Below are 72,089 nucleotides of genomic sequence, written 5' to 3'. Positions count from 1 at the left end.
CTATTGAAGTCAACTTCTGCTCTTTGCGTGCATCAGGTTAGCACACAAGCAACATTTTTTTACCTTTAACTTGTGCTATGCGTGCTACCCAATGAGCTCAAAGAGTCAAGTGGAGTTAGCATGCGAGCGAGAACGGTAATTACCACTTCACTCGTAATCTAGCCTAATCAAAGTAAATTGGAAAGTCTCTTAGAACTGCATGTTCTATATAAATCAAAGTTTAATTTTGACTTTAGAGTCCTCAATGCATGCAATTAGAGGCTGTTTCACTATGTGTAACATTGTGCTCACTCCTATTTGGACATTACCATATAAGGAATTGCAGGCAAAGTATCTTAATAATCTCCTCTCTATTAATGAACAGCTGGCTTTCTATATTTCTTGTGCAGAGGATAATATGTATAAAACCTCTGTACACAGGAGCTAAAAATGAGAATGCCAACGTGTCATCCTGCTTTGAAGCAGTTAAAGAAAATGGTAGTAAATGTCTAAAACTGGCTATAGTATTGGGTGAGAAAACTTTAATCAGTGAAGGGATTAAAATTGATTTTATACTTCCTATGTCATGCATAAGGTTATCCAGAAGATTAATCAAACCAACACTTTAAATAAGGACAAGAGTAAACTAGCATTAGGATCTTAGCAGTAACTACAGGTAAAAATCTATGTTTCAGCCTCTTGAACTGTATTTTCTTTTCATATTTGATGGAATTCTGGGAGTATATACTGTATGCATACTTTACACAATTAAATAGAAATACAGAAAAGAGAAATCACTGATTAATTATGGTTTTGTCTTGTAACTTAATAAAGTAAAGGTATTTTACTATAGAGTGGTGGTGTGGCAAAGCATTAATGGTAAAATGAATGCAGCATACCTGCTTATGACAGCAAGCTGACAGCATTGTTAGGGTCAATTAATATCTTTAAGTCTGCATTCACATTCAAAACCTTAAGACTTAATTGTCTATGTTTTTGTTTTTCATTTTGTGTGATAAATGTACAAAGAAACTATTCTAGGTATTTTCAGGATAAGTTATGTGACTCAGTATGCAAGTAGCAGTCTCCACAAAAGTGAGGAAATACAAAAACAGCTGGGTGTTTTGGATCCCTATAATTAAGTCATCCTTGGTTATAGTTTAAATAGAAAAGAAAGCATGTTGAAAGAGATTGTGGGTGACAGAAAATAAGTGTGTTGTCATCCTCCAAGCTGTGTTTGGTCTTAATTCAAATGAATTATCTTACGGCTATTTAAAATGTAAATTGTTGTATAGTGAATTATAAAAAAAAAATCAAACCAAAAAAAATCAAAAAACCTCTAGTTATTTATTTGTTTTAAATCTTTAAATATATATACTATACTGTGTAAATATATATATGTATATATATATATATATATATATATATATATATGTATATATATATATATATTCCACAAAAGGCTGGCACTCTCCAGATTTAAATTAAAACTATTTCTTTAATAAGGTAAGGTCTAAGGGCAGGGGTGAAACCCCGAAACGTCACATTTACCTATGGATTTAAGAAATAGTTTTCATTTAAATCCAGAGTGTGCCTGCCTTTTCTGGAAGCTGTGTAGAGTTTTGCTGAGCATCCCGGTCCAATATGGGGTATTGTGAGTGCTGAACCCCTGTGGATATTATATATATATATATATATATATATAACACACAGAGAAAACCCAGCACTCACTTACAAGCTCTCAGCTAAGATTTAAAAGCAAAAATGGAAAGGTTAGTCACCGCATCTGGCCAAATGGGACAAGCTCAGGTACCACGTCAAGGTCCTCTCCAATACCTGAGACCCTAAAACAGCCACACAATGCAAGCTTTCAAATCCAAACAAACTGAAAACAAGGGAAGGGTTCACAGGAATATGTAACCACCCTAGACATATACAAAACACGGAAGGGAACTGCACTCTCGTACCGGACCGGGTACACATCCCATGACCCTGCAACATGCTCAGCCCTGGGTGCCACTGGCACTCACAGGAAGCTGTGCTGTCCCCAGAGCCACAAGCAGTTAACCCCAGACAGGTCTGGGTGCAAGAACCATAGGGAAAATTACAAAACAAATTAATACAATACACAGAGATAACCCAGCACTCACTTACAAGCTCTCAGCTAAGATTTAAAAGCAAAAATGGAAAGGTTAGTCACCGCATCTGGCCAAATGGGACAAGCTCAGGTTCCACGTCAAGGTCCTCTCCAATACCTGAGACCCTAAAACAGCCACACAATGCAAGCTTTCAAATCCAAACAAACTGAAAACAAGGGAAGGGTGCACAGGAATATGTAACCACCCTAGACATATACAAAACACGGAAGGGAACTGCACTCTCATACCGGACCGGGTACACATCCCATGACCCTGCAACATGCTCAGCCCTGGGTGCCACTGGCACTCACAGGAAGCTGTGCTGTCCCCAGAGCCACAAGCAGTTAACCCCAGACAGGTCTGGGTGCAAGAACCATAGGGAAAATTACAAAACAAATTAATACAACACACAGAGAAAACCCAGCACTCACTTACAAGCTCTCAGCTAAGATTTAAAAGCAAAAATGGAAAGGTTAGTCACCGCATCTGGCCAAATGGGACAAGCTCAGGTACCATGTCAAGGTCCTCTCCAATACCTGAGACCCTAAAACAGCCACACAATGCAAGCTTTCAAATCCAAACAAACTGAAAACAAGGGAAGGGTGCACAGGAATATGTAACCACCCTAGACATATACAAAACACGGAAGGGAACTGCACTCTCATACCGGACCGGGTACACATCCCATGACCCTGCAACATGAGAGCTTGTAAGTGAGTGCTGGGTTTTCTCTGTGTGTTGTATTAATTTGTTTTGTAATTTTCCCTATGGTTCTTGCACCCAGACCTGTCTGGGGTTAACTGCTTGTGGCTCTGGGGACAGCACAGCTTCCTGTGAGTGCCAGTGGCACCCAGGGCTGAGCATGTTGCAGGGTCATAGGATGTGTACCCGGTCCGGTATGAGAGTGCAGTTCCCTTCCGTGTTTTGTATATATATATATATATATATATATATATATATATATATATATATATAGAGAGAGAGAGAGAGAGAGAGTGTAAGATGAAAAAATGAAGATATGCAAACGGATTTCAACACATCTTGATTAATTATTCCAGATAAAAAATCCATGAGTACATGATCATAGAGGGTCACAACAATAACATTTGCTTGCAGAAAACTGCTGCTGACATTTTTCCCCCATCAGGGCGTAATCATAGCTACAGATAAAACACCTACTTGCTGTAAGGGTTTTTTCCCCGTTTTGTTTGCCATGTGCTCCTGGCAGCCATTTTACTCACCTCTCTTGCTGACTCTGGTTCATACTGTGTGATGCTGCTCATTTCCTGAACTTCCTTTTATGGCCAGACTGGTGTACATCATCTTTGTGAGACAGGATGCAGTCTCAGAATTGTGATGTCATCAATTATTATTTAAAGGGCCTCTGTTCAGTATGCTTTGCTCTTGCGTTGTCTCAGACCTGTTTGTGAGAGCTCCTGTGTATTACCTGACTTTCTGACATCCCTCCTGGTTCCTGATCTTTGGCTTGTTCCTGACTCTGCTTTTCTCCTTGTTCCTGATTCCGGCTCATCTGACTACTCGATTTGGCTCCTGACTCGGCTCGTCTGACTACCAGCTCTGGTTTTTATTCCTGGCTTGTTATTTGACTTGTGGACTTTTTATTATTTTTTGCTATTAATAAAGGTGTGATTATTTTTGCACTTCTCGTCTCAGTCTGATTCCTGGCACCCTGACACTTGCCTATTTAAGGCAGCAGGGAAAACCTGATAGATTAAAACTTAACTAGCAAGGATATGCAATAGGTTAATTATAAACCTTCTATCTTACATCATACTATGCCTATTATCATAGTAAGGGACACAATCCATTCAAATTCATAATATGCCCCATACGTTTGTATAGGGACACAATTGAGTTACAGAACATGATTATTTGATCAATAAAGATGGTAATGATAATAATAATAATAACAAAAAATATCATGAACTCACTAAATAGCACATATGTGTTAAAGTTCACTTGCAAGTTACATATTACATATTATAAGTGAACCAACCTCGGTATATGCCTATACATGCGGTATGAACATACATTCACATCTTATGCATAAGAATACACATACAAATAAATGATTCAATAAATAAATTAAATCAAGCAATTTTTTAAAAATGAAATAAGAAAAAGGAATTCCTACATATGTACATATGCTCCTATTTTGACCATTTTTAAGTTGTTTCAAATTAAATTACAGATTTATCAAAAAGGAAAGCCTATTAGAATTAACTAACAAGGCAAGCAAAGTTTGCTTTAAGATAGACAAAATTTATTTTAGAAAAAAAACGCAGTTAGGTTGTGCTAAATCTGAGAGTGCAACATATGAAAAGACGTGTATCTATTCCAAAGTGCATAAGTGCATATACATATACCATGGTTCCATTTAAAACCACAATTTCGGATAAAGAACCATAAATAAATAAATAAATAAACGGTTGGTAGGAGACACATAGACATCGGAAAGAGAGCACAGAAGAGGCATGTATACTGTGAGATAGGGAGATGTATGGAGCAAATAGAGTGCACTATTTCCAAAAGTTGATTGAATCGTATTCTGAGTTCAGACCCAGGGGAACCCTTGTCTGAAGCTTAAAAATCCAATACATCTCCCTCTTTCACAGCAGCTTGTCACAATCACCTCCTCTCAGGAGGCAGTTTACCTTCTCTATGGCCTGCCATCTCAAACTATCAATGTCCTTATTGTGGTGGCATAAAAAGTGTCTGACCAGGGGTGTACTGGCTTCTCCTGCTTATATGGTGGATAAATGGTTGCAAATTCAGACCTTAATCTCATTTGTAGTGAGGCCTACATGTTGTAGGTTACAAAGTGTACGGGTGAGTAAGTAAACAACATAGGTGGAAGTGCATTTCAAGCAACTGTTAATTGGAAAAGTATCTCCAGTGACTTCTGATTTAAACATAATCGACACCATACGTACTCACAAACCTGACAGTTTTGTCTACATTTGAAAAGGCCCTTATGTATAAGCCAAGAGCAGGTTGGTTTATTTAGCTCCGGCAAAGACGAAGGTGACAGCACATTCGCAAGGGTTTTGACTCTCCTATATGAACAGCGCAGTAAAATCACTGACACATTTTTACAATTTGTCATCAGCTGAAAGGAAGTTAAAATGTTTTCTAACAATTTTACATATCTCTGTATACTGTAAACTAAATTCAGTAACAAAGGTTACACCTTGAAAATTTGTGTCAGAGTTGGGGCGCGCTTTTGAATGTTCCTGAACCAATGTAGTTCTATTAATTCTTTGTACTTGTTTCTCTGCTTTTAGAATGACTTGATAGAATAGCCTCTTTTCTTCAATCTATTACTGAGTTCTATAGATTGTTCACGAAAAGTTTTGTTTAACCCTGACAAATTGTCCCTTTGCTACCGCAAAGGGAACATGCCGAGGGTGACAACTGTTGGCATGCAGAAGTGCATTGCCAGCTGTGGGTTTTCTGTAAATTTTACTGATGATCTTCCCTTGTTCAGTTTTCTCCAAGGAAATATCTAGAAAATCAATAGCATTCCTTTGCAGTACAGAGGTAAATTGAATGCCATTGGTGTTACTGCTGTGAAGCCCTATAGCCTGCTTTGTGTGGATTCTACTTACTATAGTTGCACCCTGGACGGAGGCGCATTGGCTGGGCTCCCTACTTCCGGATATCACTAACAGCTGTTTGAGCTCACGGAGCTCAAGCTGGAGACACGCTGAAGCGACACTGCTCAGAACACATGAACCTACGGACCCCCTAGGACTGGTAAGCGCCACTTTCTTTTTGTGGTATACTGTGTTACTGTTTAGGTGGTCAATAAATTCTGAGAAATCTGAGTCACTGCCCAACCAGATTAGAAGAAGGTCATCTATATAATGTCCATAATACTGGACTAGATGCCTTTGGGGTTATTATCTCCATAGATGTGAGACAGCTCCCACCAACCCATGAAAAGGTTGGCATAGGAAGGGGTAAATATAGCCCCCATCGCTGTCCCACATCTTTGGAGATAAAATTCCCCCTCAAACTTAAAATAGTTATGTGTGAGCAGAAACCCAAGCACTCTCAGAATATATTTTTGAAAATCCTCAGTAAGATCAGAATAATATTTCAAAAAGAAAGTGAATGCTTCCAAACCCTCTTTGTGGGGAATGGAGGAATATAGCGTGACCACATCAATTGTGGCCCATCGGTACAAACCATAATCCCACTTTACACCTTCAAGTATATCAATTACGTGTTTTGTATCACTGAGATAACTATGTAATGACATAACAAAGGGTTGTGGAATACTGTCTGTCTATTGTGACACATGTTCAGTCAGAGCCTATCCCACTAACTATAGGACGTCCCTTAACCTCGTTAAGGGACTTGTGTATCTTTGGTAAATGATGGAAGATGGGCACTATAGGATGGTCAACACATAGGAACTCAAAAGTTTTAAGGTCAAAGTGCCCACCCTCCAAACCATAATCCAAGATACTCATTAGTTCACATTTAAATATGTTAGTAGGGTCCACAGATAAGAGGGTATAGTTGTCAGTATTGTTTAGTTGGCAAATGGCTTCTGGAACATAGTCTGCTCTATTTAAGACCACAATAGAGCCGCCTTTATATGCTGAATGGACAACTATATCCTCTTTACTCCTTAGTTAATCTAGGGCCAATTTTTCTTGCCTGGTCAAAATAGGTTTAGCATGAATATCAGTTGTCTTCAGTACTGACAAATCACGTTCAACCCTCTTAAAGAGGGTTTCCAAAACCTGTCCTCTATTGTGAATGGGATAGAACTCAAAGGGGTTCCTGAAACCTCCAAACAAATTAGTTGAGTTGGACTTAGTGTCCTGTGTACCCTCTCTCAATATATGTTCAAGTGTGAGTGTGTCAATTACCTCACTGAATGTAGATTTTTGTTTTGTGACACCTGTTTTAGGAAATTGTTCCATTTTGGGGTATTTAGTGTTCCTTATCAATTTATTAACATCTAAAAGTGTTTTAAATATATCAAAGTTATTTGTAGGGGAAAAATTTAGACCATAGCTGAGTAAAGATAATTGGGGGGGGGGTGTTAATGTATATCGAAATAGATTAACAACATTGTCAGTTACTTGTATTTTTGTTTCCCCCCTGTTTCCTCTCAGCTGATATCGGCCCTGACCACCTTGTGCCCCTTTTCCTATCCCTGTTTTCTGTGGAGGAAGGCAAAAAACCTGTTCCAGGTTTAATTTATCTTCATTGGAAGCATTGGGGCCCTGTACATGTGTGTATATATATATATATATATATATATATATATATATATATATATATATATATATATATATATATATATATATATATATATATTTCACACATTTGTTGGGTTGTGTATATACATTTTGCAATCCAATTTGTTGCTGAAAAAGCTATCTGAAGGTTCTGGGCAACCTAAGCAATATCCTCTCACACCTTCCTTGATGTTATCATTCTGTAGAATATATAGGTTGTCCATCATGTTTAATGTAATATTAGATGGATGATCAGCTGCTGGGGAAAAAACCCTCATAAAAAGTCAAGATGGAGATTATGGAAATGTGTTTATAGGATGGAGCTGGAATGCTTCTTACATATTTGGCAATTTGTTTGATTTTTTAATCTTAACTAATGCTTTCACAAACTAGGAATAGTTCAGTCCATGCACATAATAGTAATGGAAAGCGTTTAGGAAGCCCCATTAAACTCATACATATTTCAGAAGTCTGATCCAATCTTTTTCTGCATCTTCCAAAAACATGTTTATCTGTTTTGCTTGCAGGTTAATGTGTTCAACTTCTACTGAGGCTTTTTCCAATCTTAAGATATAGTTTTGGGAAATTAATACATAAAGTTAAGTAATTGGGACTGAAAATACCATCAGCTAAATATCAGATTAAATTATGAAAAAAAAATATAAAGAACTAATAAATATCTATCAAAAGAAAGTTATAATTGTTTGACCTGCTGAGACCCATACTCTACACAGGATTCTATAATACAAAAAGAACCAAGAAGGGAACCAAAAGAGGCGTGCTAAAATAAGTTCATATAATATCCAAATGTTACCAGATAGTTGTTTGTAACAAATGTTTCTAAAAGTCCCATATACAGGATCCTTGGTGATGGACAGTATCTCTGATGTGTGACAAGGCAGCTCCTCTTGGACCCAGTGTGCAGGGCAATCTAAATAAATGTGAGAGCAGAAAGAGGGTATCTCATAGTGTAATCCGTCTCATATAATATGGTATATAACGGTTATGAATGTGCTTACCAGAGGTATAGGCACCGTACTGTGAATGGTGCAGTAGGGCAGGCTAGAACTCAACAGTGGCTAGTACACTGAACAGGGTTTCCCTGGTAGGTTCTCCACTGTAATCCAGCACTGCACAGCTTCTAGTAGTGATTCGAACAATTTCTATCTGTAGGATAGAAAAAGATAAAAGATGGAGGGCAACTTCCAATATTATAAAAGATAAAAACGCTTTATTGTTACAAAGCAACGTGTTTCTTGACCAATCACTAGTCGTTTCTTCAGGCAATAAAAAGTGAATTTGCATACAAAGAGAGAAGCGCTCTACCAGGAACGAACAACAGCTCAGTGGCTTGTTCTATGGCGATTTACCACCCGGAAGCAGCCTCTTTTAGACCAGTGTGCTTTTCACAGAAGAAAACTTTCCTGAAGTATATCAGTCTGATCCTGCCAAGTACGGTCAGTCCAGTCCCGAAATACCAGGCAATTCTCCTCTGAACAAGGAACATGACAACCCCAGATGATCGTTTCGGCCTCCTATGGGCCTCGTCAGTGAGGTGCAGCCACATTCCTCTAAGCACACTGGGCAAGGAGTCCACATCTGGTTTTCCCCATCACCCATAGGGAGACTTCCCCAGGGTCATAATAATTTGCATACAAAGAGAGAAGCGCTCTACCAGGAACGAACAACAGCTCAGTGGCTTGTTCTATGGCGATTTACCACCCGGAAGCAGCCTCTTTTAGACCAGTGTGCTTTTCACAGAAGAAAACTTTCCGGAAGTATATCAGTCTGATCCTGCCAAGTACGGTCAGTCCAGTCCCGAAATACCAGGCAATTCTCCTCTGAACAAGGAACATGACAACCCCAGACGATCGTTTCGGCCTCCTATGGGCCTCGTCAGTGAGGTGCAGCCACATTCCTCTAAGCACACTGGGCAAGGAGTCCACTTCTGGTTTCCCCCATCACCCATAGGGAGACTTCCCCAGGGTCATAATAATTTGCATACAAAGAGAGAAGCACTCTACCAGGAATGAACAACAGCTCAGTGGCTTGTTCTATGGCGATGTACCACCCGGAAGCAGACTCTTTTAGACCAGTGTGCTTTTCACAGAAGAAAACTTTCCTGAAGTATATCAGTCTGATCCTGCCAAGTACGGTCAGTCCAGTCCCGAAATACCAGGCAATTCTCCTCTGAACAAGGAACATGACAACCCCAGACGATCGTTTCGGCCTCCTATTGGCCTCGTCAGTGAGGTGCAGTCATATTCCTCTAAGCACACTGGGCAAGGAGTCCAAGTCTGGTTTCCCCCATCACCCATAGGGAGACTTCCCCAGGGTCATAATAATTTGCATACAAAGAGAGAAGCGCTCTACCAGGAACGAACAACAGCTCAGTGGCTTGTTCTATGGCAATTTACCACCCGGAAGCAGCCTCTTTTAGACCAGTGTGCTTTTCACAGACGAAAACTTTCCTGAAGTATATCAGTCTGATCCTGCCAAGTACGGTCAGTCCAGTCCCAAAATACCAGGCAATTCTCCTCTGAACAAGGAACATGACAACCCCAGACGATCGTTTCGGCCTCCTATGGGACTCGTCAGTGAGGTGCAGCCACATTCCTCTAAGCACACTGGGCAAGGAGTCCACGTCTGGTTTCCCCCATCACCCATAGGGAGACTTCCCCAGGGTCATAATAATTTGCATACAAAGAGAGAAGCGCTCTACCAGGAATGAACAGCAGCTCAGTGGCTTGTTCTATGGTGATTTACCACCCGGAAGCAGCCTCTTTTAGACCAGTGTGCTTTTCACAGACGAAAACTTTCCTGAAGTATATCAGTCTGATCCTGCCAAGTACGGTCAGTCCAGTCCCGAAATACCAGGCAATTCTCCTCTGAACAAGGAACATGACAACCCCAGACGATCGTTTCGGCCTCCTATGGGCCTCGTCAGTGAGGTGCAGCCACATTCCTCTAAGCACACTGGGCAAGGAGTCCACGTCTGGTTTCCCCCATCACCCATAGGGAGACTTCCCCAGGGTCATAATAATTTGCATACAAAGAGAGAAGCGCTCTACAAGGAATGAACAACAGCTCAGTGGCTTGTTCTATGGCGATTTACCACCCAGAAGCAGCCTCTTTTAGACCAGTGTGCTTTTCACAGAAGAAAACTTTCCTGAAGTATATCAGTCTGATCCTGCCAAGTACGGTCAGTCCAGTCCCGAAATACCAGGCAATTCTCCTCTGAACAAGGAACATGACAACCCCAGATGATCGTTTCGGCCTCCTATGGGCCTCGTCAGTGAGGTGCAGCCACATTCCTCTAAGCACACTGGGCAAGGAGTCCACGTCTGGTTTCCCCCCTTCACCCATAGGGAGACTTCCCCAGGGTCATAATAATTTGCATACAAAGAGAGAAGCGCTCTACCAGGAACGAACAACAGCTCAGTGGCTTGTTCTATGGCGATTTACCACCCGGAAGCAGCCTCTTTTAGACCAGTGTGCTTTTCACAGAAGAAAACTTTCCTGAAGTATATCAGTCTGATCCTGCCAAGTACGGTCAGTCCAGTCCCGAAATACCAAGCAATTCTCCTCTGAACAAGGAACATGACAACCCCAGACGATCGTTTCGGCCTCCTATGGGCCTCGTCAGTGAGGTGCAGTCATATTCCTCTAAGCACACTGGGCAAGGAGTCCAAGTCTGGTTTCCCCCATCACCCATAGGGAGACTTCCTCAGGTTCATAATAATTTGCATACAAAGAGAGAAGCGCTCTACCAGGAACGAACAACAGCTCAGTGGCTTGTTCTATGGCGATTTACCACCCGGAAGCAGCCTCTTTTAGACCAGTGTGCTTTTCACAGAAGAAAACTTTCCTGAGTATATCAGTCTGATCCTGCCAAGTACGGTCAGTCCAGTCCCGAAATACCAGGCAATTCTCCTCTGAACAAGGAACATGACAACCCCAGACGATCGTTTCGGCCTCCTATGGGACTCGTCAGTGAGGTGCAGCCACATTCCTCTAAGCACACTGGGCAAGGAGTCCACGTCTGGTTTCCCCCATCACCCATAGGGAGACTTCCCCAGGGTCATAATAATTTGCATACAAAGAGAGAAGCGCTCTACCAGGAATGAACAGCAGCTCAGTGGCTTGTTCTATGGTGATTTACCACCCGGAAGCAGCCTCTTTTAGACCAGTGTGCTTTTCACAGACGAAAACTTTCCTGAAGTATATCAGTCTGATCCTGCCAAGTACGGTCAGTCCAGTCCCGAAATACCAGGCAATTCTCCTCTGAACAAGGAACATGACAACCCCAGACGATCGTTTCGGCCTCCTATGGGCCTCGTCAGTGAGGTGCAGCCACATTCCTCTAAGCACACTGGGCAAGGAGTCCACGTCTGGTTTCCCCCATCACCCATAGGGAGACTTCCCCAGGGTCATAATAATTTGCATACAAAGAGAGAAGCGCTCTACCAGGAACGAACAACAGCTCAGTGGCTTGTTCTATGGCGATTTACCACCCGGAAGCAGCCTCTTTTAGACCAGTGTGCTTTTCACAGAAGAAAACTTTCCTGAAGTATATCAGTCTGATCCTGCCAAGTACGGTCAGTCCAGTCCCGAAATACCAAGCAATTCTCCTCTGAACAAGGAACATGACAACCCCAGACGATCGTTTCGGCCTCCTATGGGCCTCGTCAGTGAGGTGCAGTCATATTCCTCTAAGCACACTGGGCAAGGAGTCCAAGTCTGGTTTCCCCCATCACCCATAGGGAGACTTCCTCAGGTTCATAATAATTTGCATACAAAGAGAGAAGCGCTCTACCAGGAACGAACAACAGCTCAGTGGCTTGTTCTATGGCGATTTACCACCCGGAAGCAGCCTCTTTTAGACCAGTGTGCTTTTCACAGAAGAAAACTTTCCTGAAGTATATCAGTCTGATCCTGCCAAGTACGGTCAGTCCAGTCCCGAAATACCAGGCAATTCTCCTCTGAACAAGGAACATGACAACCCCAGACGATCGTTTCGGCCTCCTATGGGACTCGTCAGTGAGGTGCAGCCACATTCCTCTAAGCACACTGGGCAAGGAGTCCACGTCTGGTTTCCCCCATCACCCATAGGGAGACTTCCCCAGGGTCATAATAATTTGCATACAAAGAGAGAAGCGCTCTACCAGGAATGAACAGCAGCTCAGTGGCTTGTTCTATGGTGATTTACCACCCGGAAGCAGCCTCTTTTAGACCAGTGTGCTTTTCACAGACGAAAACTTTCCTGAAGTATATCAGTCTGATCCTGCCAAGTACGGTCAGTCCAGTCCCGAAATACCAGGCAATTCTCCTCTGAACAAGGAACATGACAACCCCAGACGATCGTTTCGGCCTCCTATGGGCCTCGTCAGTGAGGTGCAGCCACATTCCTCTAAGCCCACTGGGCAAGGAGTCCACGTCTGGTTTCCCCCATCACCCATAGGGAGACTTCCCCAGGGTCATAATAATTTGCATACAAAGAGAGAAGCGCTCTACCAGGAACGAACAACAGCTCAGTGGCTTGTTCTATGGCGATTTACCACCCGGAAGCAGCCTCTTTTAGACCAGTGTGCTTTTCACAGAAGAAAACTTTCCTGAAGTATATCAGTCTGATCCTGCCAAGTACGGTCAGTCCAGTCCCGAAATACCAGGCAATTCTCCTCTGAACAAGGAACATGACAACCCCAGACGATCGTTTCGGCCTCCTATGGGCCTCGTCAGTGAGGTGCAGCCACATTCCTCTAAGCACACTGGGCAAGGAGTCCACGTCTGGTTTCCCCCATCACCCATAGGGAGACTTCCCCAGGGTCATAATAATTTGCATACAAAGAGAGAAGCACTGTACCAGGAATGAACAACAGCTCAGTGGCTTGTTCTATGGCAATTTACCACCCGGAAGCAGCCTCTTTTAGACCAGTGTGCTTTTCACAGAAGAAAACTTTCCTGAAGTATATCAGTCTGATCCTGCCAAGTACGGTCAGTCCAGTCCCGAAATACCAGGCAATTCTCCTCTGAACAAGGAACATGACAACCCCAGACGATCGTTTCGGCCTCCTATGGGCCTCGTCAGTGAGGTGCAGCCATATTCCTCTAAGCACACTGGGCAAGGAGTCCACTTCTGGTTTCCCCCATCACCCATATGGAGACTTCCCCAGGGTCATAATAATTTGCATACAAAGAGAGAAGCGCTCTACCAGGAACTAACAACAGCTCAGTGGCTTGTTCTATGGCGATTTACCACCCGGAAGCAGCCTCTTTTAGACCAGTGTGCTTTTCACAGAAGAAAACTTTCCTGAAGTATATCAGTCTGATCCTGCCAAGTACGGTCAGTCCAGTCCCGAAATACCAGGCAATTCTCCTCTGAACAAGGAACATGACAACCCCAGATGATCGTTTCGGCCTCCTATGGACCTCGTCAGTGAGGTGCAGCCACATTCCTCTAAGCACACTGGGCAAGGAGTCCACGTCTGGTTTCCCCCATCACCCATAGGGAGACTTCCCCAGGGTCATAATAATTTGCATACAAAGAGAGAAGCGCTCTACCAGGAACGAACAACAGCTCAGTGGCTTGTTCTATGGCAATTTACCACCCGGAAGCAGCCTCTTTTAGACCAGTGTGCTTTTCACAGAAGAAAACTTTCCTGAAGTATATCAGTCTGATCCTGCCAAGTACGGTCAGTCCAGTCCCGAAATACCAGGCAATTTAACTCTGAACAAGGAACATGACAACCCCAGATGATTGTTTCGGCCTCCTATGGGCCTCGTCAGTGAGGTGCAGCCACATTCCTCTAAGCACACTGGGCAAGGAGTCCACGTCTGGTTTCCCCCATCACCCATAGGGAGACTTCCCCAGGGTCATAATAATTTGCATACAAAGAGAGAAGCACTCTACCAGGAACGAACAACAGCTCAGTGGCTTGTTCTATTGCGATTTATCACCCGGAAGCAGCCTCTTTTAGACCAGTGTGCTTTTCACAGAAGAAAACTTTCCTGAAGTATATCAGTCTGATCCTGCCAAGTACGGTCAGTCCAGTCCCGAAATACCAGGCAATTCTCCTCTGAACAAGGAACATGACAACCCCAGATGATTGTTTCGGCCTCCTATGGGCCTCATCAGTGAGGTGCAGCCACATTCCTCTAAGCACACTGGGCAAGGAGTCCACTTCTGATTTCCCCCATCACCCATAGGGAGACTTCCCCAGGGTCATAATAATTTGCATACAAAGAGAGAAGCACTCTACCAGGAATGAACAACAGCTCAGTGGCTTGTTCTATGGCGATTTACCACCCGGAAGCAGCCTCTTTTAGACCAGTGTGCTTTTCACAGAAGAAAACTTTCCTGAAGTATATCAGTCTGATCCTGCCAAGTACGGTCAGTCCAGTCCCGAAATACCAGGCAATTCTCCTCTGAACAAGGAACATGACAACCCCAGACGATCGTTTCGGCCTCCTATGGGCCTCGTCAGTGAGGTGCAGTCACATTGCTCTAAGCACACTGGGCAAGGAGTCCACGTCTGGTTTCCCCCATCACCCATAGGGAGACTTCCCCAGGGTCATAATAATTTGCATACAAAGAGAGAAGCGCTCTACCAGGAACGAACAACAGCTCAGTGGCTTGTTCTATGGCGATTTACCACCCGGAAGCAGCCTCTTTTAGACCAGTGTGCTTTTCACAGAAGAAAACTTTCCTGAAGTATATCAGTCTGATCCTGCCAAGTACGGTCAGTCCAGTCCCGAAATACCAGGCAATTTTCCTCTGAACAAGGAACATGACAACCCCAGATGATCGTTTCGGCCTCCTATGGGACTCGTCAGTGAGGTGCAGCCACATTCCTCTAAGCACACTGGGCAAGGAGTCCACGTCTGGTTTCCCCCATCACCCATAGGGAGACTTCCCCAGGGTCATAATAATTTGCATACAAAGAGAGAAGCACTCTACCAGGAATTAACAGCAGCTCAGTGGCTTGTTCTATGGCGATTTACCACCCGGAAGCAGCCTCTTTTAGACCAGTGTGCTTTTCACAGAAGGAAACTTTCCTGAAGTATATCAGTCTGATCCTGCCAAGTACGGTCAGTCCAGTCCTGAAATACCAGGCAATTTTCCTCTGAACAAGGAACATGACAACCCCAGATGATCGTTTTGGCCTCCTATGGGACTCGTCAGTGAGGTGCAGCCACATTCCTCTAAGCACACTGGGCAAGGAGTCCACGTCTGGTTTCCCCCATCACCCATAGGGAGACTTCCCCAGGGTCATAATAATTTGCATACAAAGAGAGAAGCGCTCTACCAGGAATTAACAGCAGCTCAGTGGCTTGTTCTATGGTGATTTACCACCCGGAAGCAGCCTCTTTTAGACCAGTGTGCTTTTCACAGACGAAAACTTTCCTGAAGTATATCAGTCTGATCCTGCCAAGTACGGTCAGTCCAGTCCCGAAATACCAGGCAATTCTCCTCTGAACAAGGAACATGACAACCCCAGACGATCGTTTCGGCCTCCTATGGGCCTCGCCAGTGAGGTGCAGCCACATTCCTCTAAGCACACTGGGCAAGGAGTCCACGTCTGGTTTCCCCCATCACCCATAGGGAGACTTCCCCAGGGTCATAATAATTTGCATACAAAGAGAGAAGCGCTCTACCAGGAATGAACAACAGCTCAGTGGCTTGTTCTATGGCGATTTACCACCCGGAAGCAGCCTCTTTTAGACCAGTGTGCTTTTCACAGAAGAAAACTTTCCTGAAGTATATCAGTCTGATCCTGCCAAGTACGGTCAGTCCAGTCCCGAAATACCAGGCAATTCTCCTCTGAACAAGGAACATGACAACCCCAGACGATCGTTTCGGCCTCCTATGGGCCTCGTCACTGAGGTGCAGCCACATTCCTCTAAGCACACTGGGCAAGGAGTCCACGTCTGGTTTCCCCCATCACCCATAGGGAGACTTCCCCAGGGTCATAATAATTTGCATACAAAGAGAGAAGCACTCTACCAGGAACGAACAACAGCTCAGTGGCTTGTTCTATGGCGATTTACCACCCGGAAGCAGCCTCTTTTAGACCAGTGTGCTTTTCACAGAAGAAAACTTTCCTGAAGTATATCAGTCTGATCCTGCCAAGTACGGTCAGTCCAGTCCCGAAATACCAGGCAATTCTCCTCTGAACAAGGAACATGACAACCCCAGACGATCGTTTCGGCCTCCTATGGGCCTCGTCAGTGAGGTTCAGCCACATTCCTCTAAGCACACTGGGCAAGGAGTCCACATCTGGTTTCCCCCATCACCCATATGGAGACTTCCCCAGGGTCATAATAATTTGCATACAAAGAGAGAAGCGCTCTACCAGGAACGAACAACAGCTCAGTGGCTTGTTCTATGGCGATTTACCACCCGGAAGCAGCCTCTTTTAGACCAGTGTGCTTTTCACAGAAGAAAACTTTCCTGAAGTATATCAGTCTGATCCTGCCAAGTACGGTCAGTCCAGTCCCGAAATACCAGGCAATTCTCCTCTGAACAAGGAACATGACAACCCCAGATGATCGTTTCGGCCTCTTATGGGCCTCGTCAGTGAGGTGCAGCCACATTCCTCTAAGCACACTGGGCAAGGAGTCCACGTCTGGTTTCCCCCATCACCCATAGGGAGACTTCCCCAGGGTCATAATAATTTGCATACAAAGAGAGAAGCGCTCTACCAGGAATGAACAACAGCTCAGTGGCTTGTTCTATGGCAATTTACCACCCGGAAGCAGCCTCTTTTAGACCAGTGTGCTTTTCACAGAAGAAAACTTTCCTGAAGTATATCAGTCTGATCCTGCCAAGTACGGTCAGTCCAGTCCCGAAATACCAGGCAATTCTCCTCTGAACAAGGAACATGACAACCCCAGACGATCGTTTCGGCCTCCTATGGGCCTCGTCAGTGAGGTGCAGCCACATTCCTCTAAGCACACTGGGCAAGGAGTCCACGTCTGGTTTCCCCCATCACCCATATGGAGACTTCCCCAGGGTCATAATAATTTGCATACAAAGAGAGAAGCGCTCTACCAGGAACGAACAACAGCTCAGTGGCTTGTTCTATGGTGATTTACCACCCGGAAGCAGCCTCTTTTAGACCAGTGTGCTTTTCACAGAAGAAAACTTTCCTGAAGTATATCAGTCTGATCCTGCCAAGTACGGTCAGTCCAGTCCCGAAATACCAGGCAATTCTCCTCTGAACAAGGAACATGACAACCCCAGATGATCGTTTCGGCCTCCTATGGGCCTCATCAGTGGGGTGCAGCCACATTCCTCTAAGCACACTGGGCAAGGAGTCCACGTCTGGTTTCCCCCATCACCCATAGGGAGACTTCCCCAGGGTCATAATAATTTGCATACAAAGAGAGAAGCGCTCTACCAGGAACGAACAATAGCTCAGTGGCTTGTTCTATGGCGATAAATAAAAAGTGAATACAAAACATTACAAATGGTAACATTATATACACTTGTAATCGGTAAAAACTTATACAAGAACCAATAGAAATCAAACATGCGAACTGAAAGCTAAAAACAAAATTCACTAAGCGGATGTTGTAGCAGGTGTTACTTATTTCGTCTATATACATCAGCTAAAGATTCTCTTCAAAAAGATTCTAACACATGTAAAATCACATAGTCTCGCATTCAAGACAGTGTATATTTCTCATAAAATGTCTGTGTATTAAGAGGTGTAACGAATTCAATGAAATAATAAAAAATAGAAAACTAAATTTACAGTTATATCCCCAAGGAGTTCAAGGAAGGGGTTAATATTGAAATCCCCAAAGAGAATTAATGATGATGGTTAGTGGGAGTGTATTACATATGTTATTTACTGAGTGAAATGTTGTTAGAAATGATCCTCATATCGTAATTTATGTACGAAACATTGGTAACTATTTCAAAGCTAAAAACAAAATTCACTAAGCGGATGTTGCAGCAGGTGTTACTTATTTCGTCTATATACATCAGCTAAAGATTCTCTTCTAAAAGATTCTAACACATGTAAAATCATATAGTCTCGCATTCAAGACAGTGTATATTTCTGATAAAATGTCTGTGTATTAAGAGGTGTAACGAATTCAATGAAATAATAAAAAATAGAAAACTAAATTTACAGTTATATCCCCAAGGAGTTCAAGGAAGGGGTTAATATTGAAATCCCCAAAGAGAATTAATGATGATGGTTAGTGGGAGTGTATTACATATGTTATTTACTGAGTGAAATGTTGTTAGAAATGATCCTCATATCGTAATATATGTACGAAACATTGGTAACTATTTCAATGTTGAATTGGTTTTGAAAATTCCAATCCGCATAAATATTTCACTTGTTTGAGAATAAACCAATATGAAATTAATATATAATAGTAATAAAAAATATATCAATATTAGTGATCATATTTGTATTAATCCACAATGTGATATGTGAGCTTATAATCATTGGATGTATATGTATGAAAGCTGGAATTAACTCAATCAATATGTGATATGCAAGTGTGAACAAACTATTGTTAACTGGAGTATTTATACAACTAATCAAATTAGATAGAAATTATGTAATTTGTAATAAAGGAATTCTGGTGGGAGCTAGCTGTCTAATATTGATAAATATATGCCATTCTCAATTGGTGTGGCAAAAAACACTATGCGCCAACCCACTCTCCAATAAAAGAAATTAGAAGAATAGGCTAGCGCATGATGCTGACCCTGCCACATAATGTCATAATAAGTGAATTTGAGACTATAACTGTGTGTATGGAAAATATAAGCCCAGTCATATATAGTGGGCATATAACAAACCTATTATTATCCACTGAATAATGCAGAAACATCTCGTAGTATGCAAGTGTAACACAACTATGTAGGTTGCTGTGTTCCTATACAAATAGAAACAGGAAATAGTTCCACCGTGGTAAATATGAATTTGTAAAAAAATATAATTTAAAAGATAGTCAATAGATTATTCTGTGTGTACTGGTATATGAAAAATGAAGAAAGAGTGCAATAATATTCCTAATGTGCATAATATTAGAGATGGATGTATTTTTCAATACTGTGTTATGTAAAAGTGTGACTATGTAGTTCTATGTGATGATATGACTATGTTGTTGCTATATGATGTGTAATATTGGAAAGATGATCTGTGTTCTTGGATGGAGAATATTATCAGTTGAAAGCTTCTAAATGTAAGTTGAGGCCCGCTGGATACAAAGCTTTTAATTTGTATATCCAGTAGGTCTCACACTGTCTCAATTTTGTTAACCTGTTATAATCTGATGATATTTAAAGATGAATGGATTACCATTGTGTTTGGTTAAACAATGGTTAGATATACTAAGTTTAATCTTGTTTTTTTTTTACAATTTTTACAATTGCAGTGATGTTCACCCCATCTGGTCCTGACTTTTCTAGAGGTGCGGCCTACATATTGTAGGCCGCATAAACACTCCATGAGATAAACTACAAAAAACGATTCACAGTTGAAAAAACCTGGGATTTTGAACAAATCCCCTTTGACTGACGATTTAAAAGTTTTAAGACCTGATTTTATGTTTGCAAGAGCCACATCCTGCTTTTCCACATTTGTAGATGCCATATAGACCAAAAATTCCCTTTCTTTTAGTTGTGACATTTTGTTCTCTGCTAGTTTGATGGACATGGTTTACTCTCTTGTTGGGAGCGAGCTTATTTCTCAAAGTGGGTGCTCTCCTATACACAATTTTCGGATTGTTGTTAACTATGTTTTTTAGAATAGGGTATCTTTGCATCACATGCCAGTGCTTATTAAGTATATGTTGTATTTTGTAAAAATCAGAATTGTATTGTGTTATGAACAAAGTCTCCCTAGTTTCGAAACCAGATTCAGGCGTGGTAATTTGTCCTTTTTTTGTTTTTGTTGTTTGTAAAATATTGGTTCTATCTAGGTTTTTTGCTCTATTCAGGGCTGATCTAATAGGGTAGGGGGATATCCTTTATATAAAAATCTATCATATAGGATTCTACTTTGTTCTAGAAATATGTCCAAATCTGTGTAATTTCGTCTTATTCTTCTGAACTGACTATTTGGAATATTGTGAATCCAACCTTTGTGATAATTGCTATTGCAGTTAAGAAGCTATTAGTGTCAACATCTTTGAAATATATTTTAGACGTTATAGTATTGTTAGGTCCCAAACTCAATACGAGATCTAAGTATTCTATATTTGTTGTTTGTATGTTTGCTGTGAAACTTAGACCCATATTGTTAAGGTTAAGATGGTTAATGAAAAATTCTGCCGATGACCTGTCTCCCTCCCATAAACAGATAAGGTCATCAATGTATCGGCCATAGAAGACCAGGTTTGCCCCAAACTCAGCCAAGTAAATGTATCTCTCTTCAAAGAGACCCATAAACAAGTTGGCAAAGCTGGGGGCAAACCTGGTCCCCATGGCCTTACCCTTTGTTTGTTAGTAATAATGATCTTTATATATAGAATCATTATGTTGGAGGATATAGTAAATGCTTTCTAGGATAAATGACTGTTGTAAACAAGGTAAATATATATCTTGTTCAAGGAAGTAGGAGACTGCTGACACTCCCAAATCATGTGTAATGTTGGAGTACAGCGAAATAACATCGCATGTAATACATTATAAATTTCTATTCGTGATAGATATATCACTAATTAGTTGTAATTAATGTGTACTCTTTTTAATGTACGAGGGAAGTGTAATCACAGATTTCTGCAGAAATTGATCTATGTAATATGATAAATTATAGGTTAGATTGCCTATTCCGACAATGATGGGATGTCCAGGGGGGTTTTGTTTATCCTTATGTACCTTCGGTAAATGATAATAATGTGCTATACTTGGATTACAAACTTTAAAAAAATATTTTTCATTTTTATTTAAGATACCAAAGGAAACCCCTTTTTCTATAAGTTTAGAATATGTGTGTAAAAAAGTCTTTGTCGTATCTTTGGGTAGGATTTGGTAAATGTTTTGAATAATTATTCCACCACCTTTATCTGAGTCCCAAATGATAATGTTAGGATTATTTTGTAAACTAACTATAGCTTTCTGATGGTTAATATATGAATAACTTTTTTTATGAACCTGGGATTTGAACATTTTATCAAAATCTTTCAAAACCATATTCTGATATAATTCTATATATTCATTTGCTGTGTTCGTGGGATTGAAATTGGATCTATTTTTTACTGTAGTGTGTATGAATTCATCAAATAGATGAGTGACCAGATTGTCAATGTTGGGTACCCGACAAGTTGTATGTTTGTCTGTTGACATAGACTCAGTCAATATCAATTGTGATTCCAGGATTTCCATTTTGTTGGCTTTTATTTTTTTTACTTGCAAAACACTTCTGCAATGTTAATTTACGCGTAAAATTATTTTTAATATATGTTTTATTTTATTTTTTTCCCACATATTATTTTATTTTATTTATTTCATTCATTATATCACTATTTAGTTTGATCTATTATATTTTCTCCTTTAAGATTTTTTCATATTATTAGCTGCGAGTGCTTGCTCTGAGGTAGCAGCTGCTTTTTATAATGACATAAAACGTAATACTTATTGTTCACACTCTATTGTGTGGGATAACCAAAGGATTGTTATGAACATTAGGTTCCATACACCTTTTATTGTTATTATTCTTTAAAGGATAATTGTTTGTATTATTACACATATTTTTATTACTTGATGTTAATGTGATTACTTATTGGATAACATTCAATTTGAAATTTGTTTATTTTTGTAATAGAAATTTTATTTATTGGATAACATTCCATTTGAAGTTTGTTTATTTTTATAATAGTAATTTTGTGTTGAGATTCTATATATTTGCTACTTTGAAATATCAAAATTTAATTGTATTTACCAATTTTTGTTCATTTTTAAGGACACTTGATACACTTTATATATTCATTGCTCCACAAATATGCATATATGGTAGAGATTAACACAGACACTTTTTCTTTGATTAATTTACACAACACCACCGATCTCATCACATATTATTCCTCCTAGTGTTCAGAACACCTCACAATATTTGGACTACTGTGAACTAATATAACATTGTCTCTATGACAAAATGAAGTCTAAGGAAGAAAGAAGCTCAAAAAGATTGGGCTTCAATCTTTCTAAAGACATATCAATATCAGATGTTTTATCAGACACTCATGATATTAAACCCATGAGAGACCTCTTCTATCTTTTAGCAGAGGAAGTTAACAAAGAACACAGATACTGGTGGGATCTAACCACCTTGGAGAAATATTTAGAAATACAATATATACCCAGAGGCTTGAGACTTCTTAAGCATTGTTCCTTCAAGGATGATCCAGATTTCCTAAAGAGATGGTATGACGCTCTAAATGAATGTTCATCTAATTTAATCAAAATTTTAATAGATCACAGACATAAATTATACAGTCAGAGCAGTACAAACATTGAGAAAATCCAATCTGACCTCAAAGTCAATCAACAAAATCCAGACTATTTGAAAATTACTAAAGACATTAACAACGGACAGACAGATATCAGGAAAACATAGTCAACATTAAAAATAAAAAAACTACAAAGAGATCATGAAGACTACATAAACAATTGCATTTATAGTTTTAACTGCAAGGATAACACAAACCAGGGAGATACAACCACCTATCAGAAATCCCCAAATGAATGGAAAACCGTACATTATGGGAAAAATAACAAATCAAGGGTTCACAATAATAATTTTAACACCAATAACCAACAGACTCATGAAAACTATACACAAGGTGAATATCATAGGGACAAATGGCACAACGATCACAACAAACTAAACACCACACACCAGAGACAGTATATACACAGGAATAACACTTTAAAAACAAATCAAGATGATGGACAACACAATTACCATAATTACAATGCCAATAAAAATAATTTATTACAGAAACCTTCCAATCATCATTCCTATCAATCGGTCCAAACACAACAACACAATAGTAGACCATATCATTCAACACACCATGAACAAACATGGAGGCCTCATCAGAACATGATACATCATTCACATAACAACAGTTCTAAACACCAAAATTACCAATACCATGACAATCAAACACATAGCCCTAACCCATTCCAACATCATAACACTACATCATCTTCCAACTACATTTCTTATCAAGATAGCACACACCACAAACAAAACTATGAACGTTTTGAACACTACAATAGATTCAGTGCTTTATCAGCAGATCCCAAGGTTTCCATTACAGAACAGGAAAATCCTAGTACGAGCAATACACCCCTTTTTTTTAGGGGTGGGACCGACTATGAGGACAGAGGGACCTCAAATAAGACCAGGAAAAAGACCACACCTCTTAGAAAATTAGGTTCTAGAGGCAGATTCATTGCCTTCAAGAAAGAGAAATTATCCAGGTTAGACCAATATATTTTCAACCTTTCTTCATATACGTTATCCATTTCAGAAAAAAGAGTTCTAAAACAAGGCCTATCTTTCTGCCCTCCCAATCCTCCAAAAATGTTTGATATCTTTGTAGAACTATATACGAGGTGAATATCATAGGGACAAATGGCACAACAATCACAACAAACAAAACACCACACAACAGAGACAGTATATACACAGGAATAACACTTTAAAATAAAATCAAGATGATGGACAACACAATTACCATCATTACAATGCCAATAAAAATAATTTATTACAGAAACCTTCCAATCATCATTCTTATCCCTCTTATTCTTATCAATCGGTCCAAACACAACAACACAATAGTAGACCATATCATTCAACACACCATGAACAAACATGGAGGCCTCATCAGAACATGAGACATCATTCACATAACAACAGTTCTAAACACCAAAATTACCAATACCATGACAATCAAACACATAACCCTAACCCATTCCAACATCATAACACTACATAATCTTCCAACTATAACAAAGACTAGGAAAGAGGTGCTGTATGTGTGAATAGATAACCAACAGGATGTGAGTACATAGATAACACAGGGTACTCACGTGATGTAAAGGCACCCACTTGCGCCGATAGGAGCAGGCTGGTTTTTAGCAGCAGACCAGCTAGCTGAACCAAGGTGATGTGCTGGATACACCGATGATGTAGCTCCCAGAGGAACATCTGGGCTCAGGTACTGCTTCACTCTCCAGGCAGCAATCAGAGAAATATAGGAGAGGCTAGGTTGTGTAACTCCCCAGGATGCGTAGTGTAGTGTGCACAAAGCAATGAGAGCTATTATATAAAGCTTTACAAGCTAGTTTAATAAAAACAATAAAAACAAAGTTAAAAGCAACTCATGCTACAGCAATGCAACATGTTTCACGGTAACAACCATTTTCATCAGGCATAAAAACATGTAAAAACATGTAAAAAACATGACCTTATATAGGGCTACGCTACTAAAACAAAGTATGGATGATCCCACCCCTTACAATTAGTGAACAAACCAATCAAAGCACCCTTTGTCTAGTTAGTAACAAATTGTCACACCTGTAGAATTTTTTTTAGATCTATTCATTCCCTAAATCTGCATAATGTTAATGCATTCAATAACATAATAAAGATTAAACAAATGGTACTGATGACACAAAGAGAACTTGAAAAGATTCTGATAATATCATGAAAAACAAACTGACCAAAATTTGTAGCGATAATTAGTGCCGTTGTTGGCTACAGAAACTATGCAATCAGCGTGAGAAATGAAGCTGACGTATGTTTGTATCAATCTGTTGTTTGGTAACTCTTAAGAGGTTCAACAAATGTCAGAGACTATTTGATTGGCGTATTGTTGCGAGGTCCCTAAAGGATACATTGTATCATGCTAACTGGTTAGTATATCACTTAAAAGCAGATCTGATAGGGCCGTTAGTGTGGAAGATGAGATCAATCACACAGGGAGTTTGGGAAAACGCCCTCCTATGTCACCTGTTAGTATCAATGCGTTAGTGTGCTATGTTATCTAAAAGATAAATGGTGCTAACCTGCCATTGTGACCTAAACATAAATAGATACACCTATCATAGGTGAGAAACATAAACAATTCCTATGTGTGTCATAGTGCATGTTCACAGAACAAGAAACAACTCTCAGCTAAGAGCGTGACTACTCTGATGTAATCATTGCAACAGGGAAACCGGAACTGACTGTGGGGACATATAATACACAGATATAGTAATAAGGATAATGTGAAGTGATAACACCTCCATAGAGACAATACCTGGATAGAATCTAATGTAATAATAATATATGTGAAAGAGAATGTGGGTTATATGACAAGTAAAATCTTAGCCATAAATGAATAAATGCGATCAGTGAATAAGTACTAACAAAAATATAATCCATGGGTGTAAACTGTTAATATAATAATAACAGTGATGTGTAAAAATATGAAAATAGTTGTAAAAATATGTGAATATATAGGATCTATTACTAGATATACTAATAGCCTAACTAGATGTGAATAAAATATTTGTTAATATATGTGTTATCATGTACTATGAATGCTCTCAGAAGTGGCAGCTACACCAGAAGGGTGAACAGGTAGTGCATAATAATAATGTACCCATACCAACTAGGTCTAAATATAGAAACAGTGGGGTGTATACTTGTGATAGAATGTCAAAATATGTATGACTGTAGTGATATTGCAAACATAAAATTTTGCGTTCGTGAATGGCAAACGCAAACTTCCTCAACTGTTCGCGACCGGGCGAACCGGGCGAACTGCCATAGACTTCAATAGGTAGGTGAATTTTAAAACCCACAGGGACTCTTTCTGGCCACAATAGTGATGGAAAAGTTGTTTCAAGGGGACTAACACCTGGACTGTGGCATGCCGTAGGCGGGTCCATGGCAAAACTCCCATGGAAAATTACATAGTTGATGCAGAGTCTGGTTTAAATCCATAAAGGGCATAAATCACCTAACATTCCTAAATTGTTTGGAATAACGTGCTTTAAAACATCAGGTATGATGTTGTATCGATCAGGTAGTGTAAGGGTTACGCCCACTTCACAGTGACAGACCAAACTCCCCGTTTAACGCACCGCAAACATCCGCAAACAGTCCATTTGCACAACCGCAAACTCCCCATTTGCACAAGGTTGGAAACCAAGCTAGCCATGTCCCGTTCCTTGTCCTCACTGATGTCATTGAAGGTCTCTTCCTCCACCCAGCAACGTACAACACCAAGGGTCCCCGAAAGGTGACAACAAGCCCCCTGGTACGCCTGCTGTGTTTGGTCTTCCACCTCCTCAAAGCCACCTTCCTCCTCTGACTCCTCTTCTTCAGACTCTTCTCTATGCGTTGCCTCTCTCTGCGTTATTATAAGGTGTGTTAAGTAGTACTATTCCTATCAGTTTAATCCTTGTTACATCCCCTATCAGGGGACGTGTATATGGCATTGATTTTAGGAACTGGGAGATGGAAAAAGATGCTTGGTCGGTCCTCCTATTTCAAATTTGGGGCACTGCACGTGCAATCTAATGTGCCACCAGATAGGAGTGGTGTGTTAAGTAGTTCTATTCTTATCAGTTTAATCCCTGTTACGTCCCCTATCAGGGGACGTGTATATGGCATCGATTTTATGAACCGGGAGATGAAAAAAAAGATGCTTGGTCGGACCTCCTACTTCAAATTTGGGCACTGCGCGTGCAATCTAATGTGCCACCAGATAGGAGTGGTGTGTTAAGTAGTACTATTCCTATCAGTTTAATCCCTGTTATGTGCCTTTTTTTTGGTTTGTTTTTTGAAGCCACAGTGCAGCACCAGAGGCCAGATAAAATTAGGCATGTACACATGCCTGAAAAATTAGGTATTGTTGCAGCCGCTGCTGTAGCAGCGGCCAGAAAAATTGATGTTTGTTTCCCAGGCAGAAAATGCCCTAAAACATTGTGGCTTGAACCCTAGTTGGTGGCGGATAAGTCACGCAAGTCATCCGGCATTTAGAGATAAAATACAGCAGCGTGTGGACCATTTTTAGCCCAAGTCAGCTCATCTCATCAGGCCTTTTTTAGCCGAATGTATCGCCCACTGTCAGTCCCTTTGGGATCCATCCGTCATTCATCTTAATAAAGGTAAGGTAATCTAGACTCTTTTGACCTAGGCGACTTCTCTTTTCAGTGAGAATACCTCCTGCTGCACTGAAGTTCCTTTCTGACAGGACACTTGAAGCAGGGCAGGCCAGAAGTTCTATCGCAAATTGGGATTGCTCAGGCCACAGATCAAGCCTGCACACCCAGTAGTCAAGGGGTTCATCGCTCCTCAGAGTGTCGATATCTGCAGTTAAGGCAAGGTAGTCTGCTACCTGTCGGTCGAGTCGTTCTCTGAGGGTGGACCCCGAAGGGCTGTGACGATGTGTAGGACTTAAAAAGCTCCACGTGTCCTCCATCAACAACATGTCTGTAAAGCGTCCTGTCCTTGCCGGCATGGTCGTGGGAGGAGGAGGATTACTTTCACCTCTTCCCCTGTTAGATTCCCGTTGTGCTGTGACATCACCCTTATACGCTGTGTAAAGCATACTTTTTAATTTATTTTGGAACTGCTGCATCCTTTCCAACTTGTGGTAATTCGGTAACATTTCAGGCACTTTATGCTTATACCGGGGGTCTAGTAGCGTGGACACAGAGTACAGGTCATTCTCCTTTAGCCTTTTTATACGAGGGTCCCTCCACAGGCACAACAGCATGAAAGACCCCATTTGCACAAGGTTGGATGCTGAGCTACTCAGGTCCCGTTCCTCGTCCTTAGTGATCTCACTGAAGGTATGTTCTTCCCCCCAGCCACGTACAACACCACGGGTACCAGATAGGTGACAATGAGCACCCTGGGATGCCTGTTGTGGTTGGTCTTCCTCCTCCTCCTCCTCCTCAAAGCCACATTCCTCCTCTGACTCCTCTTGCTCACAATCCTCTTCCAGCGTTGCCGCAGGTCCAGCAAGTGATGCTGATAAGGCTGTTTCTGGTGGTGATGGTGACCACAACTCTTCCTCTTCACGCTCATCTACGGCCTGATCCAGCACTCTTCGCAGGGCACGCTCCAGGAAGAAAACAAATGGTATGATGTCGCTGATGGTGCCTTCGGTGCGACTGACTAAGTTTTTCACCTCCTCAAAAGGATGCATGAGCCTACAGGCATTGCGCATGAGCGTCTAGTAACATGGCAAAAAAAATCCCAGCTCCGCAGAGGCTGTCCTAGCACCCCGGTCATACAAATAGTCGTTAACAGCTTTTTCTTGTTGTATCAGGCGGTCGAACATTAGGAGTGTTGAATTCCAACGTGCGCCATGGCCATGTAGGAACGCCTGAAATTGCCTGCTTCAGGATGTCCTGGAAGCCTGGGTACTTATGCACAAAGCGTTGTATGATCAGATTACACACATGTGCCATGCAAGGCACATGTGTCAACTTTCCCAAATTCAATGCCGCCACAAAATTTCTTCTGTTATCACAAACCCCTTTGCCAATCTCCAGTTGGTGCGGAGTCAGCCACTGATCCACCTGTGCGTTCAGGGCGGACAGGAGTGCTGGTCCGGTGTGATTCTCTGCTTTCAGGCAAGTTAACCCCAAGATGGCGTGACACTGCCATATCCAGGATGTGGAATAGTACCTGGGGAGCTGGGGGGTGCCTTTGATGTGGAGCAAGACGCAGCAGCAGAAGAGGACTCAGCTGAGGAGGTTCTGGAAGAGGATGGAGTAGGAGGAGTAGAGGAGGTGGCAGCAGGCCTGCCTGCAAATCGTGGCGGTGTCAACAACTCCTCTGCAGAGCCACGCATTCCATGCTGGGCAGCCGTCAGCAGGTTTACCCAATGTGCAGTGTAGGTGATATACCTGCCCTGATCATGCTTTGCAGACCAGGTATCAGTGGTCAGATGGACCCTTGCCCCAACACTATGTGCCAGACAAGCCATTACTTCCTTTTGCACAATCAAGTACAGGTTGGGGATTGCCTTTTGTGCAAAGAAATTTCGGCCGGGTACCTTCCACTGTGGTGTCCCAATAGCTACAAATTTTTTTAATGCCTCAGACTCCACCAGCTTGTATGGTAAAAGCTGGCGGGCTAAGAGTTCAGACAAGCCAGCTGTCAGATGCCGGGCAAGGGGGTGACTTTGTGACATTGGCTTCTTACGCTCAAACATGTCCTTGACAGACACCTGACTGTGGGCAGATGAGCAGGAACTGCTCAAGGCGAGAGACGGAGTGGCGGATGGTTGAAAGGAGGCAAGGAGGACAGCAGTGGTTGACGTGGCTGAAGATGCTGGACCAGGAGGAGGATGGCGGCTTTGAGTTTGTGTGCTGCTTGTACTCATGTTTTGATCCCAGAGGCGTTTGTGATGTTAGATCATGTGCCTTCACAAAGCAGTTGTACCTAGGTGGGTGTTGGACTTCCCACGACTCAGTTTCTTTTGGCACAGGTTGCAAATGGCATAGCTGTTGTCAGAGGCAGACACACAAAAAAAAATTCCACACTGCTGAGCTCTGCAATGATGGCATTCTGGTGGTGGCAAGAGCATGCGTTTATTGGCGTGCTGTCTGGCTGACCCCGGGTGCCGATGCATGCTGTCTGACTGTGCCACTAGCTCCTTGCGACGACCTCCCCCTGCTTCCAACTCGTCTCATCCTCCTCTCTGTCTCCCCATCTGAACTTTCCCCCTCTTCTTCTTCTCTTCTAGCAGGCACCCACGTGACATCCACGGACTCATCGTCATCATCAACCGCTTCACTTGTACCTGACAACTCAGCAAAGGAAGCAGCAGCAGGTACAACATCATCATCATCACAGCGTACGTCCATGTGTGTAATGCTGCCTGACTGAGACATATCCCAGTTATCTACATCCTCTGGCAATAATGGTTGTGACAGTGAGTAGGAGAGTGACGTTGCTACAGCCTGAAGAGGGTGTGTGCGCTGTTATCCAATTACAGCCCCAGAATGTCGGCACAAAGAAAAGCTCTGTTGGCGTGGTGCCAGCTAAAATGCGAATCAAGCCAAATCCAATAGTAGAAAGTAGAGGGAAGCAGCACTCTTACTCCATTGTCCATAAAATCCAAAGGTTTATTGCAAAAATGTTTAAAACAAGTAGACAAGTAGACAAGCACAGCACAGTACAAATACAAGCTATACAGGTGGAGGGGGAGCAAATCCTTACATGTTTCGTGCTATGCAGCACTTAATCATAGGATAGCTCACCACCTGTGCAGCACACCTTTAAAGGAACAATGGCCAATCACAGATTCAAAGCCATAGTATACCTAAAATGGATGTCTTAAAGGTATACCGCACAGGTGTGAGAAGAAATGGTGTAACATGGCAATACAAAAAGAGTACTTATTACATAAGAAGTACAATAAGAAAACCAGAATGCATATAGAGAAAAATATATAAAATACAAACGCAAACATAAAAAATGAAAAGAAAAATGAAAAATTTAGAAAAGTTTGTTTCTCTATATAAAAATAAACATAAAAATAAATGTGAAAAAACAACACATCAATAGATCATGTTACACAAGATCCGAATTAGTCTCAAAAGAAAAATGATTATAAATTTGATTATAAATTTAAGAAAAATGAAATTATAGTGAAGAAAAATATATATATATATCCATATACACAAGGCAAGACAAAAGTAGAAAAAATTAAAGACAATAGAACACATATCAAATAGAATATACAACTTTTGATGAAAATTTAACAAAAATGGTATTGATTCTTTAATGTAGTGCACTTATTGTATTCATATTGCTATATTGACAGTGGGATTGAAAATTCCGAACAAAACTTATATGTTCAGAATTCAGAATTTCAGAGTCTGATATCCCTGTACTATAATAATGTAAATGAAAACAGGAAATCATTAAGAATGTAGTTCAGCTCAAATTGTTGTCAACTCCCAAGATTAACCGTAAATCGGCATTCATATCTTTTCATATTTTTTTTCATATTCTTTCACAATGGTAGATAAATACAAAAACAAAAAAAGTTAATGTGAAAAGATATACAGATATGTATAATTGTATATATCAATATGTGAAAATATGAAAATATGAAGATATGAGGATGTGATACTAGATATATTTAAATGATAAATAATGGTTGTGCATCACTATCACTCATTTCTTCCAACTGATGTGTAAATAACTCCTCTGACAGATCAAGTGAAGCGGCTGTGGTAATAGTGTTGGTGGTGGCAGCAGGCAGGCGAGTGGTAACTTGAGAGGTGCCCGAAGATAAGCTGGAGGAGGATGGTGCGTCAAGGTTCCGAGCAGAAGCTGTAGAAGATTGGGTGTCCTGTGTTAACCAGTCAACTATGTCCTCAGAACTGTTCGATTTCGGGGTATGTGGCCTCTGAACACTGGGCATTATTCTAGGGCCAAAGGGAATCACAGTACCACGACCACGACGGCCCCTGCGGGGTGGCCTGTCTCTGCCTGTCATTTTTTTTTTGATTAGTGGTACTATGCGTGCAAGCTACTGTGACAACAGATATGAGTGGCACTGTGCACTGGCAGAAATTGGCAGAGTAGACGCTGTAGGCCTGACACACACGCTTGCAGACAGCTAACTGCTATTCAATCTATTACAGTCAAAATTGTATTTTTTTTAAATGTACACTACTGTTACACCAGATATGAGTTGCACTGGGGTGACACTGTGCCCTGGCAGGCAGGCACTGAAATGCACACATGTGAAGGAAACTGACTGCTATTATTTCACAGTCAAAAAAGTGTTGGTTTTTTTAAATGTACACTACTGTTACACCAGATATGAGTTGCACTGGGGTGAAACTGTGCCCTGGCAGGCAGGCACTGAAACGCACACATGTGAAGGAAACTGACTGCTATTATTTCACAGTCAAAAAAGTGTTTTTTTTTTTTAAATGTACACTACTGTTACACCAGATATGAGTTGCACTGGGGTGACACTGTGCCCTGGCAGGCAGGCACTGAAACGCACACATGTGAAGGAAACTGACTGCTATTATTTCACAGTCAAAAAAGTGTTTGTTTTTTTTAAATGTACACTACTGTTACACCAGATATGAGTTGCACTGGGGTGACACTGTGCCCTGGCAGGCAGGCACTGAAACACACACGTGTGAAGGAAACTGACTGCTATTATTTCACAGTCAGATAAGTGTTTTTTTTTTTTTTTTTAAATGTACACTACTGTTACAGCAGATATGAGTTGCACTGGGGTGACACTGTGCCCTGGCAGGCAGGCACTGAAACGCACACGTGTGAAGGAAACTGACTGCTATTATTTCACAGTCAAAAAGTGTTGTTGTTTTTTTTTAAATGTACACTACTGTTACACCAGATATGAGTTGCACTGGGGTGACACTGTGCCCTGGCAGGCGGGTACTGAAACGCACACGTGTGAAGGAAACTGACTGCTATTATTTCACAGTAAAAAAAGTGTTGTTTTTTTAAATGTACACTACTGTTACACCAAATATGAGTGGTGGCACTGGGCAAGCGTGCACAGTATACGCTGTAAGCCTGACACACACACTGACAGGCAGGCAACTGCAATTAGATTACACAGGGAAAAAAAAAAAAGCAGACTGATGTTCTAGCCCTAAAAAGGGCTTTTTGGGGTGCTGTCCTTACAGCAGAGATCAGATGAGTCCTTCAGGACTGTAATGGACACTGAATACACTAGCCTAGCTATCGATTTCCCTATTAAATCAGCAGCAGCTACACTGACCCTCCTCTCACTAAGAATGCAGCTTCCAAATGAATCTAAAATGGATACTGTCCAGGAGGTAGGAGTGTCTGCTGCTGATTGGCTGGAATGTGTCTGCTGACTGTGAGGTACAGGGTAAAAGTATTACTCAATGATGACGAATAGGGGGCAGATCGAACATCGCATATGTTCGCCCACCGTGGTGAACGCGAACAAGCGATGTTCACCGGGAACTATTCGCTATGTCTCGCTTTCTTGCCCTATCACAGCTATTTTTAATTAAGTCTGGTGGATAACCTTTTTCCAAAAATCTGGAGTATTAGACTGCTCATTAAATTTCTCTATAGTAGTACAGTTACGTCTTATCCTGCAGAATTGGCTAAAAGGGATTTTTATTTTCCAATGTATTAAATGGTTACTGTTAAAGTGTAAAAAATTATTGCAGTCAACTTGTTTAAATTCCTTTGATGTGCATATGTTACCCTCTTGATCCCAGGTCAGAACAACATACAAAAATTCAATTAATAATTCTTGTATGTTAGCGCTGCGGAATCTGTTGGCGCTCTACAAATAACTATTTCTAGCAATTATTTAGCACATAAATAGCTTACACTGCCATTTATAGTCACTTTATTATGTATTACTAGTCATACATATTTTGACATTCTATCACAAGTATACACCCCATCGTTTCTATATTTAGACCTAGTTGGCATGGGTACATAATTATTATGCCCTACCTGTTCACCCTTCTGGTGTAGCTGCCACTTCTGAGCGCATTCATAGTACATAATAACACATAAATTAACAAATATTTTATTCGCATCTAGTTAGGATATTAGTATATCTAGTAACAGATCCTGTATATTCACATATTTTTACAACTATTTTCATATTTTTACACATCACTGTTATTATTATATTAACAGTTTACACCCATGGATTATATTTTTGTTAGTACTTATTCACTGATCGTATTTATTCATTTATGGCTAAGATTTTATTTGTCATATAACCCACATTCTCTTTCACATATATTATTATTGCATTAGATTCTATCCAGGTATTGTGTCTACAGAGGTGTTATCACTTCACATTATCCTTATTACTATATCTGTGTATTATATGTCCCCACAGTCAGTTCCGGTTTCCCTGTTGCCATGGTTACATCACAGTAGTCACGCTCTTAGCTGAGTGTTGTTTCTTGTTCTGTAAACATGCACTATGACACACATGGGAATTGTTTATGTTTCTCACCTATGATAGGTGTATCTATTTATGTTTTGGTCACATTGGCAGGTTAGCACCATTTATCTTTTAGATAACATAGCACACTAATGCATCGATACTGGCAGGTGATGTAGGAGGGCGTTTTCCCAAACTCTCTGTGTGATTGGTCTCATCTTCCACACTAACGGCCCTATCAGATCTGCTTTTAAGTGACATACTAACCAGTTAGCACGATACAATGTATCCTTTTGGGGCCTCGCAACAATACGCCAATCAAATAGTCTCTGACATGTGTTGAACCCCTTAAGAGTTACCAAACAACACATTGATACAAACATATGTCAGCTTCATTTCTCACACTGATTGCATAGTTTCTGTAGCCAACAATGGTACTAATTATCACTACAAATTGTGGTTAATTTATTTTTCATGATGTTATCAGAAATATAATTTCAAGATCTCTTTGTGTCTGCAGTACCATTTGTTCAATCTTTATTATGTTATTGAATGATTAACATTATGCAGATTTAGGGAATGAATAGATCTAAAAAAATTCTACAGGTGTGACAATTTGTTACTAACGAGACAAAGGGTGCTTTGATTGGTTTGTTCACTAACTGTAAGTGGAGGGATCACCCATACTTTGTTTTAGTAGTGTAGCCCTATATAAGGGTCATATTTTTTACATGTTTTTATGCCTGATGAAACGGTTGTTACCGTGAAATGCATTGCATTGCTGTAGCATGAGTTGCTTTTAACTTTGTTTATATTGTTTTTATTAAACTAGCTTGTAAAGCTTTATATAATAGCTCTCATTGCTTTGTGCACACTACACTATGCTACCTGGGGAGGTACACAAACTAGCCTCTCCTATATTTCTCTGATTGCGACCTGGAGAGTGAAGCAGTACCTGAGCCCAGATGTTCCTCTGAGAGCTACCTCATTGGTGTATCCAGCACATCACCTTGGTTCAGCTAACTGGTCTGCTGCTAAAAACCAGCCTGCTCCTATCGGCACAAGTGGGTGCCTTTACCTCATGTGAGTACCCTGTGTTGTCTATGTACTCTCATCCTGTTGGTTATTGATTCACACATACGGCGCCTCTTTCCTTGTCTTTGTTATATTCAGAACTGCCTTTTCTTGGTGAAGTTAGAGAGCAGCCTGTTCCGAACGGACTTTCTACCAATTTCCAGTACCACTAAAGAAGTTTATTACATCAATAGGACTCTTTCTTGGACGGGTACATTATCATTATTATCTCACAGTTATACCAGTTCATTGGTATCGTATGTAAAAAAAAGATAATATCTCATGGTCATCAGATACACATGTGGTTTGTTTTAATTTATTTTTGTCCACATATCCACAGATTATTTTTGTTTAATCTATTTAGCGCCTCCTACAGGGCCTTGTGACCCTTTTCCTATCATCTTCCAACTACAATTCTTATCAAGATAGCACAAACTACAAACAAAACTATGAATGTTTTGAACAGTACAATAGATTCAGTCCTTTATCAGCAGATCCCAAGGTTTCCATTACAGAACAGGAAAATCCTAGTACAAGCAATACACCCCTTTTTTAGGGGTGGGACCGACTATGAGGACAGAGGGACCTCAAATAAGACCAGGAAAAGGACCATACCTCTTAGAAAATGAGGTTCTAGAGGCAGATCCATTGCCTCCAAGAAAGAGAAATTATCCAAATTAGACCAAGGTATTTTCAACCTTATTTCATATACGTTATCCGTTTCAGAAAAAAAGAGTTCTAAAACTAGGCCTATCTTTCTGCCCTCCCACTCCTCCAAAAATGTTTGATATCTTTGTAGATCTTAATAATTTTAAGCGTAAATTAACATTGCAGAAGTATTTTGCAAGTAAAAAGTTAAAATCCAACAAAAGGGAAATCTTGGAATCACAACTGATATTGACTGAGTCTATGTCAGCAGACAAGCATACAACTTGCCTGGTATCCAACATTGACAATCTGGCCACTCATCTATTTGATGAATTCATACACACTACAGTCAGAAATAAATCCAATTTCATTCCCATTAACACAGCGAATGAATATATAGAATTATATCAGAATTTGGTTTTGGAAGATTTTGATAAAATGTTCAAATCACAGGTTCGTAAAAAAAGTTATGCATGTATTAACCATCAGAAAGCTATAGTTAGTTTTGAAAATAATCCTAACATTATCATTTGGGATGCCGATAAAGGTGGTGGAATAATTATTCAAAACATTAAAGATTACATCAGAGAAGCAGATAGGATTCTGGGTGATGAAATCTATTACAAAATCCTACCCAAAGATCCAACAAAGACTTTGTTTACACACATATTCTGAACTTATAGAAAAAGAGGTTTCCTTGGGTATCTTAAATAAAGTTTGTAATCCAAGTATAGCACATTATTATCATTTACTGAAGGTACATAAGGATAAACAAAAAAAACTTGGACGTCCCATCATTGCTGGAATAGGCAATCTAACCTATAATTTATCATATTACATAGATCAATTGCTGCAGAAATCTGTGATTACACTTCCCTTGTACATTAAAGGCAGTACACATTTATTACAACTAATTAGTGATATATCTATCATGAATAGAAATTTATTATGGATTACATGCAATGTTATTTCGCTGTACTCCAACATTACCCATGATTTGGGAGTGTCAGCAGTCTCCCACTTCCTTGAACAAGATATATATTTACCTAGTTTACAACAGTCATTTATCCTACAAAGCATTTACTATATCCTCCAACATAATTATTTCATATATCAAGATCGTTATTACTTACAAACAAAGAGTACGGCCATGGAGACCAGGTTTGTGCACAGCTTCGCCAACTTGTTTATGGGATTCTTTGAAGAGAGATATATTTACTTGGCTGAATTTGGGGCAAGCCTGGTCTGTTTATGGGAGGGAGACAGGTCATCGGCAGAATTTTTCATTAACCATCTTAACCTTAACGATATGGGTCTAAGTTTCAAAGAGAACATACAAACAACAAATATATAATATTTAGATCTCATATTGAGTTTGGGACCTAACAATACTATAACGTCTAAAACATATTTCAAAGATGTTGACAGTAATAGCTTCTTAAACTACAATAGCAATCATCACAAAGGTTGGATTCACAATATTCCATATAGTCAGTTCAGAAGAATAAGACAAAATTGCACAGATTTGGACATATTTCTAGAACAAAGAACAAAGTAGAATTCTATATGATAGATTTTTATATAAAGGATATCCCCCTACCCTATTAGATCAGGCCCTGAATAGAGCAAAAAACCTAGATAGAACCAATATTTTACAAATGACAAAAACAAAAAAAGGACAAATTACCACGCCTGGATCTGGTTTCGAAACTAGGGAGACTTTGTTCATAACACAATACAATTCTGATTTTTACAAAATACAACATATACTTAATAAGCACTGGCATGTGATACAAAGATACCCTATTCTAAAAAACATATGGCTAGATTACGAGTTTTGCGTTATGAGGGGTGCGGTGCTATTTTGCATGTTATTATCACCGCTCACTTCTCTACAGTGTTGGTATTACAGGTTTTCAGAAAACAGGCGTTATTAGGCAAGAAGTGAGCATAGAACAAAATTGTGCTCCATACCGCACTCCAATACCAGCGATGCTTAAGTCAGCGGTGAGCTGGTTGTACATGCTCGTGCATGATTTCCCCATGGACATCAATGGGGAGAGCTGACTGAAAAAAAGCCTAACACCTGCAATAAAGCAGCATAAAGCTCTGTAACGCAGCCCCATTGATTCCTATGGGGAAACTAAATTTATGTTTACACCTAACACTCCAGACATCGCCAACACCTACAATATACTTATTAACCCCTAATCTGCTGCCCCCAACATAGCCGCTACTATAATAAACATATTAAACCCTAAACCGCCACACTCCCACTTTGCAAACGCTAGTTAAATATTATTAACCCTTAATCTGCTGCCCCTAACATCGCCATCACCTACCTACATTTATTAACCCCTAGTCTGCCGCCGCCAACGTCGCCACCACTATACTAAATTTATTAACCCCTAAACCTAAGTCTAACCCTAACCCTAACACCTCCTAACATAAATATAATTCAAATAAATCTAAATACAAATTCCTATCATTACCTAAATTATTCCTATTTAAAACTAAATACTTACCTATAAAATAAACCCTAAGCTAGCTACAATTTAACTAATAGTTACATTGTATCTATCTTAGGGTTATTTTTTTTTACAGGCAAGTTTGTATTTATTTTAACTAGGTAGAATAGTTATTAAATAGTTATTAACTATTTACTAAATACCTAGCTAAAATAAATACAAATTTACCTGTAAAATAAAACCTAACCTGAGTTACACTAACACCTAACATTACACAACAATGAAATAAATTACATAAATTAAATACAATTACCTAAATTACAAAAAAAACCCCACTAAATTACACAAACTAAAAAACAAATTATCAGATATTTAAACTAAATTACACTTAATCTAATAGCCCTATCAAAATAAAAAAGCCCCCCAAAATAAAAAAAACCCTAGCCTAAACTACAAATAGCCCTTAAAAGGGACGTCTGTGGTGCATTGCCCCAAAGAAATCAGTTCTTTTACCTGTAAAAAAAAATACAAACAACCCCCCCAACAGTAAAACCCACCACCCACACAACCAACCCCCCCCCAAATAAAATCTTAACTAAAAAGTTCCCCATTGCCCTGAAAAGAGCATTTGGATGGGCATTGCCCTTAAAAGGGCATTTAGCTCCATTGCTGCCCAAACCCTAACCAAAAAATAAAACCCACCCAATAAACCCTTAAAAAAACTAACACTAACCCCTGAAGATCCACTTACAGTTTTGAAGAGCCGACATCCATCCTCATCGAAGCCGAGAGAAGTCCTCAGCGAAGCGGCAAGAAATTTTCAACGAAGCCGGGAGAAGTCTTCATCCAAGCCGGCAGAAGTGGTCCTCCAGACGGGCAGAAGTCTTCATCCAGACGGCATCTTCTATCTGTATCCATCTTCAAGACATATGGTGCGGATCATCCTCTTCTTCCGACGACTAAAGATGAATGAAGGTTCCTTTAACTTACATCAGCCAAGATGGTGTCCTTTGAATTACAATTGGCTGATAGAATTCTATCAGCCAATGGGATTTAAAGGTGAAAAAATCCTATTGACTGATGCAGTCAGGTAAAAGAGCTGATTTCTTTGGGGCAATGCCCCGCAAAAGGCCCATTTAAGGGCTATTGGTAGTTTAGTTTAGGCTAGCGTTTTTTTTTATTTTGGGAGGGGCTTTTTTATTTTGATAGGGCTATTAAATTAGGTGTAATTAGTCTAAATATCTGATAATTTGTTTTTTATTTTGTGTAATTTAGTAGGGTTTGTTTGTAATTTCGGTAATTGTATTTAATTTATGTAATTTATTTAATTAATTTGTGTAATGTTAAGTGTTAGTGTAAGACAGGTTAGGTTTTATTTTACAGGTAAATTTGTATTTATTTTAGCTAGTTAGTTAGTAAATACAAACTTGCCTGTAAAATAAAAATAAACCCTAAGGTAGCTACAATGTAACTATTAGTTATATTGTAGCTAGCTTAGGGTTTATTTTATAGGTAAGTATTTAGTTTTAAATATTATTTAGTTAATGATATTAATTTTTATTTAGATTTATTTTAATTATATTTAAGTGAGTGTTAGAGTTAGGCTTAAACTTAGGTTAGTGGCGGCGACGTTGGGATTGGCAGATTAGGGGTTAATAAATGTAGGTAGGTGGCGGCGATGTTAGGGACAGCAGATTAGGGGTTAATAATATTTAACTAGTCTTTACGATGCGGAGTGCAGCAGTTTAGGGGTTAATATGTTTATTATAGTGGTGGCGATGCCGGGAGCTGCAGATTAGGGGTTAATAATTTAATTTTAGTGTTTGCTATGCGGGAGTTTCTCAGTTTAGGCGTTTATGGGTGTTAGTGTACTTTTAGCACTTTAGTTATGAGTTTTATGCTACAGCTTAGTAGAGTAAAACTCATAACTACAGGGAGTGCAGAATTATTAGGCAAATGAGTATTTTGACCACATCATCCTCTTTATGCATGTTGTCTTACTCCAAGCTGTATAGGCTCGAAAGCCTACTACCAATTAAGCATATTAGGTGATGTGTATCTCTGTAATGAGAAGGGGTGTGGTCTAATGACATCAACACCCTATATCAGGTGTGCATAGTTATTAGGCAACTTCCTTTCCTTTGGCAAAATGGGTCAAAAGAAGGACTTGACAGGCTCAGAAAAGTAAAAAATAGTGAGATATCTTGCAGAGGGATGCAGCACTCTTAAAATTGCAAAGCTTCTGAAGCGTGATCATCGAACAATCAAGCGTTTCATTCAAAATAGTCAACAGGGTCGCAAGAAGCGTGTGGAAAAACCAAGGCGCAAAATAACTGCCCATGAACTGAGAAAAGTCAAGCGTGCAGCTGCCAAGATGCCACTTGCCACCAGTTTGGCCATATTTCAGAGCTGCAACATCACTGGAGTGCCCAAAAGCACAAGGTGTGCAATACTCAGAGACATGGCCAAGGTAAGAAAGGCTGAAAGACGACCACCACTGAACAAGACACACAAGCTAAAACATCAAGACTGGGCCAAGAAATATCTCAAGACTGATTTTTCTAAGGTTTTATGGACTGATGAAATGAGAGTGAGTCTTGATGGGCCAGATGGATGGGCCCGTGGCTGGATTGGTAAAGGGCAGAGAGCTCCAGTCCGACTCAGACGCCAGCAAGGTGGAGGTGGAGTACTGGTTTGGGCTGGTATCATGAAAGATGAGCTTGTGGGGCCTTTTCGGGTTGAGGATGGAGTCAAGCTCAACTCCCAGTCCTACTGCCAGTTTCTGGAAGACACCTTCTTCAAGCAGTGGTACAGGAAGAAGTCTGCATCCTTCAAGAAAAACATGATTTTCATGCAGGACAATGCTCCATCACACGCGTCCAAGTACTCCACAGCGTGGCTGGCAAGAAAGGGTATAAAAGAAGAAAATCTAATGACATGGCCTCCTTGTTCACCTGATCTGAACCCCATTGAGAACCTGTGGTCCATCATCAAATGTGAGATTTACAAGGAGGGAAAACAGTACACCTCTCTGAACAGTGTCTGGGAGGCTGTGGTTGCTGCTGCACGCAATGTTGATGGTGAACAGATCAAAACACTGACAGAATCCATGGATGGCAGGCTTTTGAGTGTCCTTGCAAAGAAAGGTGGCTATATTGGTCACTGATTTGTTTTTGTTTTGTTTTTGAATGTGAGAAATGTATATTTGTGAATGTTGAGATGTTATATTGGTTTCACTGGTAAAAATAAATAATTGAAATGGGTATATATTTGTTTTTTGTTAAGTTGCCTAATAATTATGCACAGTAATAGTCACCTGCACACACAGATATCCCCCTAAAATAGCTATAACTAAAAACAAACTAAAAACTACTTCCAAAACTATTCAGCTTTGATATTAATGAGTTTTTTGGGTTCATTGAGAACATGGTTGTTGTTCAATAATAAAATTAATCCTCAAAAATACAACTTGCCTAATAATTCTGCACTCCCTGTATGAGTGGTGCCACTAACTTGGCAAGTGGGCCTGGCACACACGCTGGCAAGCAGGCAACTTCAATTAGATTACACTAGCAGACTGATGTTTCACAGTCAAAAAAGTTTTTTTGTAAAATATTTACAATACTGTTATAACAAATATGATTGGTGGCACTAGTTGGCAAGTGGGCCTAGCACACACGCTAGCAGGCAGACAGGCAACTGCATTTCGATTGCACTAGCAGACTGATGTTTCACAGTAAAAAAAGTTTTTTTTTTTTTAAATATTTACACTACTGTTACAACAAATATGAGTGGTGCCACTAACTTGGCAAGTGGGCCTGGCACACACGCTGGCAGGCAGGCAACTTCAATAAGATTACCATAGCAGACTGATGTTTCACAGTCAAAAAAGTTTTTTTTTTTTTAAATATCTACAATACTGTTATAACAAATATGATGTGGCACTAATTGGCAAGTGGGCCTGGCACACACGCTGGCAGGCAGGCAACTGCAATTCGATTGCACTAGCAGACTGATGTTTCACAGTCAAAAAAGTTTTTTTTTAAATATTTACACTACTGTTACAACAAATATGAGTGGTGCCACTAACTTGGCAAGTGGGCCTGGCACACACGCTGGCAGGCAGGCAACTTCAATTAGATTACACTAGCAGATTGATGTTTCACAGTCAAAAAAGTTTTTATTTAAATGTTTACACTACTGTTATAACAAATATGATTGTTGGCACTAGTTGGCAAGTGGGCCTGGCAGGAAGGCAACTGCAATTAAATAACACTAGCAGACTGATGTAAAAGTTGTTTTAAAAATATTTTACACTAATGTTACAACAGATATGAGTGGTGGCACTGAGGAAGTAGGCACAGTATATGCTGTGAGCCTGACACACAGGCTGGCAGTGGCAGGCTGGCCTGGCAACTAAAATTAAATAACACTAGCAGACTGATGTGAAAGTTTTTTTAAAAAACATTTACACTAATGTTACAACATATATGAGTGGTGGCACTGAGGATGGAAGTAGGCACATTATATGCTGGGAGCCTGATACACAGGCTGGCACTAGTGGCAGGCTGGCCTGGCACCTAAAATTAAATAACACTAGCAGACTGATGTAAAAGTTTTTTTTTAAAAAAAGTTACACTAATGTTACAACAGATATGAGTGATGGCACTGAGGAAGTAGGCACAGTATATGCTGTGAGCCTGACACACAGGCTGGCAGTGGCAGGCTGGCCTGGCAACTAAAATTAAATAACACTAGCAGACTGATGTAAAAGTTTTTTTTAAAAACATTTACACTAATGTTACAACATATATGAGTGGTGGCACTGAGGATGGAAGTAGGCACATTATATGCTGGGAGCCTGATACACAGGCTGGCACTAGTGGCAGGCTGGCCTGGCACCTAAAATTAAATAACACTAGCAGACTGATGTAAAAGTTTTTTTTTTAAAAAAGTTACACTAATGTTACAACAGATATGAGTGGTGGCACTGAGGATGGAAGTAGGCACAGTTTATGCTGTGAGCCTGACACACAGGCTGGCACTAGTGGCAGGCTGGCCTGGCAACTAAAACTAAATTACACTAGCAGACTGATGTAAAAGTTTTTTTTAAAAAAAGTTACACTAATGTTACAACAGATATGAGTGGTGGCACTGAGGATGGAAGTAGGCACAGTATATGCTGTGAGCCTGACACACAGGCTGGCACTAGTGGCAGGCTGGCCTGGCAACTAAAATTAAATTACACTAGCAGACTGATGCAAAAAAATTTTTTAAAAAAAAAAATTACACTAATGTTACAACAGATATGAGTGGTGGCACTGAGGATGGAAGTAGGCACAGTATATGCTGTGAGCCTGACACACAGGCTGGCACTAGTGGCAGGCTGGCCTGGCAACTAAAATTAAATAACACTAGCAGACTGATGTAAAAGTTTTTTGTTTTTTTTTAAAGTTACACTAATGTTACAACAGATATGAGTGGTGGCACTGAGGATGGAAGTAGGCACAGTTAATGCTGTGAGCCTGACACACAGGCTGGCACTAGTGGCAGGCTGGCCTGGCAACTAAAATTAAATAACACTAGCAGACTGATGTAAAAGTTTTTTTTAAAAAAAGTTACACTAATGTTACAACAGATATGAGTGGTTGCACTGAGGATGGAAGTAGGCACAGTATATGCTGTGAGCCTGACACACAGGCTGGCACTAGGGGCAGGCTGGCCTTACAACTAAAATTAAATAACACTAGCAGACTGATGTAAAAGTTTTTTTTTTAAAAATTACACTAATGTTACAACAGATATGAGTGGTGGCACTGAGGATGGAAGTAGGCACATTATATGCTGGGAGCCTGACACACGGGCTGGCACTAGTGGCAGGCTGGCCTGGCAAGTAAAATTAAATAACACTAGCAGACTGATGTAAAAGTTTTTTTTTAAAAGAAATTTACACTAATGTTACAACAGATATGAGTGGTGGCACTGAGGATGGAAGTAGGCACAGTATATGCTGGGAGCCTGACACACAGGCTGGCACTAGTGGCAGGCTGGCCTGGCAACTAAAATTAAATAACACTAGCAGACTGATGTAAAAGTTTTTTGTTTTTTTTAAAAAGTTACACTAATGTTACAACAGATATGAGTGGTGGCACTGAGGATGGAAGTAGGCACAGTATATGCTGGAAGCCTGACACACAGGCTGACACTAGTGGCAGGCTGGCTTGTCAACTAAAATTAAATAACACTAGCAGACTGATGTAAAAGTTTTTTAAAAAAACATTTACACTAATGTTGCACCAGATATGAGTGGTGGCACTGAGGCTGGCAGTGGCAGGCTGACCTGGCAACTGAAATTAGAGTGGGCCTGACACACAGGCCTGCTGGAAAATGAAATTAGATTACACTAGCAAACTGATGTAAAAGTTTTTTTTTTAAATTTACAATAATGTTACACCAGATATGAGTGGTGGAAGTGAGCAAGTAGGCACAGTATATGCTGTGAGCCTCACACACAGGCTGACAGGCAGGCAAATGCAATTAGATTACAAAAAAAAAACGACCGAAGTTCTAGCCCTAAACAGGGCTTTTTGGGCTGAAGTTCTAGCCCTAAAAAGGGCTTTTTGTGGTGCTGTCCTTACAGCAGAGATCAGATGAGTCCTTCAGGACTGTAGTGGACACTGAATACACTAGCCTAGCTATCAATTTCCCTATAAAATCACCAGCAGCAGCACTATCCCTCCTCTCACCAAGAATGCAGGATCAGAATGATTCTAAAATGGCTGCTGCCCTGGAGCTGGGAGGGTCTGGGAGGGAGTGTCTGCTGCTGATTGGCTGAAATGTGTCTGCACACTGTGAGATACAGGGTCAAAGTTTACTCAATGATGATGAATAGGGGGCGGATCAAACATCGCATATGTTCGCCCGCTGCGACGAACGCAAACAAGCTAAGATCGCCGGGAACTGTTCTCCAGCGAACTGTTCGCGACATCACTATTCCCAACCACAAACAAATCCCTTAACTCTAACCAACCCCCATGTCATCCCCAGTTTGTAAAGCTCTATGACGGTTTAAATGCACAGATAGGTGCACATGAAACAAAAAGTCAGTTAAAGGACTTTAATAAAAAAAAAGAAACTGAAACTGAGAATTGGCCAAAGGTGAGGTACCAGGATATCAGTCCAGAAACAAGTACCAAGGAAAAAACAAGAGCAGAGTCCAAGAACAGGCCAAAGGTCGGATATTGTGAGATCAGTCCAGCACAAGGTACCATGGGATATGCAAGAGCAGATTACAAGAACAGGCCAACGTTTGGGTACCGTGAGATCAGGCAAGCAGCTAGGTACTAAGGCAAATACAAGATCAGAGTCCAAGGACAGGCCAAAGGTTGGGTACCGTGAGAGAGGTCCAGCAACTAGGTACCAAGGGGTAAAGCAGAAGCAAAGGCCAGCAGGTACTGGTGGTGAGGCTGGCACAATAAACCAAATACAAGATCAGAGTCCAAGAACAGGCCGAAGGTTGGGTACCGTGAGAGAGGTCCAGCAACTAGGTACCAAGGGGTAAAGCAGAAGCAAAGGCCAGCAGGTACTGGTGGTGAGGTTGGCACAATATACCATATACTGCTGGAACACCATGATTCTGGTAAGCTGCCACTGGTTCAGCAAGTACAGGGGGCTCAGCAGGCACAGGAAACCCAGCAGGTACTGTTGGTGTGGTAGGTACAGCATGCCAGGTAAGTGCAGCTGGTACAGCAGGATTCAGGTAAACTGCCTATGGTACAGTAAACACAGGCTCAACAGGCACAGGAAACCCAACAGGTACAGTTGGTATGTCTGTCACAGGATATCCGGTAAGTGCAGCTGGTACAGTAGGATTCAAGTAAGCTGCCTCTGGTATGGAAAGTACAGGAGGCTTAGTTGGCACAGGAAACCCAGCAAGTACAGTTGGTGAGGCAGTCAAGGAGTACCAGGTAAGTGCAACTGGTACAGCATGATTCAAGTAAGTGGTATCAGAAACAAGATTAATACAAGCTTGTTGCAACTTAGGATACAGGGAGAGCTTTAATGTTCTCACCAGAAAAACCTTTTTTCTTAAACCTCTACTTGTCCATGAGCAACTTTGTCATTCTTTCTTAGTTCCTCTCCATGGTTTGGTCCTTTTCTGCTGTTCTGCTCTCCTATTTTTAGTTGAAATTATTTTTATTGGGTGCAAAATGTGATAACATAAATAACATACATAGTATAAGTCTTGGCCACCATTGACCCACCCCACATCGGGTGTAGCAATATTACATATCATATAAAGGTTTAATGAAAAACAAAGGACCCAAACTACAGCTGGGCCTCCGGCAGTCGATTTGCATTCTTCATTTTTATGAAAAACAATACAGAAAAAAAAGAAAAACCCAGAAAAAACATGGAAAAACAGAAAGGGATATGTAGAAAAAAAAAAGGAAAAACATTTGTGGAATCAACAATAACAACAATAAACCTGTCAGATTGCTGTATTCTCTGCTTTCCGTCTCTTAACTCTGGATATCTCGGTCATGTCCCTGATTATGCTATGAATCCTGTCTGACGTGACCTCTCCATCTCTCCCTGTTATGTGGTTCAGCGGAGGCCATCACTATCTCCCCCCATTATCCAATAGAACCAAATTTTGCCAAAAGTGTCCATCTTGTTTTGTAAATGGGAAGCTGTCTCATGCATAGCGTACACTCCGGCACGTTTGTTGATAATCTCTGGCCATGTTGGTACCCCTGTCTTCCAGTGTTTGGCTATTGAGGTCTTAACTGTAGTGAAGATTATTCTGAAAAAAGTGTTTATGTGGGAGTTGTAGCCCTGGGTTTTAGTATTTAGTAAAGCTTGTGGGGCACTGACAATGATCCGGTCTCCAACCAAGTTAGATAAGAGGTCTGAAGTCTGATCCCATATATTTTTAACTTTGGGGCATTCCCACCACATATGTATGTATGTACCTTTGGTCTTACACCCTCTATAGCAGAAGTTGGAGTCTCCTTTGACAGAGTGCGCCATTCTTTCAGGAGTCATGTACCAGCGGAACACCAATTTTAGGCTATTTTCTCTGAGATCTGCACTCAACAAACCTCTACTTGTCTCGTATGTTATAGTGTGCCAGTCCTCTGTTGTTAGGTCAATGTTCAAGTCTCTCTCCCACCTACTAACAATGGGTGGTTTATTCTTTATTCTAGCTGATTGTATAGCTTGATACATATGTGAAAGAGCTTGTTTGGGTCTGTGTTGTGCGCTACATTGCCTCCCAAGCGTCGTGGATTGGTTTTCCCTCCCACCAAGAGTGCAAGAATGAATAGCTGAGGAGATCTGCAAATACATAAACCACTGCAGGGGAAATGGTTCTAGTTTTCTTTGTAGTTGTGTGAATGTGACCATAGAGCCTTGTTGTTGTAGGCCCTTGTTCTCCCATTTGTCTATATGTGTGTGACAGTCTCCCGGGATTATGTATTTTAACGGCCTTTCAAGAGTGTATTGTGACACCAACTTGTGACAGTTTATTGATTTATGCCACTGTCGGCCAGATATCAGTAATGCGTGTGATGTGAAACCTTTAGCGGCCCTCAGCGCCTCCTTCCTCCATAGCACATCGTCTGGTGAGCTGAGTCCCCCCATGGTGGCCTCTAAAGCAGGCCATACAATATCACAGTCTTGTCTCCCTAGTGTCACAGTCTGGGTGAGTCTGGCAGCCTGGTAGTAGTCCCTTAAATTGGGGAGCCCTACCCCTCCTAATTGTCTTTGTCTCGTGAGTATGATTTCAGGTATTCTGGCATGTCTACCTCCCCGTACATAAGAAATTAGTTTAGACTGGATAATATCTAAATCTTTGTTGGGTCCTCAATCGGCAGTGTTCTAAAAAGGTAAAGGAGTTGTTCTAAAAAGGTAAAATATTCATTTTGATTGATGATAGTCTCCCATACCATGAAAAGCTATACTATTGCCACTTCGTGATATCTTGTTTTATAGACTTGTACAGAGGACGATAGTTAGCTTGGTAGAGTTTATCAAAATCTGGTGTCAACCTAATCTCCAAATATTTCACGTGTTCATATACCCATGAGAAATCGAAATTAATCTCCAGTAGTTTGATAGTGGGCCTAGGGATAGCAATGGGGAGGGCTTTGCACTTGTCCGCATTAATCTTGTATCCCGAAACCGTGGAGAACCTGTTCAGGATGTCATAGACAATGGGTAGAGAAATAGTCGGCTTGGTTAGGTTCAGGAGGACATCATCTGCGAATAATGTTAATTTGTGGGATTTTCCACCTATGTTGAGACCTCTAACCCCAGCTTCCCCCAAATGTACTCTGCTAGTGGCTCTATGCGTATGGCAAAGAGCAGATGCGACAATGGACACCCCTGCCGAGTGTCGTTTAAGATGTTGAAAGTGCGAGATTGGTGACCAATCGCTCTCACATATGCGGTAGGGTTGGAGTATAGGGTGTTTATTGCAGAGATAAAGGCTCCCTCAAACCCCATTTCTTTTAGTACCGCCAGAATATATCCCCAATCCACCCTGTCGAATGCCTTCTCTGCATCCAAAGAGAGGAGCAGAGAAGGCATTCCATGGCTCTTAAGATAATCTATCACCGACACCATCCGTCTTATGTTGTCCAGGGCCTCCCTGTCTTTAATGAAGCCAACTTGATCTGGGTTTATTATAGTGGGAAGAATGTGTTTTAATCTGTTAGCTAAAATTTTTGTGATTATTTTGATATCCTGGTTAATAAGGGATATCGGCCGGTAACTAGAGTAGTATTTTGGGTTTTTCCCTTGCTTAGGAATGACTACTATTTTAGCCTGGAGCAGGTCTTTAGTAGCACCTTGCCTTCCATCATATGGTTTGCTAGTTGTGTAAGGTGTGGGATTAATAGGCCTGCAAATATCTTATAATATTCGCTTGGTAGGCCATCAGGTCCAGGGGCGGTGATTTTGGAATTTAAGGAGTCCCTATCTGCCTCTTTGATTTTTTTCAAATTTGCTTTGGTGAGAAAATCACCAAGCAGGGTTTTAGTGGTTGTACAGTGGGAAACTTTTTTGCCGTTATATAACTCACAATAGAATGAGGCGAAAGCATCCACAATCTCTTGAGGATGGCTAGTCTCACCACCGTCTTCCCTACATATAGAGCGAATGGACACAGCTGCATAGTTATCTCTGATCTTTTTGGCCAGATATTTGTCCAGTTTGTTGGCATAAAGGAAGTAATGTGTCTTCAGTCTATGTGCATATTTTATCGACTGATTGTTAAGGATCTCGTTAAGCTGGCAACGTTTTTGATCTAATTGTTTTAGGGTGGAATTGGTCATGGTGAGTTTATGTTTCCTCTCTAGACTCTCAATGTCTCTAGTCAGTCTCTCTGTTGTCAAGTTTGCAGTCTTTTTAAGCTGTGCCTTCTCTTTAATTAACATACCCCTATTTACCGTTTTGTGGGCAGCCCATGCTGAGACTGGGTTGTCTGTGGTGTCTTGATTAAGAGCCCAGTATTCTTCCATTGCTCTTGTCAATTTTTCTTTTGTCAATGGGTTCTGGAGGCAAGATGGATCAAATGTCCAAGTTTGTGTTCTATTGGGGTTTTTGATACCTTGGAGTAAAGTCTGTGTAATGGAATGGTCTGACCTAGTGCACGGGTGGATTTTAGCTGATAATAGCAGTGGGCACAGAATCTGGCTGATCATTATATAATCTAGTTTGGAGTAACTGTTGTGCACTGTTGAATAAAATGTTGTGTCTGTTGTGACCCTGTATAAAGAGTTCCATGTATCCACTAAAGTATGCAGGGATAATGATTTTAAAACTGCACTCGCTACATTCTTTTGGTGGTTTAGTTTTTTAGAGGAGAGTTGAGACTTAGTGTATCTGAGTGCCTGGAGGTCGATATTAAAATCCCCCGCTAAAATTATCCTTATTTGTGACCAGCCTGCTAGTAGTCGTGTGATTTCCCTGAACAACGCATCCTGCTTCTCATTTGGGGCGTATATATTGCAAAACAGGACATCTACACCCTGAATCTGACCCCTCACCAACAAATACCTTCCCTCTCTGTCTGTAATCGAGTCAATGTGCACAAAGTGCAATGAGTCATGTAGCAATATCGACACCCCCCTTTTTTTCTCCCCTGCAGTAGAGTGATAGCTTTGAGAAAAGCCTCTGGACCAGTATTTGGGGAGCTGCTGTTTAGTGAGATGGGTCTCCTGCAAATAGATCACATTCGCCTGGAGGTGTTTGTAATGGTTAAATGACGTGCGTCGTTTCGTGTCTGAATTTAACCCTCTCACGTTGTGTGAGACTAAATTAATCTTTGGTAAAGCCATTAGATTTAACTAGAGCACATGCATAACTGAAACACAAAAACCATAGATGGTATGAGTGTGGAAGGTGTATGGTCAGGAGTCCTAAGAGTCGGTCACTATAGTGTTCAAGCATGACAGGTTAGAGATATCCCTTCTATTGCATCTGACAGTTAAAAGAAAACAAATTGGCAGTAAATAAAACAAAAACTTAACTCTAGATTGAACTAAAACAACTTTCTGAGCATTAAAAGAACTAGGCATATATCTATGCATAACAATGGGATGTTCAGTAATTCTAATATAAACATGTTTAGAACTTTCAGAATACAGGTATGGATAACACCAGCATTCGTCAGAAAAAAATTCCCAGAGCGAGCTCTAGAGCCCGCTCAGGGATAAGTAATGGGCGGAGACCTCTGCAACTTTACCTAGCAGTCCAGTTCATGGTTTCACTTTTTTATTTTTTGCCACTCTGGACCACCGAGGCCTATTCGCCGAGGACCGTGGCTCTTTACCTGTAGAGTGTTGTGATGAGGCAGGATCCTAAGGGAGTGTTGGTGTTTCTACATTTAGATATTGGCATATTTCTGGAATGTCCTGTGCTGATTTAATTGTGAACATCTTGTGGTTATGGGAAATATGCAAAATGAAAGGATATCCCCACCTGTATGGAATATTTTGCTTCCTCAGTAAATATGTGAGGGAGCGTAAAGCATATCTTTTTTGTAGGGTGTGGGCACAGAGGTCCTGATAGAATTGAATGATTTGCCCCTGAAACTTGAAGGATTGGTGCTTTCTGGACACCGACATGATGCTTTCTCTGTCAGGGAAACGTAGCATCCTGACGATGATGTCCCTAGGTGGGAGGCCCTCTTTTGGCTTTGGTTTCAGGGCCCTGTGAGCTCTTTCCATCGCAAAGTCTGATTCTCCTTCTCCGCCTGTGACAGCTTTAAAAAGGCGCAGCAAGTATGAGGCTAGATCTGTGGCTTCTTTATTTTCCGGAATCCCTTTTAGTCTGACATTATTCCTTCTGTTTCTATTTTCTAGATCCTCCATTTTATCTTGGAGGTCCAGAAGCTGTTGTTGATGGGATGCAATAGATTCAGAGTTGGTTGTTGTACTTTCAGCCAAAGTTTCATGTTCAGCCTCTACCGCCTCCACTCTATCCACCAGCTCAGATAGATCCTGTTTTATCTCAGCCAAACTGTTAGTAACTGAGGGATGTAAGCTATCAATTTTGTTCATCAGCTTTTCCAGACCCACTGCCATATCTTCTTTGGAGACAAGGGTGTGAAGATCAGCTTTTGTCATACCCCCACTTTTCCCTGGTGTGTCCATTGTGTTTACTGTGGGAGCGTGATGTCTCTCCTCTAGCTCCCCATCCACCTCCTCTGTGACCAGCCCTTTGGTAGACCTTAAATAGTTATCCAGTGCTGTAGATTTTAGGCTTTTGTCCAGTTTATTGGGCTTTTTAGCTGCCATATTAGCGCTATCTTGAAAGGCGTTGTGGGGCCTTTATTAATGCAACAAATATCAGGGCTATTGTGTAGGAGGCTCTCAAAGACCCTAGAGAAGGCAGTAGGTCTATTTTGTGTTTAGAGGCTCCTCTGCTCACCCAGCAATAAAAAACATAATAGTCACTGTTCAATCGTGGTAATACCGCCACCCAGCTATGATAGTATTTAGCAGTTCTAGTGTACCCTTGCAGGGCCCTCCTGATGTCTCAGGATAATTCACAATGACCCCTAGTGTATTTTGTGTGGCCTGGGTTTTGGCGTTAGTTATTTACCTACCAAGTCTGCCAGCTGTTGCAGTTACTGCTGCCAGTGGGGCCATTTGTGGATCCCTCAATTTCCCTGTTGCGGGGAGGCCAACAGCCTCTGTGTCACTCTCTCCTGCAGGCTGATTGATGCCGGGTGATGGCTGCGATCGTGGCTGGAATATGGCTCTGTGCCAGGGACAGCAACGCGCTGCTCCTTTCTCCCTCCTACCGGCTCTCTCTGAATATCTTGGGGTGAGATCCCAATTACCTCTCGGCCACTGGTTCTTACAAGGTAGGTGGAGGGGCTTCAACTGGATTACAGTCAGCTCACTTGTTGATCTCTCTGTGATGGCGGATATGCTGTTGCGTGGCAAAGGAAAAATGTGCGCCAAGTCTCCCGGTCTGATTTATAGCCTTCCCCGTCGCTGTTTCTGAAAGCACTTTGCAGAAAGGTACCGCCTTTTGTAGTTATCCCCTGCAGATATTTTTAGGCTTTAAATAAAGCTTCCAAACATGCTTTTTTGCTTTTAAGCTTTGGTTACTGCACAGAGCTGCCAAGTTAAGCTGCCATCTTAGAGCTTGGCTAGACTCCGCCCCCCCTGCTCTCCTATTTTTTAACTACATGGACAACATATTTTATATTTTAGTATTTTAACTTTTTATGTTGCCCTTTTATTTGTAGATGGGCTGCAAATCAGAGTTTTAATAGTTTTGTCATTATAATTAACCTAAAAATAAATAAAGTATTGAGTAACTTTAACACAATGCCCTTATAGGACATACTTGAAAATGAGAGAAATCTTAATGTATCCTTCCTGGTAAAATATTTTATAAATAAATAAATAGGGGGAACAAAAACCATTGTAATCTTAATATTTCAGTCATTGTGTACATAATATAAATATAAATGGATTTATAATGTTATGGACCAGATTACAAGTGGAGCGTTAATTAAAGGGACAGTTCACCCATACATTTTCTCCCTTTTAAATTGTTCCCAATGATTCATTTTACTCGCTGGAGTGTTTTAAATTGTTTACAAGTAGCTACTTTACCCCTATGTTGGCATTTGAAATAGCTGATTTAGACTGTGGTCTTCCAACCTATACTGAAAGTTTCTATACTGGAGTATATTCTATTGAATAGCCTAAGTAAACACAGCCAGCAGAAGAGACTACACTCTCAGTGGCGGGCATGATAGTTAAGTAATAAAATGATAATTTTTCATTGTTCTCTCTAAGTATTGACCTTTGGTTTTCTACACAAATATAAGATATGATATGATATCTGATATTACCTGAAGATCAAAATGGATTTTCATTTGGATTTCATGTAATGGACATACACATAATAATCCATTTTTTTTAAGGGAAATTAGGAAAATAACTTATTTTAAAAAATTCTAAAAAAATAAAAACTGAAAAGTAATGCGTACATATGTATTCACCCCCTTTGCTATGAAGCCCCTAAATAAGATCTGATGCAACCAATTACCTTCAGAAGTAACATAATTAGATACATAGGGGCCTATTTATTAATGTGCCAGCGGACATAAAACGATGTAGCGTATCATCTCCATATCATGTCCGCTGCATATCGATAAATGCCGACAGCATACGCTGTCAGCATTTATCATTACACAAGCAGTTCTTGTGAACTTCTTGTGCAATGCCGCCCTCTGCAGATTTGCAGCAATTCAGCCGCTTGCAGGGGGTGTCAATCATATAGGATCAGGCGGATTGAAGACCGCAGCCCAAGAGGCAGCGGACAAGTTAAGGAGCAGCCGTCTGTAGATTCAAGGTTGTAATGCAACAAAATAGGGAAAATGCCAAGGGGTGAATACTTTTGCAAAACACTGTATGTGTGTGTATATATATATATACTGTATATATATATATAATTATCCAAACTACTGTATAATTGCGTTTGTAATGTCCATCGCCGTTGGCAGTTGCGCACGCATCCTCAATGGAATGTTGGCAGCGTGAGGACAAAAGAATTCACCTGGATGCAGCGAAGCTTCATCCAGGTGAATTCCAAAAATGGCAGGGTGGTGAAGGAATCCGCCATTTTTGGAATCCACCTGGATGCAGCGTAAGCGCAAAGGCAAACAGAGCATTACAAAAGCAACAACTAATCGCCCACATTGAAATATTTAAAAAAAAAAACAACTAACCGCCCGCATCAAGTATTAAAAAAAAAAAAAAAAAAAACGTGCGCATCAAGTGTTTTAAAAAAAAAAACACAGCCCGTACGAAATATAACAAAAAAATAAAAAAATCCTACACAAAGTATTAACTCCTAAACAGCAAAAACCCCACATTGTTCTATACCTAATTTCCCTATTAACCCCTAAACCGAAAAACTCCCACATAAACCTAATTAACGTATTAACCATTTAAACCGCGAAAAAACTAAACACAAATAACTATCTAAATAACTAAGTACCCTAACCTAATACCCCCTAACCTAACAACCCCTAACCTAACACCCCATTAAATAAACCCAGATTACCTAAACTAATACATTCTAAAGTTACAAAAAATAAAAAAAACTAAGTTTACAAAAAATAAAAAAAGGCTAACATTACAGAAAATAAAAAAATCAAATAACCAAATAAAACCTAATTCCTAGGAAATAAAAAAGAACCCCCAAAATAAAAACTCCCCCTACTCTAAGAATAAACTACCAGTAGCCCTTAAAAGGGCTTTTTGCAGGGCATTGCCCCAAGATAATCAGCTTTTTTACAAAAAATATACAAAATCCCACCTAACATTAAACCCACCACCCCCCAAAATAAAATAACCTACTACTAAAAAAACCTAAACTACCCATTGCCCTGAAAAGGGCATTTGTTTGGATATTACCCATAAAGGGGCATTTAGCTCTTTAACTGCCTATCCCTAATCTAAATAAACAACCCCCCGCCCCCCCAAAAAAACCTTAAAAAATCCTAAGTCTAACCCCCAGGTAGGTACTCACGGTTCCTAAAGTCCGGCGGAGAAGGTCCGGTTCCAATTCAAATCAGTCAATAGCATGAAAGCTACTCAAATCCTATTGGCTGTTTAAATTAGCCAATAGGATGAGAGCAAGTGAAATTATATTAGCTGATTTGAATAGCCAATAAAATTTCACTTGCTCTCATCCTATTGGCTGATTTGAACAGCCAATAGGATTTGAGTAGCTGATCGCAAATATTTTAAGGTCATAAGAATTAACATATATGTCAGTGTCAATCAACCACTGCACGTTTGTGGAAAGCCACGCCTCTGTGTGTCGCTTGCGACTAAACATGCCCTTTCCTCGCGCTGGTTAGTCAATTTAAATAATATGTTAAAACAGTATTTGACGCAGTTAGAAAAAAAGTAGTCTGTGAGGAGAGTTGTTGTAGAGAGAGATCAGTTAGATTAATAATCGGAACATCGTATTTAGTTTAATTGTTTAGTATTATTAGCTATTCTATCCAAAAGCTTTTTTAAATGCTAAAGATAAGCCTGTTGTTTTTTATTTTAAACAGATTTTTTCAAAGCTTAAGTTGTATAAAAAAGAAAAACGATTGGAAATATTTTACCTCATAAACTTCATAGAAAGCTTAATAACAGAATTATAAATATAATTATAAGTAGTTTAAAAAAAAAAAAAAAAAGTTGGTTGCTACATGAGTAGCTCAGTAGTATACAATATTTTAGAATATAGTATTGCTACACCTGTAGCTTAAATTTTTATATAAAAGAAGAGTTACAAAATATGTTGTTTCTACATCTGCGGCGCAAGCGAGGGAACCCCCGCCGCCCGTAGTTTCAGCTCGCAACTCAAGCTATTCAATATACCCCGCCGTCAGATGCTAAAGTGCCGCAAGTCGGATAAACCAGCGATGTCCATAAATCTGCGTAAGTACAAATTTCTGGAGTCGCCAGTGACTTATGGCACTTTAGAAACTGCCGGCGCCTACAAAAACCTGACTAAAGTATTAAATCTCCCGTACTGTCTAACACGCCTCCCAAACATAGCCGACACGTCTAACCCTCTATCCGCTATCCCCCCTCACTCTCCTAACAATAAAAAATGTATTAATCCCTAGACCGCCGCTCCTGGACCCCGCCACAACCTAATAAAGTTATTAACCCTTAAACCGCCACTCCCGGACCCCGCCGCCACCTACAACTACCCCCTAATGTGAGCCCCTTACACCACCGCCAGCTACATTAAACTACCCCCTAATGTGAGCTCCTACCCCGCCGCCAGCTACATTAAACTAATTGAACTTGAATCTGATTGGCTGATAGATTGACTGATTGGCTATTTTTAAATTTAGATTAGGGTAGGGAATTTTTTTTATTTTGGGGGGCTTTGTTATTTTATTAGGGGGCTTAGAATAGGTGTAATTAGCTTAAAATTCTTGTAATCTTTTTATATTTTTTGTAATTTAGTTTAGTTTATTTAATTGTATTTTAGTTTAGATATTTGTAGTTTATTTAATTTATTGATAATGTAGGTGTATTTGTAACTTAGGTTAGGATTTATTTTACAGGTAAATTGGTAATTATTTTAACTAGATAGCTATTAAATAGTTATTAACTATTTAATAGCTATTGTACCTAGTTAAAATAAATACCAAGTTACCTGTAAAATAAATATAATTACATTGTAGCTATCTTAGGGTTTATTTTATAGGTAAGTATTTAGATTTAAATAGGAATATTTTAATTAATAATATTAATATTAATTAGATTTATTTTAATAAGAATTTAGTTAGGGATGTTAGAGTTAGAAAGGGTTATTATACTTAATATATATATATAAATATATATATATATATATATATATATATATATATACACATACACATACATACAAAGTGCACTCCAGATCCTCCTAGTACAGCTGCTTCGGGTGCTAACAAAAACACGATATATCCAATAACAGAAAGCACTCCAGAAGTCTTGTTAATATATCACCTTTAATCGTGAACGTTTTCGGGCTACAAACAGCCCGTCCTCAAACTTACAAGGTTAGTAAAACACTTACCACCCCACTGTGTTATAGACCGCCACCAAGACAAGTGCGCCACGCTCTCCGCGGTGGATGCGCCGCCCCTAGCGAGTGACGTCATCGCCCGCTGCAACGTGCAAAGAACTAAAAAACAAAAGGGCAAAAGACAACAGTAAATATATGCGGGCATAAAAGCAAAAAATTGCTGGGCACTGTAGTAATACAATAATAGATTCACAGGTAGAGAAAACAGGTAGAGAAAACACAAATATCATTAAGACAAAAGAAATGGTTGTCATGGTAACCAATAAACAATAAGAAAACATACAGCGTCCCTGGAAAATATGTGACTAAAGGGCTCCACAAAACAAACAGGATAACCAATCTGGTAAACAATACTTATATGCTAAACATTATTGTGTGGAGTGGAGTCACATAGCCAGACATATGGGGAAAAGGGAGATCATATTACTTATGAATAAATCATGGCTCTCATTAACTAACAGCAATGACAAATGATCCTGGACTCCCCATGGCTCCGTAATGCAGATCTGGAAGCGGGTCATAGAAACACCTGCCAATCAAGCTGTGTATTCAGACCATAAGGAACTAGTGGTGCATGGGGCATACCTCTCTGAATATTATCGCAGAGGTTTTATCCCTAGGGGATTTCGTATCAGAAATGTGCCCACTCTGGGAAGAAACAATCCTGTGTTTTGTGAGAGGTGGTGCAGCATTGAAAACAAATGCTCACTAGACCTGGTATTATTAGTTATACAAGAAGTGGGGAGATTATTACAAATAATCAAAGCAGAAATTATTGCCTATGAAGTACCAAACTTGCCTAGGTTACAGGCTGATCAGACGGAGGATTGGTTGAACAAATTGCAGAGTAAAATTGACAAGTATGAAACAGATCTGATACAATTTAAAAACAAGAAATTGGAAGCTGTCATCAGCGACTACAGAGACAAACGTGTCTATTTATGGCAATTGTCTGCTAGTGAGAGACAGAGACAGCACATTGCCAGGAGGAGACGGCCACGCTATTATAAATCCCAAGATTTAACTACCATTGAAAGCTCAGGGTCTGGCTCAGGCTCAGATACAGAACAAGTACAAAATCCCTCTCAAGAAATACAACACCCCAAAGGGGTAACAACACGTTCAAAAAACTTCAGGGGAAGAGGAAGAGGGAGAGGATCAGGAGAGGGGGGTACAAGAGGAAAACCACCAATACAGAAATAATGAAGAATAACAACATAGTAGTCAATCTGAGTGATTACCCCCTCAATGACTCTGAAGTTAGGATATTAAATAAGGGACTCACCTTTGTTCCAACTTCCAGAACTGACCCTTTTGATTTCTATATTGATACCAAGAAATTTCAGAGATTATTATCTTTGAAAGAAAAATTTGGAGCAACTGAGACTGACCAAAGTCAATTAAAGAAAAAATCTACCTATACTCCTCATTTTAGCAACGCTAGTATAAACACCTTTACGCGACGATTACAAGAGGATGTGAGTCACTCATTATTATTACAACAGAAGGAGACATTTAACAATTTTTCTAAAGATGATTGGAAAACCTTAAAAAACCTTGCTGAGAACAAAGACCTAATTATACGTGAAGCTGATAAAGGCGGGGCAGTGGTTATCCTAAACTATAAGGACTATAGGACAGAGATTTTATCACAGCTTGCGGATGGTGATACGTACAGACCGCTCCCACATGACCCCACACAGTTATTCAAGAAACAACTCGACACGTATGTCAAATTGATTTATGAACAAGGCTTCATCAATAAGGATACCTATCTTTATTTGGCGGTTCCATACCCAAGGACCCCAGTCCTGTACACTCTCCCCAAAATACACAAGGGGATTTCACCTCCTCCTGGTAGGCCCATTGTATCTTCTATAGGGTCCATACAACAGCCTATAGCCACTCTAGTGGACAAATTCCTGCAACCGCTGGTATATCATACACCATCATATTTGAGGGACTCCATGGCACTACTGGAGATGCTCAAGCAATTTGGGGAGGTGGATGAGGATATATGGCTGGTCACATTAGATGTGACCAGCCTATATACTGTAATCCCCCATGATGAGGGGTTACTTGCTGTTTTATTTCATCTACACAGATCTCCATACATTGGACCTCCTCCTGAGGTAATTGGGCAATTATTGGAATTTTGTTTAACTACCAATTACTTTCGCTTTGAACAATCTTTTTTTCTACAGCTGAAGGGTACGGCGATGGGGTCTAATATGGCCCCATCGTATGCCAATTTATTCATGGCCCACTTCGAGGAATTTGGCACAGAGTTATTCAAGGTCAAGAACATTCGCTTTTTTAAGCGTTATATAGATGACCTGTTCTTAATCTGGTCTGGCACAGCAGCCAGTTTGGATGAATGGTTCCAGGAGCTGAATGGAGCCAATTCGGCATTAAAGTTCAAAATGACTACCAGCAAAAGACAGATTGATTTTTTGGATGTAAGACTATACATCAGTAATGGCAGGATCCAGTCCACCTTATATAGAAAGGAGACGGATAGAAACTCCTTGCTACATTACACCAGTTGTCATCCTCCCCCCGCTAAAGAGAGCGCTGCCCAAATCTCAACTGCTTCGGGTGGTGAGAAATAACTCTGAAAAAGAAAAAAGAGATGAGCAACTCACTGAGATGATGCAACGATTTGAGGCCAGGAGCTATCCAGATAAATTACTTATTGAACAACGTGCCCAGGTTTGTCAGGACAGCACCTGCACACCCAAACAGGTGGATAATAGGATGACTTTCATCACAACATTTACTGGAGATAAAGGCCCCTTTAGGGACATACTAAATAAACATTGGGACATTGTTAAGACAGGTAGATCATTACCTTTGTATAAGGTTGATCCCCCAAGAGTGGGTTACAAGAGATCTAGGTCTCTACGGGACTGGCTTATCAAAACTGACCCTATTAGTAGCTACAAGTCTTCAACATGGTTGGACATTAAAAAACCTGGGGTATTCCGATGTCTAGGTTGTACAACCTGTGGGGGGTTAATCACTGGATCAAGTTTTACCCATCCACATAAACGAAAAATTTATAAACACAAATTTCGATTGACATGCACTACCACTTATATAGTGTACCTTTTGCACTGTATTTGTGGGCTTTATTATGTGGGAAAAACTAGTGATGACTTACGCACACGGATGGCAAACCACAGATCTGCAATCAAGCTGGCACTTAACAAAGGTGTATCTGAGCAACCAGTGGCCAGACATTTTCTGGAACATCATCACAGCATCATGGATCTGAAATATACGATCATAGACCATGTACCTCCACTATCCAGAGGGGGCGACAGAAACCGATTACTGCTACAAAGAGAAGCGAAATGGACTTTCGAACTAAACACACTAGTTCCTTATGGTCTGAATACACAGCTTGATTGGCAGGTGTTTCTATGACCCGCTTCCAGATCTGCATTACGGAGCCATGGGGAGTCCAGGATCATTTGTCATTGCTGTTAGTTAATGAGAGCCATGATTTATTCATAAGTAATATGATCTCCCTTTTCCCCATATGTCTGGCTATGTGACTCCACTCCACACAATAATGTTTAGCATATAAGTATTGTTTACCAGATTGGTTATCCTGTTTGTTTTGTGGAGCCCTTTAGTCACATATTTTCCAGGGACGCTGTATGTTTTCTTATTGTTTATTGGTTACCATGACAACCATTTCTTTTGTCTTAATGATATTTGTGTTTTCTCTACCTGTTTTCTCTACCTGTGAATCTATTATTGTATTACTACAGTGCCCAGCAATTTTTTGCTTTTATGCCCGCATATATTTACTGTTGTCTTTTGCCCTTTTGTTTTTTAGTTCTTTGCACGTTGCCGCGGGCGATGACGTCACTCGCTAGGGGCGGCGCATCCACCGCGGAGAGCGTGGCGCACTTGTCTTGGTGGCGGTCTATAACACAGTGGGGTGGTAAGTGTTTTACTAACCTTGTAAGTTTGAGGACGGGCTGTTTGTAGCCCGAAAACGTTCACGATTAAAGGTGATATATTAACAAGACTTCTGGAGTGCTTTCTGTTATTGGATATATATATATATATATATATATATATATATATATATAATAACGATATTAACTATATTAACCCTAATATAATTAGGGTTAATATAGTTAATATATATAATATAATAACTATATTAACTATATTAACACTAATATAATTAGGGTTAATATAGTTAATATAGCTGGTGGCGGTGTAGGGGGATTAGATTAGGGGTTAATCTATTTAATATAGGTGGCAGCAGTGTAGGGGGATTAGATTAGGGGGTAATACATTTATTATAGGTGGCGGCGGTGTCGGGGGATTTAGATTAGATGCAAAAGAGCTGATTACTTTGTGAGAATGCCCCGCAAAAAGCCCTTTTAAGGGCTGGTAATAGAGGTGATTACTTTAGGGGGATTAGATTAGGGGTTAATGTATTTAATATAGCTGGCGGCGGTGTTGGGGGATTAGATTAGGGGTTAATTAATTTAATATAGCTGGCGGCGGGGTAGGGGGATTAGATTAGGGGTTAATTAATTTAATATAGCTGGTGGCTGTGTAGGGGGATTAGATTAAGAGTAAATTAATTTAATATAGCTGGCGGCGGTGTAGGGGGATTAGATTATCGGTTAATACATTTAATATAGCTGGCGGCGGTGTAGGGGGATTAGATTAGGGGTTAATTAATTTTATATAGCTGGCGACGGGGTAGGGGGATTAGATTAAGGGTTAATTAATTTAATATAGCTGGCGGCGGTGTAGGTTGATTAGATTAGGGGTTAATTAATTTAATATAGCTGGCGGCGGTGTAGGGGGATTAGATTAGGGGTTAATACATTTAATATAGCTGGCGGCGGGGTAGGAGCTCACATTAGGGAGTAGTTTAATGTAGCTGGTGGCGGTGTAAGGGGATCACATTAGGGGGTAGTTTAAAATAGCTGGCGGCGGGGTAGGAGCTAACATTAGGGGGTATGTATTGTAGCTGGCGACGGTGTAGGGGGATCACATTAGGGGGTTATACTTTTAATGTAGGTGGCGGCGGGGTTAAACACTTTATTAGGGATTGCGGCGGGGGATCGCGGTTGACAGGTAGATAGACATTGCGCATGCATTAGGTGTTAGGTTTTATTTAGCAGTTCGCGGTTGACAGTTAGATAGACATTGCGCATGCGTTAGGTGCTAGGTTTTATTTAGCAGTTTGCGGTTGACAGGTAGATAGACATTGCGCATGCATTAGGTGTTAGGTTTTATTTGGCAGGTAGTTTAGGGAGTTACGGGGCTCCAATAGACAGCGTAAGGCTTACTACGGCTGCATTTTGTGGCGAGGTGAAAATGGAGTAAGATTTCTCCATTTTCGCCACGTAAGTCCTTACGCTGTTTATTGGATACCAAACTGCGCGGGTTTGGTATACCTGTCTATGGCCCAAAAAACTACGGGCGGAGGCAGAAATATACGAGCGTAACTTCTAGGTTACAGCGTATATCAGCTACCAAACCCGCGCAAATGTTGGCGTCGCCGGCTTCTGCGGGCGATGCTGTATATCCGATCGAGGCCCTGTAGTTTAAAAAATAATTAGACTGCCCTCTGGGCAGGTTTATCGACTTGTAATAATTATAATGAATTTATATGTATAGCTGAGCCTAGCACTCACGGTAATCCTTTAATGACCGTGGTGCACCACAAAATTCATAATAAGTCCCAAGTAAAGAAAGCACTCTCCGGATTTGAATAGCAGTAAATCTTTAATTCAACTAAAGTAAACCCCGCGATAAACTCTTTATCCCTTGCGCGCAATATTTTTAATAAATGTTAAGTTTTAAATAGTGTCATGAAGAAAAAATGCTGTGCTGACAGTTTACTATTTGTTTACACATTTTTTAGCTAAAAATGAAATGTTATGGCTTACATTTTTTTGTGGCATGATTTCTGTATATCTGATTAGCTTTATGTGCATTTTCTTAGAACAATCTAATAAGTAAGACAAGGTGGTTTAAATAATTACAACTTCATTACTTTAAATCAGGGGTTTCTTCTGAAAAATTCAGTGGTCAGTAAAATTCACTAAGTAATATTTGATGTGTGTGTCTAGTGCATTATTACAGGGGTAATAAGTACATGCTTTGGAAAAATGGACATAGCTAGTTCTTTTTAATTATTGATTAAAGCCTGGGACAGCCACTCGGGTAACTAAAACCCACCATAGGTAATTAAACCTCATCACATCATACTTCAAAGAGACCTAAGCATTGTGATAGGCAATAGGACAGTGTGTACATTTAATTTTTAGGCCTCAAGATTTATTATATGATTAAAGGGACATGAAACCCAAAAATAATCTGCTTCATTATCTTTGTATCCTTTGGTGGAATAGCATACCTAGGTAGGTTCAGGAGCAGGGAGCTAACTGCTGTTTGGTGGTTGCACATATATTCCTTTTTATCATTGGCTTACCAATGTGCTCAACTATCTCCCAAAAGTGCATTGCTGCTCCTTCAATAAAGGATACAAAGAGAATGAAGCAAGATTGATAGTAAAAGGAAACTGGAAAGTTATTTAATATTGTATGTTCTATCTGACCGATGAAAGAACATTTTATACATTTATAAATCACTAATTCTCCCCAAGCAATTAGTTATTCCCAACCTATGCATGTATTAATGGTGTTAGGCCTGGGTTTAATGGGGTTCACCAACAGGGCTGAAATAAGGCTTTTTATCTCATTTTCATTACTGGAACTCATTCTTTTATTACAATTGTGATGTTAAAAAGCCTTTAAAATTGATAAAATCCCACTACTGAATATGTATGTTTATTTTATATAACAGGTAAGGTCTTAGTGCTGGGTAATAAAGGAATGCTCATTTTGCAGGGTAATTGTTTTGGTAAATTAAGGAATAATTTACTTCACTGATCTTTGTACAGGAATGAGCTCTGGCTGCCAATGTGGCAAATATTACCGAATAATTGTAATACATTGTTTTTTTCCTTACTCACTTTTTTTGTTCACAAATAATGATTAAAGGGATAGTAAACACCAAACATGTAATTGTTTAAAAAGATAGAGAATCCCTTTATTTACCATTCCCCAGTTTTGCATAACCAACACAGTTATAGAAAAATACTTTTTACCTCTGTAATTAACTTGTATTTAAGCTTCTGCAGACTGCATCCTTACCTTAGATCTTTTGACAGACTTGCACTTCAGGCAATTAGTATGATTCTTAAATAACTCCACATGAATAAGCACAATGTTATTTATATAAAACACATGAACTAACGTCCTCTAGCTGTGAAAACCGGTCAAATGCAGTCAGATAAGAGGCGGCCTTCAAGGGCTAAGAAATTAGCATATGAGCCTACCTAGGTTTAGCTTTCAACTAAGAATACCAAGAGAACAAAGCAAATTTAATGATAAAAGTAAATTAGAAAGTTGTTTAAAATGTCATACCCAATCTGAATCATAAAGTTTTAATTTGGTCTTTACTATCCCTTTAACTATTCAGTCTGTGAAGGCAAGGAAAGTATAGACAGCAACACAACTAGACAGATATCATGGGGCTAGCTTAACAGATGTTAATTGCTTACAGTAAACTCTTGTTACCTTTTTGGAGACCTCTGATTTATATGTGGTTTCAAATAGATAGATAGATAGATAGATAGATAGATAGATAGATAGATGATAGAGTCTTATCTCTTAATCTATCTATCTAGCTATCTATCATATATCTATCTATCTATCATCTATCTATATATATATATATCTGTATAGCTATCTATTTATCATCATTATAACAAAGAACTAATATCTTAACATACTTCAGAGCCCTCTACCCATATAGTCAACCACAGATCCCATAAATTTGGCTCTTACCCTGCATTCACTCTTTCAGTCACATACCTACATCAGTCTTTTGATCATACAACCTATCTGCCAGGTTAATTCCAATTGTAGAACCCTGACCCCACTGTCAGCTACATACTTACTTCAGATGTCTGGCCTTGTGAACCTTATGTCAGCCCCATACCCACATCAGACTTCCCATCTAAAACCCATGTTCCTGAAACTCATTTACATAGTAACATAGTAGATGAGGTTGAAAAAAACCCTGAAGTTCATCAAGTTCAACCTATACAAATATAATATGCTAACAAAAAACCTCCAATTGAGCTTAATTGAATCCCATTAAAAGGTGACCCAATTAACACAATCAATCATATTCATGAATTCTGTTTCTGTTAGCTTAAATTCTTCATTCCCCTTATTAGCTTTGTGGCCCTTCTCTGAACTTTTTCATAGTCTGCAATGTCTTTTTTTGAGATCGGTCGCCAGAACTGCGCTTATTTTTACTTCCAAAATGCAGAACCTTGCATTTTCCCATATTAAATCTAATTTTCCATTAACTTGCTCATACTTCTAATTTTTGCAGATCCCCTTGTAACGCTAGTTCATCCTGCTTTGAACTAATGACCTTACACAAAATGCTAAATGGAGATGTTGCTCTTTATTAATTTTTTTTTGTTTGTTTGTTCCAAGTCATTAATAAAAATATTAAAAAGAGCGGGGCCCAGTACTGATCCATGGGGGACTCCACTGATTACATTTGTCCAATCTGAGTATGATCCATTTACTACTATTCATTGCTCCCTGTCTTTTATCTAGTTATTTATCCATGAGCTAACATTTTCAGCTATTCCCAGTCCCTTAATTTTGTACATTAATCTCTCCTTTAACACTGTATCAAATGCTTTTGCAAAATCCAAGTACTGTATATCACATCAACTGATTCCCCTTTATCTATATTTTCAATTACTTCCACATAGAATCTAATTAGATTAGTTTGACATGGTGTATTTCTCATAAAGCAATGATGATTTGAACTCATAATCTTGTTTACACGAATATACTCATCAATATAATTCTTTATAATCCCTTCAAGTATCTTCCCCACTATTAAAGTCAGACTAACTGATCTATAGCTTCCTGGATCATCCCTGCTTCCCTTTTTGAAGAGTGGCTCCACATCAGCTTAACGCTAATTCTGGGGTACCATGCCTGAGGATAATGAGTCTTGAAAAATTAAGAATAGAGGTTTGTCTATAACAGTGCTAAATTCACGTAAAACCCTTGGGTGTATTCCATCTGGGCCTGGAGTTTTATTTACCTTAATATTATTCTGTTTTTCCTGATATCCTCTAGACATAATCCAGTTAATGGTATGGGCTGGCAAGTTCTTATTTGTTCCAAAGTATCCTCCATTGGCCTCTCTTGTGTATACTGAAGAAAATAGTTGGTCCAGTACCTCAGCCTTCTCCCTGTCACTGTTAATCATGCTACACTTCACACATTTTAATGTACCTATTATTGTCCTTCTTAGATTTTTTGCCATTTATGTACTTATTTATTAGACTTATATCCACAGCACCTCATATCAGAGCCTAACCCTCCAGTTACTCTGCTAGCTCCCACCCTACACATACAACACATCAGATCAGACCAATGCCTGTGCATCTCTTCTCATCTACATGCCTACATCAGGCCTCAGATTACATGATACCAATACCCTGAAACTCCTCCCTACCCTTTTACTTTAATACTCTAGGTTGTCTTCTGCATATCTCTGTCTTCACAAGGTATGAAAAGGAGGACAGCACAGAGTCTGGTTAATGCATTTACTGATGACACATCAGATCTGATCCAGGTATGGAAGCAGTGCCAAGGGTTTAGATCTTTACTGTCATTTAAATAAATATTTATTCATATATTTATTTTTCTTTTTAGTTATAATCCTTCTGACAAAATACATCAACTAAAGGATATTCACAAACATAGTATTTTTTGGAGCTCTACGTATTTTTAGTCATAATTAGTGTGTTAAGAAGTTGCTAGCATTGTAAAATATATTGATTTTATGTAGGAAATGGAATAATTATGTTTAGAAATGTTTATCTTAGTATGACACCTTGGCAATTAATGGCAGAACATTATTTTTTCCTATTTATGCATTAATCATTCTGGCAAGTAGACTGCATGTTTTGCCAGTATACAACAGCATTAAATATTAAAATAAAAAAAAAACAGTTTACTAATTGTTTGCAGCTGTCTATATTTCTATTGATAAATTGAAATTGAACTCAGACTCTGTTGTTTTTCTGTAATTTAAAAGAGTGAATTATTTATATTTTAATCAGTTTTTCAGGTTAATAAATACTATCAAATCACATAAAAATGGAAGCTTTTAGAATTTTTAAATTAATTTCTTAAATTTTACAGGACTATAGAAATCAAATTTTCTTGTGCAAAACTCAGATATGAATATTTATAAACTTTTTACTGATTGCTAGTATGATTACAACTTTTCTGTTTAGCGCACAAACTTACATACAGTTACTAAGGAATATTTCAATTTATCAGTGTACAGAATTAAATTCTTGTAGAAATGGCAAATATTAAACTAATAATAATAATAATACATTAATAAATAGCACTAAGAAGAATTTTAAAGAACATAAAATTTAATTTTAAGTTTTGTAAGAAACTGGTAATTATGGTAATTTAGTTGGAATTACAAAACATACACAAAATTGTGTTTTAGATTCACTCTAATGGAATATAATTAATATAATAATTTTAATAGCTTATTTAGAGCATACAGCTTTGTTGCTCAAAGTACAATGCAAATTTATTTTTGCCCTGAACTAAAAAGCAATTTCTTGTGGAGGAAAGATAAAAAACATTTAATGTAATTACATTATTATAAGGTACCAGTAAACTAAAAATTCTAAATCATGTGACAGTTACTAATTTATATTCCCGTTAAGGCCTCAATGCATAAAAATATCTTCCATTTAAATTCACACAATTTCTTCAGAACAGTCTAGATTTGAATTTATTACATACTCAACTTCTGGAATGGTGGCTTAGTAAATTACAAAATACAATCACCGAGATTACGAGTTTTGCTGTAACAGGGGTGCGTTGCTAACGAGCAGTTTTTTCTCATCGCTCACTTAAGACAACGCTGGTTTTACAGGTTTTTTTAAACCCGGCGTTAGCCGCAAAAAGGTGAGCAAAGAGCAAAATTTAGCTCCACATCTCACCTCAATACCAGCATTGCTTACGGTAGCGGAGAGCTGGCAAAATGTGCTCGTGCACGATTTCCCCATAGGAATCAATGGGGCAGAATCGGCTGGAAAAAAAACCTAACACCTGCAAAAAAGTAGCGTTCAGCTTCAAACGCAGCCCAATTGATTCCTATGGGAAAATAAAAGTTATGACTTCACCTAACACCCTAACATGAACCCCGAGTCTAAACACCCCTAATCTTACACTTATTAACCCCTAATCTGCTGTCCCCGTCATCGCCGACACCTGCATTATATTATTAACCCCTAATCTGCCACTTACATTATCCCCATGAACCCCTAATCTGCTGCCCCCAACATCGCCGACATCTACTTTTTATTTATTAACCCCTAATCTGCCGCCCCCAATGTCTCCGCAACCTACCTACAATTATTAACCCCTAATCTGCTGCCCCCATCGTCGCCGCTACTATATTAAATTTATTAACCCCTAAACCTAAGTCTAAACCTAAGTCTAACACCCACCTAACTTAAATATAATTTAAAAAAAAACTAAATAAAATGACTACAATTAAATAAATTGATCCTATTTAAAACGAAATACTTACCTGTAAAATAAACCCTACGCTAGCTACAATATAACTAATAGTTACATTTGTATCTATCTTAGGGTTTATATTTATTTTACAGGCAACTTTGTATTTATTTTAACTAGGTACAATAGTTTTTAAATAGTATATAATAACTACCTAGTTAAAATAAAGACAAATATACCTGTAAAATAAATCCTAACCTAAATTACAATTACACCTAACACTACACTATCATTAAATTAATTACCTAAACTAACTACAATTAAATAAATACAATAACATTAAATTAACTAAAGTACAAAAAACCCCCACTAAATTACAGAAAATAAAAAAATAATTACAAGAATTTTAAACTAATTACACCTAATCTAATCCCCCTAATAAAATAATAATAAAAAAAAAAATAATAAAATCCCTACCCTATACTCAATTACAAATAGCCCTTAAAAGGGCTTTTTGCGGGGCATTGCCCCAAAGTAATCAGCTCTTTTACCTGTGAAAAAAAAATACAATCCCCCCCAACATTTAAACCCACACAACCAACCCTACTCTAAAACCCACCCAATCCCCCCTTAATAAAATCTAACACTAACCCCTTGAAGATCACCCTACCTTGAGCCGTCTTCACCCAGCTGGGCACAAGTGGTCCTCCATAGGTGCAGAAATCTTCATCCGATCCGGGCAGAAGAGGACATCCAGAGGGGCAGACGTCTTCATCCAGGCGGCATCTTCTATCTTCATCCATCCGGAGCGGAGCGGGTCCATCTTGAAGCCAGCCGACGCGGAGCATCCTCTTCTTCTGACGACTCCCGACGAATGAAGGTTCCTTTAAATGATGTCATCCAAAATGGCATCCCTTGAATTCTGATTGGCTGATAGGATTCTATCATCCATTCGGAATTAAGGTAGAAAATCAATCAGCCAATAGAATTGAGCTTGCATTCTATTGGCTGTTCCAATCAGCCAATAGAATGCAAGGTCAATTCAATTGGCTGATTGCATCAGCCAATATGATTTTTCCTACCTTAATTCCGATTGGCTGATAGAATCCTATCAGCCAATTGGAATTCAAGGGACGCCATCTTGGATGACGCCATCTTGGATGACGTAATTTAAAGGAACCTTCATTCATCGGGAGTCGTTGGAAGAAGAGGATGGACCCGCTCCGGATGGATGAAGATAGGAGATGCCACCTAGATGAAGACTTCTGCCCGTCTGGAGGTCCTCTTCTGCCCGGCTGGGTGAAAACGGCTCAAGGTAGGGTGATCTTCAAGGGGTAGTTATTATATAGTTAATTACTATTTAATAACTATTGTACCTAGTTAAAATAAATGCAAAGTTGCCTGTAAAATAAATATAAACCCTAAGATAGATACAAATGTAACTATTAGTTATATTGTAGCAAGCTTAGGGTTTATTTTGTAGGTAAGTATTTAGTTTTAAATATGAATAATTTATTTAATTGTAGTAATTTTATTTCCTTTTATTTAAATTATATTTAAGTTAGGGGGGGTGTTAGGGTTAGACTTAGGTTTAGGGGTTAATACATTTAATATAGTTGCAGCGACGTTGGGGGCGGCAGATTAGGGGTTAATAAATGTAGGTAGGTGTCTGCGATGTTAGGGACAACAGATTAGGGGTTAATAAAATTTAACTAGTGTTTGCGAGGCGGAAGTGCGGCGGTTTAGGGGTTAATATATTTATTAACGTGGCGGCGATGTCCAGTCGGCAGATTAGGGGTTAAAAACTTTATTTAAGTGTTTGCGATGTGGGGGGGCTCGGTTTAGGGGTTAATAGGTAGTTTATGGATGTTAGTGTACTTTTTAGCACTTTAGTTAAGAGTTTTATGTTATGGCGTTAGCCCATAAAAAACGTAACTACTGACTTTTAAACGCGGTAGGAGTCTTGACAGGAGAGGCTATACTGCTCACTTCTTCCAAGACTCGTAATACCGGCGTTAGGCAAATCCCATTAAAAAGATAGGATACGCAATTGACGTAAGCTTGAGTCGTGGAAATAAGTGAGCGGTACACCTGTACCTGGATTGGATGAGACTCTTAAGCGCTTGTGCTTAGTTACCCAATAAGGAAAGATAGTCTTACTACTACTCCCTAGCTTTTACCCCCACAGCGCATAGTTTATGAACCCAACACACCGGTACACCTGTACCTGCCAGACTCGTAATACTAGCGGGTGTTAAAAACCAGCTTTGGTACCTCTCAACGCTGCTTTTTAAGGCTAACGCAAGAATCTAGGCGAATGTTTGTGTTTACTCTAATTAGCCTTTTCCCAGGTATGGCTTATACTGGATCCAATAAATGAAGTACAATTTTATAAATGTGTCATGTCCTTAAAGTCTTACCAGAGTAGGGACTGTGCTAGGTTAAGTGTGCTGTAAGGGCCCTGTGCATACTAAATTTAAGGCTGTAAAGGCAGCAAAAATCCAAGGATGCACTAAAGAGTATTGACTTTGCACTGCTGACTGGTGCTCTATGTTTAGCAAACAGGACTAACAGACCTCTTTCAAGTTAATAGTTTCAACCATGTTTCCAGTGTTATGGGTACGGCTATTTGTGACCTGGATGTCAGAAGTGACCCTACAGGTGTTTTGGCACTGAGATCTATGGGAGAGGTGTTAAAAAGCTGATTAGTCTCATGCTTGCTTATTCTCTATGGAAGTCCTGGCTTTTTAGTTTCTGGCTTGTACCCCTGTTTCTGACCCTGGCATGTATCCTGATTTATGC

This window comes from Bombina bombina, chromosome 3 (genome assembly GCF_027579735.1).
Source record: "Bombina bombina isolate aBomBom1 chromosome 3, aBomBom1.pri, whole genome shotgun sequence".
NCBI lineage: Eukaryota > Metazoa > Chordata > Amphibia > Anura > Bombinatoridae > Bombina > Bombina bombina.
The sequence above is the reverse complement of the archived record's forward strand: the minus strand, read 5'-3'. Positions refer to the sequence as shown.